This window comes from Hypomesus transpacificus, chromosome 23, assembly GCF_021917145.1.
Source record: "Hypomesus transpacificus isolate Combined female chromosome 23, fHypTra1, whole genome shotgun sequence".
Classification (NCBI taxonomy): Eukaryota; Metazoa; Chordata; class Actinopteri; order Osmeriformes; family Osmeridae; genus Hypomesus; species Hypomesus transpacificus.
The window spans coordinates 15499821-15568976 of NC_061082.1; the positions used below are offsets into that span (position 1 = coordinate 15499821).

General features: G+C 41.3%; 7 protein-coding genes across 22 annotated transcripts in view; 1 reads left to right on the top strand and 6 right to left on the bottom strand.

The window, feature by feature from the left end:
* Positions 1–2248: 2248 nt before the first annotated feature.
* On the bottom strand, positions 2249–5902 carry slc25a6 (solute carrier family 25 member 6). Of its 2 annotated transcripts, XM_047047187.1 has the most exons (5): positions 5645–5902; positions 4487–4973; positions 4228–4312; positions 4172–4195; positions 3455–3595 (listed from the first exon to the last, which is right to left on the bottom strand). In XM_047047187.1, exons 1-5 carry the CDS (start codon positions 5753–5755, stop codon positions 3544–3546), a joined length of 759 nt encoding a protein of 252 aa, XP_046903143.1. In that variant the 5' UTR covers positions 5756–5902; the 3' UTR covers positions 3455–3543. The 2 variants fall into 2 exon arrangements, with proteins under 2 accessions (XP_046903142.1, XP_046903143.1); XM_047047186.1 differs by having other exon boundaries at positions 2249–3595; positions 4172–4312.
* Positions 5903–5969: 67 nt separating this feature from the next.
* asmtl (acetylserotonin O-methyltransferase-like) lies at positions 5970–12761 on the bottom strand. Of its 5 annotated transcripts, none has more exons than XM_047047182.1 (15): positions 12666–12761; positions 11739–11860; positions 11059–11190; positions 10926–10973; positions 10777–10841; positions 10610–10674; positions 10394–10502; positions 9441–9879; positions 9042–9287; positions 8675–8837; positions 8175–8374; positions 7912–8074; positions 7674–7814; positions 7408–7530; positions 5970–6274 (listed from the first exon to the last, which is right to left on the bottom strand). In XM_047047182.1, exons 2-15 carry the CDS (start codon positions 11829–11831, stop codon positions 6069–6071), a joined length of 2193 nt encoding a protein of 730 aa, XP_046903138.1. In that variant the 5' UTR covers positions 11832–11860; positions 12666–12761; the 3' UTR covers positions 5970–6068. The 5 variants fall into 5 exon arrangements, with proteins under 5 accessions (XP_046903138.1, XP_046903141.1, XP_046903139.1 ...); XM_047047185.1 differs by having other exon boundaries at positions 5971–6274; positions 7912–8044; XM_047047183.1 differs by lacking the exon at positions 5970–6274 and adding an exon at positions 6436–7064 and having other exon boundaries at positions 7912–8044.
* A 12521-nt stretch (positions 12762–25282) lies between these two features.
* p2ry8 (P2Y receptor family member 8) lies at positions 25283–28759 on the bottom strand. Of its 8 annotated transcripts, none has more exons than XM_047046600.1 (4): positions 28518–28759; positions 28216–28290; positions 27217–27543; positions 25283–27088 (listed from the first exon to the last, which is right to left on the bottom strand). In XM_047046600.1, the coding sequence occupies exons 3-4, from the start codon at positions 27507–27509 to the stop codon at positions 26305–26307; spliced, it is 1077 nt and encodes a 358-aa protein (XP_046902556.1). In that variant the 5' UTR covers positions 27510–27543; positions 28216–28290; positions 28518–28759; the 3' UTR covers positions 25283–26304. The 8 variants fall into 8 exon arrangements, with proteins under 8 accessions (XP_046902556.1, XP_046902554.1, XP_046902557.1 ...); XM_047046598.1 differs by having other exon boundaries at positions 28448–28759; XM_047046601.1 differs by lacking the exon at positions 28216–28290 and adding an exon at positions 28448–28479 and having other exon boundaries at positions 28696–28747.
* Positions 28760–29729: 970 nt separating this feature from the next.
* On the bottom strand, positions 29730–36294 carry upf3a (UPF3A regulator of nonsense mediated mRNA decay). 2 transcript variants are annotated; one of them, XM_047047175.1, is made up of 11 exons: positions 36105–36294; positions 35505–35611; positions 35254–35360; positions 34962–35060; positions 34563–34673; positions 34336–34391; positions 34096–34254; positions 33869–34002; positions 33370–33658; positions 32745–32822; positions 29730–31105 (listed from the first exon to the last, which is right to left on the bottom strand). In XM_047047175.1, exons 1-11 carry the CDS (start codon positions 36243–36245, stop codon positions 30932–30934), a joined length of 1455 nt encoding a protein of 484 aa, XP_046903131.1. In that variant the 5' UTR covers positions 36246–36294; the 3' UTR covers positions 29730–30931. The 2 variants fall into 2 exon arrangements, with proteins under 2 accessions (XP_046903131.1, XP_046903133.1); XM_047047177.1 differs by lacking the exon at positions 32745–32822.
* A 1808-nt stretch (positions 36295–38102) lies between these two features.
* cdc16 (cell division cycle 16 homolog (S. cerevisiae)) lies at positions 38103–49978 on the bottom strand. The gene is made up of 18 exons (XM_047047694.1): positions 49779–49978; positions 49404–49458; positions 49050–49147; positions 48818–48856; positions 46653–46793; positions 46256–46415; positions 45423–45517; positions 44909–45042; positions 44692–44771; positions 44517–44566; positions 44336–44409; positions 44074–44199; positions 43692–43844; positions 43438–43501; positions 42496–42557; positions 41494–41629; positions 41092–41182; positions 38103–38938 (listed from the first exon to the last, which is right to left on the bottom strand). The coding sequence occupies exons 1-18, from the start codon at positions 49824–49826 to the stop codon at positions 38679–38681; spliced, it is 1866 nt and encodes a 621-aa protein (XP_046903650.1). The 5' UTR covers positions 49827–49978; the 3' UTR covers positions 38103–38678.
* Positions 49979–50092: 114 nt separating this feature from the next.
* Positions 50093–52780, bottom strand: cfap97d2 (CFAP97 domain containing 2). Its single transcript, XM_047047468.1, has 5 exons — positions 52564–52780; positions 52299–52379; positions 51402–51520; positions 50842–51025; positions 50093–50636 (listed from the first exon to the last, which is right to left on the bottom strand). The coding sequence occupies exons 1-5, from the start codon at positions 52657–52659 to the stop codon at positions 50325–50327; spliced, it is 792 nt and encodes a 263-aa protein (XP_046903424.1). The 5' UTR covers positions 52660–52780; the 3' UTR covers positions 50093–50324.
* An 11107-nt stretch (positions 52781–63887) lies between these two features.
* The window catches only part of fgf14 (fibroblast growth factor 14), a 99231-nt gene continuing 93962 nt past the window's right edge, over positions 63888–69156 (top strand). Inside the window, exons 1-2 of one of the 3 annotated variants that reach the window (XM_047047907.1) lie at positions 63888–64373; positions 64640–64704. In XM_047047907.1, the coding sequence (XP_046903863.1) occupies positions 64653–64704 (52 nt within the window). In that variant the 5' untranslated portion in view covers positions 63888–64373; positions 64640–64652. Of the gene's footprint in view, positions 64705–69156 lie in introns of all 3 variants that reach the window. The other 2 variants (XM_047047908.1, XM_047047904.1) reach the window with 2 other exon arrangements.

Consider the following 69156-nt stretch of genomic DNA (forward strand, 5'->3'; position numbering starts at 1 on the left):
CTGCTCTCTCACACTGCACCCGTGAGAGATCCCTAAAATAACAACAAAGGGCCTTGGTGGGTCTGATGAAAGGCCTGTCACCACGGAAACAGTCGGAGAGTCCCCTCCCCTTCTGCCGTGCCGCCTGACTGACACCAGAAACATCTTCAGGGAGCAGGAAACAGAGGAAATCTCTCATTATGACCACAAGCTGATTTTTCTATACATGACTGAACTCAAGTAAAAACAAGAACATGAGATTACTATTTCATTTTTTTTTCTTTTTTTACTCTTACACGTAGAAGTCACCAGCTTTGTCCTCTGGCAAATGTAATATCCAGATAATACATTTGAAAACAATATTAAAAGATAGATATTCTCTACAGAGGTGGAAACTCGGTTTCTCTCTTGATTTCATCATTGTTATTGTTGTGTTGTGTGAGGCTGATGTGTTGCTGGCTGCTGAGACTCCTACATCTGTCTGCTGCTTCTCTACTGGACGGCCAGCTCAGTGGTCAGGTTAGGGCCTAACACAGTCACCTGCCTGACCGCTGCTGCTCTCTTCTCACTCCATTGTCCTCCCTCCACCCCCCTAACCATCCTCCTCCTTTTGACTGGCCTGCAAGATAGCAACAGGACTACAAACAGTAGAGAAAACAGAGAGGCCTCCATTGTTATTTCAAACTGGTAGAAGCCCCGAGGATATGTTTTCTTCTGTCTTGAAACAAATCAATGAAACTCTAGCCACTTTGAACAACTGCACATTTGCTCAATTCAAATCTAGGCTGAGGTGCGAGTGTTCATCTGACGTATTCTCTTTGTGGGCTGGAGGACCAGGAGTTGGAGGTCTGATAAACAAAGAAAAAAAACTCTCCCTTTGAAATGAGAACTTATCTGAGAGTTCATGTTTTGTCAAATTTTGATGGAGAACAAATGTACTGAAATGAAATCAATCTTCTGCATTCCTCAAAGTAAAGCACCACTGTATAATATTGTAACAACACAAGATTATCATTTTGACAAACAAGGAAGGACAGATGGCTTTTGCGCCACACTTTTGAAATCATTTAACATTTCACTTTTGCAACAATTTTTTTTTATCCAAAACTGGATGTTTCCTCGTTCATACTGCCCTCAAGTGGTTATAATATATACACTGTAATCACATCAAATAGATAAACTATACTTAGATTAATACCCATTTCCATAGCAGTGATATTCTAAGTACTATAAGTGTAACTTTGTATTTGATCATTTCAGATGAGCAACAGCTAGAATATTAGTTAGTTAAAGCAAGTCAAAGCTAGTTAAAGCTAGTCTTAGTAGCTAGTTATTAGCTAGTCAAACAGCTAGTAATCCAGGGTGTTGGTTGAAATGTGGATAACTTCTGAATGAAATAAAACACCAACGACAGATAATATTTGGGTTTACTCTCACATAGCTTGACCACGGTGTTCATAAACTCCTTCACCTTTTCCATCATATATCAGCATATGGAAGTTGTTTCAAATCTCTTGCTATCTAAAGTACGGGCGGCAAATTGTTTTAAATCAGTCATTTTAATATCAAAGCACTTAACACTAGTCTGCTGATTGCTTGCAGGTGGATATCTGCGCGGCTTGTCAAGGCTCCATCTGAAGAAAATGACTGTGAGCTTATCCAACATGTACAGTACAGAGAGCGCTCTGGAGGCCGTATCACATTACACAAGATTACTTTGGAGTTGCAGCAATTTTCCTAAATTACACTGGCCTTTGGTCTCAGGCTCAGTTGATTGACTGGAGTGGTTTTTATTACAAAGGCTGGCAGAGCCCTGTCTATTGGTGGTGTAAACAAACAGAGTTTTTGGACGGGCTGAGGGCAGCAGAGAGCAGTCCCAGGGTCTATGCATAAGGATTATCAGTGATCGCTGATTGTACAGTATCAGTATAATTGTTATTCACTGATGTACTTCTCCAGTCCAGATCATTCTCTTTCCAACATCATTAACGAGGCCTCTCTGAAAACAGATAGTTTTCACACGTGCGTATGACTATTCTCCCTTGTAGAGCACTGCATTGATGGTATGTTCCTATGATCAAATCTAACACATGTTTGCCGTCTACAGTGAGTGGGGAGTGATTTGCTACTGTTTGTTCTATTAATCAATGGTAATTTTAGATGAACCTTTTCTAGTCATTTCATGACCATGACACAACTTAATTACTCAATTCACAACAAAAAGATGAACCGTTCATGGAAGAAAAGCTCAGAACCGAAATGTCATGATGAGGTATTGAGTTTTATTGAAACAATACAGTCATTCAAACTACTCAGTCAGTGTGCGACCACAACAAATATAGTATGGCCATTCAATGTGTACAGACTGTATCCATACGACAACAAAGCTCATGTGCTACACACAGTGCAATGTTTGACCTAGCAGCCACCCTCCCTCTGCCTCTCCCATTACTGAGCCCTCGGTGTGGGCTGTCAGGACCGCCTCCATGCCACACAGGCCCCGGTCTCCGCCTGACAGGAAAATAGTCACGGACAACATGACTACCCTTATTACCCTGCTAGGAAAACACTTAAAAGGGGATCCAAAAGAAGAAAAAAATTGGAATAAACTTTCAATGTCTCAAGGAATATGAGTGAAAGCGCAATTTATTCTGACAACAGATATTCTCAGATTCCCTTCAGCTGTTGGGTTTCGCTGATTTTTTCTCCTCATGAAATCGTGTCTGTTAAGAATTAGGGAGTCTTGTCAAATACCTCGGACAAAGTGACACAACCATCTGCATTTAACACTTCTCTAATCTTGAATTTCACAACATAAAACATAATTCTTTGAACTCTTATTCATTGCCAGATAAGTGCTGTGGCTGAGCCTCAAAGGTTTATTCTTCTCTGTGCTGCTTCAAAGGCGTCTGGGGAGGGCTGAGTGAAGTGTGGTCTGGTGACGCCCTCTAGAGGTGTGTTTCTGACACAACAGGGCATTACATAGATGACACTGAACCGCAGAGCAGATACTTGAGAACATTCAAGGAATATAATATTTCAATCAGAAGGTGGGCCATGGCTAAGCAATACAATAACAAAAGAAGAAATACTTTGTTCACATTTTAACCGGGAAAGCTCATCAGAGTCAGAGCAAAGGTAAAATATATATAGATGAGCTACTCTGTATAACTATTCTGTGCAAACAAACACAATCAATCGAAGGAAACAATCGAACACACACAGCAAAATAAAGTATATATATATATATAAGCTATGTTTTAAATGAATAGTAAACTGGTGGACCATGAGAGGGATGTTGTGCTCTCTATGTATTACTTACATAATAACCTCCCATATACTGCTCGGTAACCCAGGGCACAGGGTCAGGGTTAAGTTATTTATTTTAATAAGGTGGAAGAGCTACTCTAAGAAATGGCCTGGTCCTTGGGCAGGGAGAGGTGGAAGGGAAGTCGAATTTAAACATATTTCTTGAACTCGTCATAGAGCACCAGCACGAATGCTCCGCCCATGCCTCGCAGCACGTTGGACAGGGCACCCTTGAAGAAAGCCTTGCCACCCTCGTCACGGGCGATCTTCTTCCAGCAATCCAGGGTGCCAGTGTACATAATATCCGCTGCAAAGCGAAACACACACATTTCAGACATGTGTATGTTATTTCATTCAAGGTGAATCCCTATGGACTCGAGTGTGGGTTACAATACTACTAATATTCTAGCCCAGGGCCAGTACCCATGGGCAGTGCCCATGCTTAATTCCATACAGTCCATGACACCACTGTTGTGTAAGTCATATAAAGTTGCAGTAAACTAATTTGACATGTAGCCAACCCTAGGCTAGGAACTGTGTCTATTACAGTCCTAGGATGAATATCTGATGATTTGATTAACCATGAGCCTTTGCATTGTTGTCAGGTTAACCAACCTACCAAAAACCAAAAGTGTATTCACATACATGTAGGTTATCATTATGTACACTTGAAATTTTAATTGATAGTCATGTTTATGTAATAACTTGTTATTTTTATAATTTGCATACTTTGGGCTTTTTAGGGGAAATAATCCACCATTACCTTTTGTGTAACACAAAGGGTTGTATTTCTGTATGTGATTGTAAATACCATGAAATCAGAAACGTCCACTCTGAGATGCTTGTTATATCTGCGCCTTGACATATTCTACCGACTCCTCACCTCCTTTGCGTCCTGACTGCATCATCATACGCCGCCTCACTGTGTCAAACGGATAGGACACCACCCCTGCCACCGCTGTAACCGACTGGGCGATCATCCAGCTCACTAATATGTGGGTGTTCTTGGGATCAGGAAGCATACCTTCACACCAGCCAATCAAAAACAGGTTATAGCAACATGCCGGCCAGTCACATGAGATGTATGTTTACTTTCTATGTATCGCACAGCAGTAGTCTACTTTATAAAAGGAAAGGATAAACATATGAAACTGTCTGACATCTGCCAGTACAATTTGAGCTTTAACCTCAGGTCTACCTTTCGCGGTGTCATATACGCCAAAGTAGGCTGCCCTGTAGATGATGATGCCCTGCACAGACACTCCGAAGCCCTGGTAAAGCCCCTTAACGCCATCAGACTTGGAGATCCTTTTCAGGCAGTCTGCAAGCCCATTGAACTCGCGGGTGGCGCCAGCCTTGCCTACGTCAGCTGCCAACCGGGTACGGGCAAAATCCAACGGGTAGACGAAGCAGAGGGAGGTGGCACCAGCGGCACCCCCGGATGCCAGGTTACCGGCGAAATAGCGCCAGAACTGAGTGTGCTTGTCAACTCCGCCCAGAAATACCTGCTTGTACTTGTCCTTGAACGCAAAGTTGAGGGCCTGGGTAGGGAAGTAGCGGATGACGTTGGCCATGTTGCCTCTCCAGAAGGACGCAAAGCCTTGCTCCTTGGGAATGCGAACGAGGCAGTCTGCAATGCCCTTGTACTGCATATCCGCAGTGATCTGTTTGCTGGCATGTTGGACCTGGCCATGGGGGAAGGGCGAACCAGAAGGTCAAGTTTCAGATGGCAGCTTTGTCAAACATAGTTGATCAGAAAATGGAGAACAAAGCTGAAATGTACACAACATTTCGTTCTTTTTCAAATAAATTATTCAGCAGTCTGATGAATAGTGTGCAATTGTCATATGTCTAGTGTAGCCAACATAATTCGTGCTTTCCCCTTGTTAGGACCTGAGATTAACTGCAGAGGTGACTGCAGCAGTCGCTGTGCGATACAGAGGCTCAGGCTGCCTGGGTAGCTGGGCTAGGAATGGCTAGCCACAAATAGGACGATTTACTGACTTGAAGCAAAAACAAGTGCGCCACGAGGTACAACCCCTTTTACAAGAGTTACCAGCACTAGGTACTGTAAAAGTACAGATACAATGGAACCTGCAGTGGCACAAATTATCACTGCTGGTACACCGATGTGGATGGAAAGGCGGCCTTGAGTGCAGTGATAAGCATTTGTTAAATATGGCTCCAGCATACTACAGCCAGCGCAATAAACAGAATTACACGACGTTTTATTGGTTGCCAGCGATCATATTAAGCAATAATGTAACACGACGTAGGAACAAATACTAACGTTTAATGACAAGACAACTATTGCTTGACTGATGTCATTCGCTCAAGAGGCGGCCCTGTCCTTTACCTGCAGGAGCAGCTTCACTCGCTCTATTGGTGCCACTGCCGTTTTGGAGATGGCAGCAGCTACTCCTCCGGCCAAAAAGTCCTTTGCAAAAGAAATGGCTGCGTCTGCCATGGTAAATTTTTCCTTGGTGTCAATTCAGGGGATGGGGGACAAAAATGAAGCTGCGAGAAGTGATGCGCGCGTGCAGGGGTTTAGCTCTGGGTACCGAAAGATCAGCATCCGCAACTGTACAAAATGGGAGGATGCACAAGGTATCGCGAGAGGATACAGTGGGCAGGGCAATAAAATAGACACACAGTTTGATACAATTTCTATTTTGAATGAAAATCTTTTTAAAATGTTGATTGAAACACGTCTCTTTACAGTGTCACAGAAACACATTTTGTACGGTAACCAGATAAACCATCCCACTGTAACTGGAAGGTTACTTTTTAAGTGCAATAATGACATCTAAAAAGCTCCCGGTGTGAGTCACTCGCACAGCACCAAAGCCATTTGCGCTCAACAGATCTGAGTAATGTTGTTGGGTCCTCTCTCTCCCCTCCGTCTGCACCAGCATGTTGAGGGACTGGAGGCAGGAATAGGGAGTCTGTCCGTCCAACATGGTCTCAGCAACAAGCACTGCACTTCCTGTGATATGAAACAAAAAGGCCTTCTTTAAAATATCACAAGGAGGATATGTTGCACTGTTTAAAGTCAGAACAAATTGTAATTTCCTTTGCGCTACTTTCTCAAAGAAGGTAAGAACAATAAGAATGGACACACAACCCTCTTAACATAAGAGAGAAAAAGCACAGGCCAGATAACACATTTGAAATAGAAATGTTTATTTCTGTATTTGAAGAGAAGCAGAATTCTTCATTACCACTAATAGTTCACTGTATTGTAGTGTAATTGTATTGTCAAATAGCAAGGGATGTAGTATCCAAGTGGTTCCATCGCTTAATTGTGACTGGCATGACTGTCTATTGCATATCTTACATCATGTTTATGACACAATCATTCGGACTCTGAAAAAAAAGTTAATTTACAAGAGCCAAACAGTAGAAGCTTAAACATTTCTGTAGAGATAATTGTCTTCCTGAAGTGTCAGTTTCATAGCCCATCTCTTTACGGACCCACCTTATTGTATAGTACATTGGGTATTAAAACAGGTAAAATGTTTTGTTTGGGAGGCAGTGGTGGAGGCAGTGGTGGTGGGGGGGTGACGGCGGTCAGTCTTTGAGGCAGAGCATGGCATCCAGGAGGCTGTGTGTGAACTGGATGTGCATGGTGGTGAAGCCGTGCGTTTTCAGGAGGAGGGTGTACTCAGTGGCGCTGCGCTGGCGTCCCTCACTCATGCTGAGGGCCTGAAGGAGCCCCCGGCTGGGCCCGCGGCGATCCTCACTCAGGAAGATTTCACTCAGGAGCACTCCACTGCCTGGGTCATCCATGGTGGGGGTGGGGGTGTACAGTACGCACAGATAAATGATAGGATACAGCGCTAACCAGCTCATTCAATTCTGCTTCAGCAGACTGGTCATGGTTAGACAGGAATGTAGTATTGCTAGGAGCAGAAAAACGCTGGTGATTCGGGTCGTCCAACATGAAGTGATGTTGTCCTACTGTTTCCTTCTCAACATGTCCGTTTCAGATTTAACGCTGCCATTTTAACAATGATTATCTTCTTCCCACACAATTACCAATCCTTTATAAATTAGGTTCGATTGGAATATAGGAAGTATATTTATTTAATTCAGAGTAGCAACTCATTTCAATCTCACCTGGGGCACAGGCATCTGAGATTTTACTCAGAAGGGCATGTACTTTTTCATCTGTCCAGTCATGGAGGATTCTCCCAAGGATGTAAAGGTCTGCTTTAGGGAGAGCGTCCTTGAAGAAATCTCCTGTCAGACGCGGCAAAAAAAATACTGCATTTTAAAAGACTGAATTCATTCATGAAACAATTCAAAGTCAAGTTGTAATTTTCACACACGGCAACAGCTTCCGAATAAGGAGGTGGTCAACCATCATTGGTCCTCCAACTGACCAGTGACAAATGAGACCCTGCTGTCTATGTCCACGGGCCGGAAGTGGCCACTCATCTCTATGACTGCAGGGAGGTCAAACACAGTCACAGTCATACCAGGGTTGGCCTTGGTAAACTCATAGGCCATGGCACCAGTGCACCCTAGGAAAACAAAACATACCAGCAAAGATTTTTGAATGGTTTACAGGTTACCATACAATGTCCGCGTTAGAAGTTCAGTCTCAGGCACTGTAATTACCTCCCAAGTCACAGGCCGTTTTAAAACCGGACAGGTCGAAGGCTGTCGCCACGACACCCCCAGTAACCTTGGCGATACTGTGCATGGCATTCATGAAGCGCAGCTTGACTTCGTGCCTGCTGTAGTATGCATCCTTTAAAGACACGACACAATGGAGGAAACCCTGACACACAGAGGTGGTAAGACAAATAATAACGCAAATCGAAACATCTATGGCTTTCACTCGGGGCGCCGATTAGAAATTGTGATCATCCAGGACACACCTGAAACAGGTTGTCGGACTTCTTTCCGAAGGCCCTCTCATGCTGGTTGGTCCCGTCCCTCACGGCACCCTCCAGGTGTGTGAAGAGGGGCCAGACCAGCTCGTTACAGTGCTGGATGTAGCCCTGCAGTGAGTGAGGGGCGTGGGACAGCAGGAATCGTCTGGCCATGTCCGTGTTCTCATATACAGGCTTCTGGTACACTGCCGGACAGAGGGGGATACAAGAGGGTTTGAAACTCGCCACCTCTGCCAGCACACCCTGGGGTTTTTTACACCCTGGAAGACCTGTAAAAGCTTGGTTCGAAAACAGTATCGTCGACACAAGAGATTTGTTGTAGAAGCCTCCTGAATTTGATCATGACTTCTGAAAACCCCAGATGAGGAGAACTTTTATCGTCTCAAACCAACAAACGGCATAGCAGACGTACAGTAGTGGCGACATCCATAGGTTCCATTTCCTGTATATACAAGTGGGCTGATTTGTGTGCGTGCCAGACTTACATCTCTCGTGGCTGTCCAGCAGTCCCAGGGAGACGCAGGCCTCCAGCAGTCGTTCGGTCCCCTTCACCGAGGCCTGGATCTCCTGGGCCACCTCCACTGCCCCCTGCCCTGGCCGGGCCTCTAGCACGTCAAACACACGCAACTTGGAGGCGGTGAACAGGGCCTGGGACACAGCACAGAGGGAGGGAGCTCAGAGAGTGAGGAAGCATACCACGGACAATCCCGTGTTCCTTATTGTAGTATTTGAAATGAGTCATTTTGGCAATATAATGTTTTTTCATACAGTTAAAGGACACGAAGTGTCCTTAAAGCAACCACACCCGAACCCTATAATTACTTATATGGAGTGGCATAATGCATATCACACCTTAGAAGCTTTAAAGCCATCCATTAGCTCAATCATCTTCTGGAGATGGGGGTCCTCCAGGCTAGACTCTCCCTCCCCCTGCTCGACTTGGTTCAGGCTGTTCACAGGCCCCCTGCTGGCCACCACAGGATCTGCACCATCACCGCCATGGAGATTGACCTCTCTATTCTCTGAACACTTGGAAAGGCTGTTGATCTGAGTCCAGGACACATCGCCCAGAGAGTTCACCCCATCTTCTTTCTTTACCTTGAGGAACACAGAGAAAAACATTTGTGAGGTAGTCCCTGTCAAGAATCATCTAAAATAGATATGCTCAACTAAAAGCAACAGCATAATTGTGTTTGTTTACAAAACTAAAATACTAAAGTAGATATATGAATAATTTGTTTGTTTTTTTACCTTGTGAGCTGGACTGGATGTGGGACTGTTGTGGGCTAAACCGGATGGGGGACTGTGGTTGACTAGATTGGCTGGGGGACTGTGTGATTGGCTATCCTGAGGGCCGTGGTGAGCCTGATTGGCTGGGGGGCTGGAGAGGGAAGGGCTTTCTGGTGGGCTAGGGTTAGCTGTAGAGCTTGTGAACGCCGGGCTGGCTGGTGGACTGTGGTTGGTGACGTTGGCAGGTGGAGGGTTGGCAAGGGTTGGCGTGGTCTGAGTGCTGCTGTGGGTGGTGGGGGGGCCGTTGAGGTCCAGGCTGGAGGGGGGCCGGTTGTAGAGGAGGTCCAGCTGCTTACAGAAGTGGTTGAGAGGGAAGCCGACCACATTGAGGAAGTCTCCGTGGACGTACTCCACCAGCATCCCACCCAGCGCCTGGATACCATAACCTCCAGCTTTGTCCCTGACACACACAATTAATAACAATAACAGAAGAACAATATGTTGCACCCAGTTTGAATACTGTATTTTTTTCTTCAATGTTTCAAGATCACGTTGTGAAAGCAGTCTGACGTGTTTCTTCTGACTCGGCTCAGTCACAGAAAGGATTGCCATGTTTGTGAATCAAAACTTGGCCACCGCACGTTATCCACATAACTAAAATTCTGCACAGTGGACTTTACCCCAGACGTAGCGCTGTTGCTAAGCTGTGTTGTAGGTTATTACAATAAAACATGTGTAAATATATTTTAATAGCAAGGTAGAAGGCTGTCTGAACGAGAATTGCACTATACAAACAACGAAAGATCAAAGTACAAATGGTAATGGGTTCAGAAAGTTTAACTTCATTGAATTGACCTGAATTGCTCTTGTGAAAAGGGAGTTTGCTAAACAAAAAAAAGGAAAAATCTATAAAAAGTTAGCCAATGGCACACAGCTCTAGCATGGTGGAAGTCAAAGGAAGTGTTGAAACTCACATGGGCTCTCCACTGTTGATGTACTCCCACAGCATATCCTCAGACAGATCTGCAAACTTCACCTTTGTCTCTTCGTAGAAGTCTATGAGCTGGTAGTCAACCTCTTCATCTGACGAGAGAGAAAAAGACTGAACCGATCCAAACCACTCATAGCATTACAAAAAGAAACAACATTTGCCAGCCATGATTACCTAAAAGAGTATAACATGTACGTACCTTCTTTATCCTGGCAGAGGACAATTGCTACTCCAGTGAACACACTGTGCTCTTTCCCACTGAGCCTGGAAATAACGCCAACATAGAGACACATGACCGGATGGATATCTTTATAATTATTATTATTATTATTGTGGGCCTTACATGTCACACACACACACATATACCTTGAGAGCATCCTGTAAGCATCTTGCTTGTCCACTGGTTTCTCAAGAATCAGCCCATCCACTGTCTGAATAAAAAAGGGCATCACACACCAGCGAGTCAATATAAACCCCAGTCAAATACAGTAAAAACAGAACCAGTATCCACTCACCACTATGGTGTCTGCTCCGATCACAATATCAGGTGTCTTCAAGTGTTTCTAACGTAGACAGAGAAACACAGTGGAGGCCCTTCAGTGTCAGCTTGAGATGATGAGGAATCAGTAACTCGGAAGCTTTACTCACAAGGGGCATCCTCTTGGCAACCTCCAGGGCCTTCTGCTTAGCTGTCTCGACAGCATACTCATGTGGAGCGCTGAACAGCCTCTTGTCCAGAGTCTCCTTGAACCAGGATGGTACAACCTCAAACCGCAAACCCTGGGGAAGGAAATCCTTACGTCATCATTGTTGTCCTAATCAGACACTTCTTGATTTTATACATGACATCAGGCCACTTTACTTAGGGTTGCCTAAGTATAATTTTTTGCACATTAAATTAAAATGAATGCTCCACAATCGACATTCATTTATCCAGGATTTCTGTACTTTTTTGTAGCTGTGTAGATTTTTGGTTGGGGACCTCAAATTTTATTTTTACCGAAGTTCTGAAATTACAGTTTGATTTATATATATATATATATACACACACGTTCACTGGCATGAGTGTTCATTGCTGCTGTAATGGTGCAATTTTTCGTCTGGAAATCAATAGTTCTACATTCTACCTATTAACAAAATCAATTGAAGGATCATGAGTCATAACTGGATTGTATTTGTGAAAGATTGTCTGTGTGGACCTCCCTGTGTTGTACCTTTACAGTTCCTGTGTTGCTATTATCACAAAGTAGGCTGAAATGACGGACTGTCATCAATGTGCATGTGGAGAACAAATTCTGTGTTGGAGAGAAGAAGCCAGAAGCCCTCACCACGTTGGTGAGAATCTCCAGTCTCCTGGGAGACGCACTGGCCAGGACCACCAACTTCCCACTCAGCTTGGAGATCACTGGATTCAAAACCATGGTGACCTACAACACGCCCACTGTCCAGCCTGAGGTCGAACACACAGCTAAACATTAAACATGACAGGTCGGAGTCAGACAATCCGGTGATCAGATGACAATGGCTGTTTGAATATGCATACCCTTTCAGAGAGAGACAGAGACACATTTCACCATATGCAGGAAGGAGTGCATGTGATAGAATGCATGCAGGGAGACAAAGGAACACAGTATGAAGTGTGGGTGGGTGCTCTCCCACTCACTGTAATGACATGTGGTAGCTGGTGCCTCTAGGCACGCATAACGCTTAGTTCCCATGAACTGTAATTTTGTTATCATCACGTTGTGTTGACATGTGTTTATGCCGACTTTGCATGCCAATTCAAGACAACATGGGTTTTCATGACTTCGAAATGCCACATCTCGATTACATGCACCTAAGTTGTGGTAGGAGAAATAGCTACTGTGCAGTCTTAGTGAGTGTCGAGCTTTTATACACAAGGGCTCTCAAGTCTTAAGCATTATCCGTGAGACTCGTGCATTTCTGCCATTTCTCTCGCTGAGAAATGAGGGATAACTTGTCCCGCTATTTACAATTAAAGGACGAGACGCAGGCATACTGAGATGATAGTTGTCTTGAGTTATACAGAGTAAGACAATCAGAAACATCACCAGCACGACCCAAACGTTGACAGGTGTAGAATCTCACGCCATACTTTTTATAAAAGTTGAGAGCCCTGTGTTACCGAAAGCTAACATATAAACATACAAAGCACATAACCTTTGGCAACACTGTTCTGATCCAACCTATTCGTCAGTCTGTGAGAAAAAAGACAATATAAAGTAGACGTTTACCTGCTGAAGACACTGCACCATGCAGACCTCACTGATGAACTTTACTCAGTTTCTTCTACGAACACACCGTGATTGAGCATGCGCAATGACGCCACTATACAGGAAAAGAACCACCAATGGCGAACGTCTGGATTTTAATGTTTTATTAAATTATAAAACGTGACGTTAGAATGGACGAAATGGTTACAGAGGAATAAAGATTGGATTGTGATATTTATCCTATTTCTGTTGATGGGACCTTCTTCAAAATGTATGTCTTGATAATTGTGTTCTTAAAGGGACAGTTTACTAGCCTGGCTCTGCCCTCCTACGTACTTCCGCTCAATTTGGATTTTGCTTCTGTACTAGGTCTGGCCAGAGCCATAGAAAAAGAGAGTTGCGACACTTCCATAGACTCCCATTGTTATCGAGGAATGCGGAAGTTAAGCGTGTCTCATGCAACCTATAGTTCCAAACATTGTATTTTCCACCGTTGAACCCCATTCATTTTCAGTGTCTACGAAGTAAGTTAGATGGTAAATTGATGAAAATCATGCATTTTTTCATATTTCAACCACCACATATCAATTGTTATGAGTAGTATTTCATATGGCCAACTTAAGATAAACATTTTCGTAAGATTATAGCTTGTTAGATTCTAAATGCAGTTAGAGCTGTTAGAGACATATATGGTTTATGGGGTCCGAAGCACGTGAGCTGGTAAATTGATGAAAATCATGCATTTTTTCATATTTCAACCACCACATATCAATTGTTATTAGTAGTATTTCATATAGCCAGCTGTAGAGAAAATGTATTGTAAGATTATGGCTTGTTAGATTATAGCTTGTTAGATTCTAAATGCAGTTTGCGCTAGACTATAGTAGAGCTATGCAACACTTTCACGTGTAGCTAGCTAAAGAGCATGTGTATCAACCAAAAGTTCGTTGGTTTATAGTCTGTCAAATTAGTTCTAATTATTGGTGTTCTTTGGCATACACAGTTTACAGAATCTGCTATTATTAGCCTATAGTACATCTGATTATAGCTAGCAACAATGAATTGCAGATTAAAGCCTTGGGTCCCCTATCGTCCAGCAACGCTCGGCAGGAATTTCAGGTCCACTCAATAGCCACCGAGGTGAAGTTAGTTTCATATTCGACATTCGACATTCGTCTCACATTCGGAAGACGCTACTTTGCAGCGCCGAGTTAGGGACCGGGTGAAAATTACCCATACAATTTTGAAAAATGATGACATTTATAATATTTGTATGACTATAAAACCTCAAACAAACAGCAGAGCATTCCAACAATGTCTGGCCTACTTCCAAACCCTTTACTTTTTTAATAAAACATTTAAAAAAATGATAGAAAATCGCTAATCTCTGAAAATAGCATGAAATCATTGATAATCTCAATAACTTTTTCAAACTTGGGTCAAAAAATCTCGAATATACACCAGATTATTCTAATAGTGTCTAGCCTACTTCCACACCCTTTACTTTTTCAATAAAACATTTAAAAAAATGATAGAAAATCGCTAATCTCTGAAAATAGCATGAAATCATTGATAATCTCAATATCTTTTCCAAACTTGGGTCAAAAAATCTCAAATACACACCAGATTATTCTAATAGTGTCTGGCCTACTTCCACACCCTTTACTTTTTCAATACAACATTTTAAAAAATGATAGAAAATCGCTAATCTCTGAAAATAGCATGAAATCATTGATAATCTCAATATCTTTTCCAAACTTGGGTCAAAAAATCTCAAATACACACCAGATTATTCTAATAGTGTCTGGCCTACTTCCACACCCTTTACTTTTTCAATAAAACATTTTAAAAAATGATAAAAAATCGCTAATCTCTGAAAATAGCATGAAATCCTTGCTAATCTCAATATCTTTTCCAAACTTGGGTCAATAAATCTCAAATACACACCAGATTATTCTAATAGTGTCTGGCCTACTTCCACACCCTTTACTTTTTCAATAAAACATTTAAAAAAATGATAGAAAATCGCTAATCTCTGAAAATAGCATGAAATCATTGATAATCTCAATAACTTTTTCAAACTTGGGTCAAAAAATCTCGAATATACACCAGATTATTCTAATAGTGTCTGGCCTACTTCCACACCCTTTACTTTTTCAATAAAACATTTAAAAAAATTATAGAAAATCGCTAATCTCTGAAAATAGCATGAAATCATTGATAATCTCAATATCTTTTCCAAACTTGGGTCAAAAAATCTCAAATACACACCAGATTATTCTAATAGTGTCTGGCCTACTTCCACACCCTTTACTTTTTCAATAAAACATTTTAAAAAATGATAGAAAATCGCTAATCTCTGAAAATAGCATGAAATCATTGATAATCTCAATAACTTTTTCAAACTTGGGTCAAAAAATCTCGAATATACACCAGATTATTCTAATAGTGTCTGGCCTACTTCCACACCCTTTACTTTTTCAATAAAACATTTAAAAAAATGATAGAAAATCGCTAATCTCTGAAAATAGCATGAAATCATTGATAATCTCAATAACTTTTTCAAACTTGGGTCAAAAAATCTCGAATATACACCAGATTATTCTAATAGTGTCTGGCCTACTTCCACACCCTTTACTTTTTCAATAAAACATTTAAAAAAATGATAGAAAATCGCTAATCTCTGAAAATAGCATGAAATCATTGATAATCTCAATATCTTTTCCAAACTTGGGTCAAAAAATCTCAAATACACACCAGATTATTCTAATAGTGTCTGGGCTACTTCCACACCCTTTACTTTTTCAATAAAACATTTTAAAAAATGATAGAAAATCGCTAATCTCTGAAAATAGCATGAAATCATTGATAATCTCAATAACTTTTTCAAACTTGGGTCAAAAAATCTCGAATATACACCAGATTATTCTAATAGTGTCTGGCCTACTTCCACACCCTTTACTTTTTCAATAAAACATTTAAAAAAATGATAGAAAATCGCTAATCTCTGAAAATAGCATGAAATCATTGATAATCTCAATATCTTTTCCAAACTTGGGTCAAAAAATCTCAAATACACACCAGATTATTCTAATAGTGTCTGGCCTACTTCCACACCCTTTACTTTTTCAATAAAACATTTTAAAAAATGATAAAAAATCGCTAATCTCTGAAAATAGCATGAAATCCTTGCTAATCTCAATATCTTTTCCAAATTTGGGTCAAAAAATCTCAAATACACACCATATTATTCTAATAGTGTCTGGCCTACTTCCACACCCTTTACTTTTTCAATAAAACATTTAAAAGAATGATAGAAAATCGCTAATCTCTGAAAATAGCATGAAATCCTTGCTAATCTCAATATCTTTTCCAAACTTGGGTCAAAAAATCTCAAATACACACCAGATTATTCTAATAGTGTCTGGCCTACTTCCACACCCTTTACTTTTTCAATAAAACATTAAAAAAAATGATAGAAAATTGCTAATCTCTTAAAATAGCATGAAATCATTGATAATCTCAATAACTTTTTCAAACTTGGGTCAAAAAATTTCGAATATACACCAGATTATTCTAATAGTGTCTGGCCTACTTCTACACCCTTTACTTTTTCAATACAACATTTTAAAAAATGATAGAAAATCGCTAATCTCTGAAAATAGCATGAAATCATTGATAATCTCAATATCTTTTCCAAACTTGGGTCAAAAAATCTCAAATACACACCAGATTATTCTAATAGTGTCTGGCCTACTTCCACACCCTTTACTTTTTCAATAAAACATTTTAAAAAATGATAAAAAATCGCTAATCTCTGAAAATAGCATGAAATCCTTGCTAATCTCAATATCTTTTCCAAACTTGGGTCAATAAATCTCAAATACACACCAGATTATTCTAATAGTGTCTGGCCTACTTCCACACCCTTTACTTTTTCAATAAAACATTTAAAAAAATGATAGAAAATCGCTAATCTCTGAAAATAGCATGAAATCATTGATAATCTCAATAACTTTTTCAAACTTGGGTCAAAAAATCTCGAATATACACCAGATTATTCTAATAGTGTCTGGCCTACTTCCACACCCTTTACTTTTTCAATAAAACATTTAAAAAAATGATAGAAAATCGCTAATCTCTGAAAATAGCATGAAATCATTGATAATCTCAATATCTTTTCCAAACTTGGGTCAAAAAATCTCAAATACACACCAGATTATTCTAATAGTGTCTGGCCTACTTCCACACCCTTTACTTTTTCAATAAAACATTTTAAAAAATGATAGAAAATCGCTAATCTCTGAAAATAGCATGAAATCATTGATAATCTCAATAACTTTTTCAAACTTGGGTCAAAAAATCTCGAATATACACCAGATTATTCTAATAGTGTCTGGCCTACTTCCACACCCTTTACTTTTTCAATAAAACATTTAAAAAAATGATAGAAAATCGCTAATCTCTGAAAATAGCATGAAATCATTGATAATCTCAATATCTTTTCCAAACTTGGGTCAAAAAATCTCAAATACACACCAGATTATTCTAATAGTGTCTGGCCTACTTCCACACCCTTTACTTTTTCAATAAAACATTTTAAAAAATGATAAAAAATCGCTAATCTCTGAAAATAGCATGAAATCCTTGCTAATCTCAATATCTTTTCCAAATTTGGGTCAAAAAATCTCAAATACACACCATATTATTCTAATAGTGTCTGGCCTACTTCCACACCCTTTACTTTTTCAATAAAACATTTAAAAGAATGATAGAAAATCGCTAATCTCTGAAAATAGCATGAAATCCTTGCTAATCTCAATATCTTTTCCAAACTTGGGTCAAAAAATCTCAAATACACACCAGATTATTCTAATAGTGTCTGGCCTACTTCCACACCCTTTACTTTTTCAATAAAACATTAAAAAAAATGATAGAAAATCGCTAATCTCTTAAAATAGCATGAAATCATTGATAATCTCAATAACTTTTTCAAACTTGGGTCAAAAAATTTCGAATATACACCAGATTATTCTAATAGTGTCTGGCCTACTTCTACACCCTTTACTTTTTCAATAAAACATTTAAAAAAATGATAGAAAATCGCTAATCTCTGAAAATAGCATGAAATCCTTGCTAATCTCAATATCTTTTCCAGACTTGGGTCAAAAAATCTCGAATATACACCCGATTATTCTAATAGTGTCTGTCCTACTTCCACACCCTTTACTTTTTTAATAAAACCTTTTAAAAAATGATAGAAAATCGCTAATCTCTGAAAATAGCATGAAATCCTTGCTAATCTCAATAACCTTTTCAAACTTGGGTCAAAAAATCTCGAATATACACCAGATTATTCTAATAGTGTCTGGCCTACTTCCACACCCTTTACTTCTTCAATAAAACCTTTTAAAAAATGATAGAAAATCGCTAATCTCTGAAAATAGCATGAAATCCTTGCTAATCTCAATAAATATTTCCAGACTTGCGTCAAAAAATCTCAAATATACACCAGATTATTCTAATAGTGTCTGGCCTACTTCCACACCCTTTACTTTTTCAATAATGTTTTTAAAAAAATGATATTGGGTCAAAAAATCTCAAATACACACCAGATTATTCTAATAGTGTCTGGCCTACTTCCACACCCTTTACTTTTTCAATAAAACATTTTAAAAAATGATAAAAAATCGCTAATCTCTGAAAATAGCATGAAATCCTTGCTAATCTCAATATCTTTTCCAAATTTGGGTCAAAAAATCTCAAATACACACCATATTATTCTAATAGTGTCTGGCCTACTTCCACACCCTTTACTTTTTCAATAAAACATTTAAAAGAATGATAGAAAATCGCTAATCTCTGAAAATAGCATGAAATCCTTGCTAATCTCAATATCTTTTCCAAACTTGGGTCAAAAAATCTCAAATACACACCAGATTATTCTAATAGTGTCTGGCCTACTTCCACACCCTTTACTTTTTCAATAAAACATTAAAAAAAATGATAGAAAATCGCTAATCTCTTAAAATAGCATGAAATCATTGATAATCTCAATAACTTTTTCAAACTTGGGTCAAAAAATTTCGAATATACACCAGATTATTCTAATAGTGTCTGGCCTACTTCTACACCCTTTACTTTTTCAATAAAACATTTAAAAAAATGATAGAAAATCGCTAATCTCTGAAAATAGCATGAAATCCTTGCTAATCTCAATATCTTTTCCAGACTTGGGTCAAAAAATCTCGAATATACACCCGATTATTCTAATAGTGTCTGTCCTACTTCCACACCCTTTACTTTTTTAATAAAACCTTTTAAAAAATGATAGAAAATCGCTAATCTCTGAAAATAGCATGAAATCCTTGCTAATCTCAATAACCTTTTCAAACTTGGGTCAAAAAATCTCGAATATACACCAGATTATTCTAATAGTGTCTGGCCTACTTCCACACCCTTTACTTCTTCAATAAAACCTTTTAAAAAATGATAGAAAATCGCTAATCTCTGAAAATAGCATGAAATCCTTGCTAATCTCAATAAATATTTCCAGACTTGCGTCAAAAAATCTCAAATATACACCAGATTATTCTAATAGTGTCTGGCCTACTTCCACACCCTTTACTTTTTCAATAATGTTTTTAAAAAAATGATAGAAAATCGCTAATCTCTGAAAATAGCATGAAATCATTGATAATCTCAATAACTTTTTCAAACTTGTTTAAAAAAATCTCTAATATACACCTGTTTATTCTAATAGTGTCTGGCCTACTTCCACACCCTTTACCTTTTCAATAATGTGTTTTAAAAAATGATATAAAATCGCTAAACTCTGAAAATAGCATGAAATCCTTGCAAATCTCAATACATTTTCCAGACTTGTTGAGAAAAATCTCAAATACACACCAGATTATTCTAATAGTGTCTGGCATACTTCCACACCCTTTACTTTTTCAATAATGTGTTTTAAAAATGATAGAAAATCGCTAAACTCTGAAAATAGCATGAAATCCCTCTGAAATTTTATAGAAGACGAGTCATCATGTCATACAGGAAGACAGGATCACAATCCACCACAACGGATCAATTGACAGTCTCAGCTGTCAAGTCTTAGGTAAAACACTTTATATATAAGGAATATTTTGAATCCAGTCGATACTGACCTGACTGAGAGAGAGAGAGAGAGAGAGAGAGAGAGAGAGAGAGAGAGAGAGAGAGAGACAGACAGACAGACAGACAGACAGACAGACAGACAGACAGACAGAGAGCGCGAATTAGAGAGAGAGGTATGTGTAAGATTACTCTGATGTAACCCCTTGACACACCCCATCACTTTGAGTGTCTGCCTGTCAGAAAAATTGAAGATGTATCTTTTTTTAGTCTGTATAAAATGATACTGTGTTCAGCATTCCTTGTGTGGAAAGAGAGGCCTACTCCCAAACCTGGAATAGATGGAGACGCAAACTCTGGTGACCATTTGCTTGACACCTATATGGTCAACTAGGGTTGATGACGCAAACACTCACACACACGCGCGCAAGGTCTATGCAAGGGAGCCAATGAAAGAAGAGTTATGAAGAAATTGGGATTTCCTATGTGCTTACATTATTCACTTATCAATAGAACTAGTCATTGGATACTAGTTAGTAAGTTCTCATGTAAACTTGCTATTAATAAGAGTAGATTGTGTCTATGTGTCAGGATTAATAGATGTTCGGGGTCAGGAGAAAGTATTGGCTAAACGTTCCTTGTCATGACTACAATTAGAGCTCCATATGAACTCTCTAGTCTGAGAGTTGTCATGGTGTTCGGAGCAGTGAATCTCTTTCTCTGAGACTGTCGTAACGTCAATACTGTCTGACTGTCACAATCTATGTTTACATTCTTGTGCCCTATAAAAGATGGTCCTCCGGCTTTCAGAGCTGAGAGAGACATGATTGAGACCTAAGCCTGGTGTTGTGTTGTCATTTATTGTCAGAGATCTGGTTCTTTGTTTGGCAAAACTCATTGCCACAACTTGTGCCACTGTGTTTAAATGCACGCTTAAGATAAAAAAGAAACAGGCAATGAAAATAAGCAAAGGCTGTAATCATAATATATATGGGGTTCCATAAAAGTTATTGATTGAGATTAGTGAAGATTTCATGCTATTTTCAGAGATTAGCGATTTATTTTCTATCATTTTTTTAAATGTTTTATTGAAAAAGTAAAGGGTGTGGAAGTAGGACAGACACTATTAGAATAATCTGGTGTATATTAGAGATTTTTTGACCCAAGTCTGGAAAAGATATTGAGATTATCAACGATTTCATGCTATTTTCAGAGATTAGCAATTTTCTATCATTTTTTTTAAAACATTATTGAAAAAGTAAAGGGTGTGGAAGTAGGCCAGACACTATTAGAATAATATGGTGTATATTCGAGATTTTTTGACCCAAGTTTGGAAAAGATATTGAGATTAGCAAGGATTTCATGCTATTTTCAGAGATTAGCGATTTTCTATCATTTTTTTAAATGTTTTATTGAAAAAGTAAAGGGTGTGGAAGTAGGCCAGACACTATTAGAATAATCTGGTGTATATTCGAGATTTTTTTAAACAAGTTTGAAAAAGTTATTGAGATTATCAATGATTTCATGCTATTTTCAGAGATTAGCGATTTTCTATCATTTTTTAAAATGTTTTATTGAAAAAGTAAAGGGTGTGGAAATAGGCCAGACACTATTAGAATAATCTGGTGTATATTCGAGATTTTTTTAAACAAGTTTGGAAAAGATATTGAGATTATCAATGATTTCATGCTATTTTCAGAGATTAGCGATTTTCTATCATTTTTTTAAATGTTTTATTGAAAAATTAAAGGGTTTGGAAGTAGGCCAGACATTGTTGGAATGCTCTGCTGTTTGTTTGAGGTTTTATAGTCATACAAATATTATAAATGTCATCATTTTTCAAAATTGTATGGGTAATTTTCACCCGGTCCCTAACTCGGTGCTGCAAAGTAGCGTCTTCCGAATGTGAGACGAATGTCGAATGTCGAATATGAAACTAACTTCACCTCGCTTCAATAGCTAGCTAGTTAGTTATGGAAGCAAATCGTGACCAAAATTCAAATGAAAATGCATTTCCAGAAATGCATTTTCATTTTAAGAATGTGGCTGCATTATTTGACTCATAAATCAAATTAGTATTCAATCATCCTATTTGCATTTTCATTTTCTTCTTTAAGACTGCTCATTCTTTCCCTTAATTAAAATGAAAACGAAAAAGACATTTGAAATTTAATTTTCAAAATATGCCCCAGCAAATAGATACCAAAATTCAATTTGAAATGTAAAATTTGAAAATGAAAATGCATTTCCAGAAATGCATTTTCATTTTAAGAACGTGGCTGCAAAATCGTGACCACAATTCAAATTCAAATGCATTACCAGAATTGCATTTTCATTTTCAAGAACGTGGCTGCAAAATCGTGACCACAATTCAAATTCAAATGCATTTCCAGAAATGCATTTTCATTTTAAGAACGTGGCTGCAAAATCGTGACCACAATTCAAATTCAAATGTATTTCCAGAAATGCATTTTCATTTTAAGAATGTGGCTGCATTATTTGACTCATAAATCAAATTAGTACTGATTAGTACTGAGCGGACATTGCATTTTCATTTTCATGTTCTGCCCGCAAAGAACTGCCCATAATTCGAAAACGAAAATGCATTCTGAGCGGCGCAGTAGAGTGACGTCAGTAGCCGCTCTTCTTCAGCTCCCTGCTGACCGAGCTACCCATCTTGTTCGGTAGGGGGCGGTGTGCACATACGCATTGCATTACATGACAAATGTGCCGGGAAATTGATTGAATTGCCGGGTCTTTAGAGGACGCATCACAGATCATGGCGCTCCCTCAAATTGTGCAGACACTGATAGAATTAGCTGAGCTGGTAGAAACTAATAATATATCTGAGTCTGATGCCCGTGACCGAGTAGAACAAGTCACAGAGAGCTTGGCTGCATACTCTGCCGTCACAGACGTACACATTAATGAGGTTGCCATAGTAAACCTCTCTTCAGTCCTGGAACGGCTGGATGCTGTGGAGCCTCAAATGGGACGGGGACGACCAACCATCCACATCCCGTTCGAGTCCATCGAAAACTATTTATTAAATGGTTTAAAAATAAAGGACATAGCGGAGCTGTTGTCGGCCACCAGACCATCCGTCGGAGGATGCAAAGCTGACAAAAGTATCTGAATTTGAATATGAAAGATCAGAAATATTTGTGTCTCGAATTTCATAAAACTGAAATATATTGCTGTTGAATATATAATATCTGAATTATTTGTATGCCAAATTTAATACAACTGAATTATTTTGATCCAAAAATAAAACATTCTAAAATTCAGATTGCAGGAATTCAGATTCTTGAAATTCAGATTGCGGAAATTCAAATTCAGATTGCGGAAATTCAGATTTTGTCTGAACCAGGCCAAAGGTGAAACAGCTTGCTTTCACAGGAAAAAGTAGACCATTTAATAAATAGTTTTCGATGGACTCGAACGGGATGTGGATGGTTGGTCGTCCCCGTCCCATTTGAGGCTCCACAGCATCCAGCCGTTCCAGGACTGAAGAGAGGTTTACTATGGCAACCTCATTAATGTGTACGTCTGTGACGGCAGAGTATGCAGCCAAGCTCTCTGTGACTTGTTCTACTCGGTCACGGGCATCAGACTCAGATATATTATTAGTTTCTACCAGCTCAGCTAATTCTATCAGTGTCTGCACAATTTGAGGGAGCGCCATGATCTGTGATGCGTCCTCTAAAGACCCGGCAATTCAATCAATTTCCCGGCACATTTGTCATGTAATGCAATGCGTATGTGCACACCGCCCCCTACCGAACAAGATGGGTAGCTCGGTCAGCAGGGAGCTGAAGAAGAGCGGCTACTGACGTCACTCTACTGCGCCGCTCAGAATGCATTTTCGTTTTCGAATTATGGGCAGTTCTTTGCGGGCAGAACATGAAAATGAAAATGCAATGTCCGCTCAGTACTAATCAGTACTAATTTGATTTATGAGTCAAATAATGCAGCCACATTCTTAAAATGAAAATGCATTTCTGGAAATACATTTGAATTTGAATTGTGGTCACGATTTTGCAGCCACGTTCTTAAAATGAAAATGCATTTCTGGAAATGCATTTGAATTTGAATTGTGGTCACGATTTTGCAGCCACGTTCTTGAAAATGAAAATGCAATTCTGGAAATGCATTTTCATTTGAATTTTGGTCACGATTTGCTTCCATAGTTAGTTAGCTCAACTAGATGCATCTACTACTGCGGTCTAAGTTTTGTGAAACGCAGACATTAAGATCACCTGCTCACTACAAACAAAAGGGAGTGGAAGAACACTGGACATATTGTACAATAAAATGTTTTATTGAATTGCAGTTGGTTGCCTTGTATATTCTGTTCAATTTTTTTCTATTGAACAGTTGCCGGTGATCATGGTTAGATTCAACTTGCATCAAGTACAAACGTGTTGTTAATGTGGTAAATTGTAAGTGGGCTAATGAAGAAAAAAAAAGTTGAACAAATCCCATTTACTTCAACAGTCGAAGGTTAAACGTTAAGTGGAACAATATAGGCTAGCATAGCCATTTCCAGCTCTGCTTCACAATATTGCGTTATGCATTATAAGTTAATGTTATACATACATGTTAATAAAGTAGCATACATACATGATACAACACACCAGTAACCAATTGATATTGTATTAATATACCGAAAATATCCGTGAATCGAGATGGTGCTGCTGTCGGTCCAGCCGAAAACCATTCAAACACGTTGACAGCAGTGGGTTTTCATTTAACTACAGCGAGCTACCGGAACCACGTGACAAAAAGCTCTAGCTTTTTTCCTGCGTTTCACTGGCAGTGAGTGTTCACAATGTTGTAGTTCACTCCATTGTTCACCAAAAACGTCAGCGAGGATTGCCTAATGTAGATAAGAGTCAGCTGAAGATAGCCAGAATATCGGATTTCTTCAACTGAGCCTGTTTCATTCGTAATTTGCCTGAGAAAACGACTTCCGTTGGCCAGCTCCATTGAAAACCATTCAAAAAAGTTGACAGCAGTGGGGCTTTTTGGAACTACAGCAAGCTACATGAACCACGTGATCACGTGTCGGCGAGATCAAAGCGTGTCCAACTCTCTTTTTCTATGGCTCTGGGTCCGATTTTGCAGGTTGATTTTCTACTGGCGAATCAGCGAACAGAGGGAGTGGCTGAGAACGATGGCGTTGATGTCGTGCGCTAGTTTGTGTCGTAGTTCCGTAATGGCGAGGGAGAAAGATGCGAGCGAAGCCATTCGGTCAGTTGTGGCAACACTGCCGAATATCTATAGACTAAAGCCGGAGCAAGAACAAGTTTTGCTGAGTTTTTTTGGTGGCCATGATGTTGTGGCCCTCCTCCCCACGGGGTTCGGGAACAGTTTGATTTTCCTGCTATGGCAGCTAGCTCTGTTACAGTGGGGCTGAAGGAATTGGTTAAGGCAAACGCTAGCGATTGGTTATGGCACATCAGAGTGGCTCTGGGCAGATCCAATAGTTTTAAACTTCAACAGAGTACCCATCTACAAGAAAGTCAACGCTTGTCAATGGAGATAGGCCACACTATGTACAAATGAAATGTACGAGAGTCTGGTTAGGACCAGGCTAACAATTTACCCCCAAATCAAACAGGCCTAGTTCTAATTTATGTTGTATTGATTCTGGTGTGAGATACCGAGTTTTAGAGATCGGCAGTAGAGATGTCTCGGCGTTATATATTTATATATCATGTAAGAAAAATATATGTATACATATTTCGGCAATTTTTCTTACTCTTTGTGAGAATAGGACAAATAGACAATTTGCTCTAAAGTGCTCCTCTTCAAGATGTTCTTCACGGCAATGCAGTAATTTCGGACAGCGTGCGTGGTTGCCTGTCGTAGCGTAGCACATTTATATTTTTATATCAATATATTGGGGGGAACATTTTGACCAGATTTGAATATTGGGGGGTGATATAGGCTATATTATGATTACGGCGTTGCTTCACGGGCAGATGCTCCCATATACCTTTACCATTGTCAGTCTTACCAAACCAAATTCAAGCAAGAAGGTGAAACAGCCTTCAAAGGTTCCCATTCTCTGTTCTGATAGTTTAACGCGCATTTTATTGACAAACTACATAATGCAACCATACACCTTTACAAAATTGGCCTATACAAAATTCTGCTTTATAAAATATAAGTGAGCAATACTATATCATCAGATCATGGCGCTTATTAATATATTAATAAATGCTTGATCATTTAACAATGTTTCTTTCTCAAAACACTAATGAATATGTTGCCAATATACAGTACTAAATACAAATGAATAAAATGATCACAAAAACTCCAACCTCAAGGGATGTTGTGTAACTGGTGTCAGTCCCTCACTTGCCCACTCCAGGTCTCAAATTAGGGTCCCCCTGATTCACTCAATGACCACCTTTTATAAACATAATTTAGCCAGCCACACCAATGAATAGCTAGCAATTTGGTGGGGCAGGTGGTGGTATTGAGGGGTGAGTTTAACCTATTCAAGAGTTGCAATATTTTACATCTCTCGCTCTCACTGTCACTCTTCACATCTACTGGTTAGGTCTTTACGTTGAACGTAACAAACTCTGCTGTTCTCTCCTTCCTGTTCCCCAGAAGGGTACTGCGTTGACAACATGCTCTCCTTGTATGGCTCTGACCGCCCAGTCTCCCCGCTACTCAGACTCCTCAACCTCAACATGCGTCTCAACTTCTGACGGAACTCCTTAGATGCAAAGTAGTAGATGAAGGGATCCACACAGCTGTTGAGACAGCTGAGAGACAGAGAAAGTTTGTAGGCCATGTAGAAGGAACTATCAAAGAAGATCCTGGCAACTGTGTGGGCTAGTAGAAGAATGTTGTTAGGGGCGAAAAAGAGGGTGAAGACCAGGAGGACAGTGACGGCAAGACGTTTAGCTTTTCCCTTTTGCGCCGTTTTGGTGTTCCGGTCCAGTTTCCCAATCACGCTAATGTAGCAGAAAGATGTGATGATGAACGGGATAAGGAACAGGATAACCACAATGCAGAAGAGGAAAGCTGCCCAGGCCTTTAAGGATGGGAGCATGTCCTTCTTCAGCACATCAAAGCAGGTGGTGATATCCAGTTCTGGAACGTAGAATGTCAGGTCCGTTTTCATCAGTGGGAACAGAACTGACAGAACCACGCCCCACATGAAGATGCAGCCTATCACAGCCACTGATTTCCTCTTTCGGATCTGGCGGAAAAGCATGGGCCGAACAATGCCAAGATAGCGGTCCACACTAATGGCCGTCATCGTCAGGATGGAACAATACATGTTGGCAAAGAAGCCCAGCGTCAGGAACCTGGAAGAACAGATGATGAGATACAAATGTATACAGTTAGACACACGTACATGCCCTTTGAGACACAGGTTTGGATTCTGGCCTTGATCAGGCTGTGTTGTAGAAAAAAGAAGTCAACTGTACACTACCTGCATAGGCCAGGGCTCAGAGTCCAGTTATAATGATTTAGCTGATAGAAGATCTGGAAGGGCAGGGTGGTCCCCAATGACAGGTCTGTCAGGGTCAAGTTGATCATGAAGATGATGGACGGAGTCTTGGGAGAGGTGCGGAAGAGGAGGAGCCACATGGATAGGCCATTTCCTGTCACGTTGACTATAGTGACAAGTATGTAGACGATAGAGATTGCGACACTGGCCTGATGGTTCTGGAACAGGGACAGTGTGGCGTTGTCCAGTCGAGTGGTGTTGGAATTCAGGGGCATGGTGGGATTTGTGGTGTTGGTAGCCGGATTGTCTCTAACAAACACAAAGACAGATATAGCAGTTATCATTGTGTTTCTCTTTATTTGCCATGATACTGCAACTACAGTAAATATGAACTTACAAAGAGTGAAAAAGAGATGTCAAATTTCATAAATTACAAGAACAAATTATATTAAAGTGTTCCCCCTAGAACTTGTATTGTATGTTTTGGTTAGGGGGCCATTACTGTTGCATGATATTATGTTGTTCAGCTGTGTATAATTAATTCATCACTTTCCTCTGTGCTAGTCAAATAAAAAGTTACATCAACGTAACCTTTTACACCTTTTTGCAAAAACAGTTGCAGTAAACACAGTACAAGAGGTGTGAAAGGAGGAGTTGCCACAAAGGGACGTGTTTGTTGAAGGTGTGAAAACTCAATTGACATATTTGGAGGGACACCTGCTCCCTAGAGATTTGTAATTCATAAACAACTGAATCTGTTATGTACGTTATGTACATTGATTGATCAGACAATAATTGATTGATGGATTGTTTTTTGACTCCTTTGACAGGCTCCATGCATTTTAGTTCACACTTGTGTACATCTGCAAGCTACATTTCTTTTGTTTTAAAAAGTTTCTCAATTCTGTAATGACCACGTGTTTCCTCTATTACAACCAACGAGGTGTAAGCACACATGGCTGAGAGGAAATAACCACAAACCATGTGCGGCTGTCCCTGAGTTGCTGTGGCAGGGATCCTGAATCCACTCACTCAATACACAACTGGGATACACAACTCATAACAAGAAAGGGAAGGACATTAAAACATAAGCTTACAATGTACAGTAACAAGCATTATTAAGGACTGTCACCAAATGACTTAATCTAAATTTGAGAGAAAACACCTAACAGATCAATAAAAACATTATACAGTATGTACAGCATGACAATACCTCAGTTGAATTCCTCATCCAACCATCACCGTCTCCAAATGGGCAAAAAAGGAAATTGAATGTCACTTACTTGACAGAGACAACGTGCTTCACTCGGAAACAATAAATGCAAATGTAAAACTGTGAAACTTAATCCAGCAATTCAATTAGATTTAATTTAGAAATTAAATTCAATTTAATTTATATCGCTTGACAAAAATCGGAAAACACCCATTTTAGTTTACTGTCTAACAGTAAAGTAAACGTACCTCTTCCCATAGACTAGTCACAAAGAAAGACTAAGTGAGCGAAATGAAGAGTGAGGCGGTTGGGGTGGTTCCAAGGGTACTGATGTACCAACCCTACTTGTTCAGGAAGCACAGTTCCTTCGTAATATTTCATCATGCTTGAAGTTTGTGTTGCGGGGGTCACTATTATTTGATAGATGTATGAGATAACCTTTCGACAATGTTATGTTCACATAGACAAGATTAAGTTAATATCATTAATATTATTGTTACTACTTGTCTCAACACATGGTCTTAGGCATAAAATAAAACACAAATGATGACATGCACTGCCATGCTCATAACAGATGGAAATGTCTTGACACAGTAGAGTGTGGAACAGGATATAAGTTTAAAGCAATACTCCCTTTGAGTCATACCCAGAGTTACGGAGAGCAAGAAAGCGATAGAGAATAAGAAGGAAGAGAGCAAAGCAGAGATTGAATGCATAATCTAAACGTACATCTAAACTGCTCAGTGTGTATCTGTGTGTGTGGGGGGTTGTTTTTTTGTGTGTGCACGTTCGAGGGACAAGGAATTACACATACACATAATGTACTAGTACAAGATGCACACATGTGCTAAATACAAACACAAAAAGCCTCAAAAGAGAAAAAGAAACCAGATTTGGTGTCCATGTGTGGGCTGCAACCCTTTGCAGAAGGGTGAGTGAGGCTTGGAGTAAAACAAGAACATACTTTCCCCTGCTTTTTGTTCACAAGAAAAACCACGAGGTGCACACGGTGTGGTTTAGGTTGTCCGCATCCTGGCTGTGCTAGTTCTTCTTTTATCTGCTCCTCTAAGAAGGGCATGACATTATCTGATACTGTGGCAATTTGTACATTCATGCAATTTCAGCTTGATATTGCCTCCAGCCAGTATTATCCATACTATTATTGTACAAGTAAAACATGCTGAATAAGGCACAAATATGTCCATTACAGTTTAGCTTATAGATTTATTTCACATTTTTCAAATTACTCTCATCATGAAAACAAACCATACTGGATGATGGTATGATACACATAATATAATAATGTGAGTCGTGTGCAAAAATATCTAAGGCATGTTACAAAGACATTACTATGTTATTACATATTAGTTACTACCTTCTCACAAAACAGTTCAGGCATCAGGTCATTTGGATAGTTCATGTGGTAGAGAACAGCAAAGAAAATGAAAATGAGAAGACAGTCAATCTCAGCACCTTCCTAATTTTATTATCAATTTACTGTAAATGATCAATCCGTCACATAACCAAAAGTGTGTGATTTCCCCTGGCTCACATTTGAATCACTGCTAGGAAGGAAACTGCTTGCATCACTTAATGCAAAATAAGCAGCTGCTGCCTTTACTTACATCCGGCAATAAGATTTTGTAAGAATTGTCACAAGTCACAGTAAAACAAGTATATAACTAACGAAACTCACAATCCACACATTCGGTCCACTACTGATAGTTTTTTTTTGTCTCAATCACACAAATACGTACATCTGTATATACATACAATTACATTATGGATTTAATTTCTGTGGTTAAAGATATTCTACATCCAGATCCAAATACATCTTAAATATTTTAAATAAAAGTTTTGCATCATATATTTTGTTTTATGATCAAATCTATAAGTCTTTCTTTAAAAACATCACAGTCGAATGGACTCTCTACAAAGGCTTATAAATCTGCTTTGTGGGTGATGAGGGAAGGCATATGGGTTGACAGATACTGTTGGATGAGCCGCCTCAAACACATAACAACTATGGGCCCAGGTGGAATATATCAAATATAAAGCTAACTGTTATCAGGCAGTGACTTCTGAAATGTATGAGGACATTAGAAGAAGTATCATATCCAGAAACATGAAGGTTAAGTTGTGCTATTAATATCCATTGGGATCACAGCCAACTTTTATATTTTACTTAAAATGGCAATTATTACAATCTAGTTGTCACTAGTGCAGCTTCTAAACTGTACTTTAAGAATGTTTCTGCTGTGACACTTTAGTCATAAAACTTGAACCTAAATTGACATTTCATGGAATCATATTTCTGAAATGAAAATAAATTTGGACCATGAAGCTGTCAGAACCATCTGTTTGTTAAAAATGAAACCTTTAAAGAACATCTAAACAGCCGGAGCTTGATTCTATTTGCCTGAAATACAATCCAATAGGGATTTGTTAAGCATCAGAGAAGCATGGATGTCAAACAAAAACCAACTACTCATCTCCACTTTTCTCTGACCCTGTTCCCATGGTAGCAACTTCATAGCAAGGTTCGGGGCCAGGCTCAAGGGCGTGGCTGACAGGGGGGCAGTCGAAACTTTTGCCCCCTGAGATCATGCGTTTGCGGTTACGGGCGCCAGGTTGGTACAGCTGCATGGCCGGACGGTCCTGGGTGGAAACAAGCCAGCAGATACATGGAGAGAGGGGTAACACACTACTATGTCAACAACAACAAACTATAATCAAACTCTGAAAAGTATATAAATCTAACAATGGCAAAGGAGAAAATGCAAAAGAGTCATTTATGTGTATTAACTGTGTTAAGGCCTTCTAAGGTCTCCTTGATTGTGTGAAAAGTAAACAAAATGGCCCATTTTATGTTTTCATGCAAAGCACCTCCCTGTGATGATGAAAGCTACTATATGTATTTCCTCATATCCAGAAGAGATTTACCCTAACAGTACAAATATCCATTCTATCAACATCTAACATGTTGAAATGAAGACCAGAGTTGATGTGTTCATATTTAAATCTTAAAACAAAAGCTTTCCTCTAATGTTTTAGTACTCTTTAAAGCTTTTAGTTAAACACTCTTCGCATATTGAAAGGGACAGTTACCCCATGTTGCAGGTACTAGTCCCTGTCCCTTTAAAAGCAGGGCTACCAAGTTTCACCAAAAGTTCAGAGTGAAATGTCACTCTCACATGGGCGATAATCTGAAATCAATATTGGGGTGGACATATACATTATATAAAAGATCAAATAATCTCAAGAGCAGATCCTGGGGGTACACAACAAAGGTTGTGCTGTAACACATAGGCTACATTATGTAAAACTTTAAAATGCTTATAATGTTTCTATATTCAGAACAAGGGCTTTCATTGCACATAAAAAATACTTAGTTATGGTTACAGTGATATGTTGGGGGCAACGGCACATTATGTTCAGCTTTGATAGGGATATCAATAGTTAATGTCAGGGCGCTCAGGAAAACAATTTTGTTTCGCAGTATTTGAGCAATTTGAGTGCGGCAAAGACGGTATTCAGCTCAAAGTAGCCCCTTTCAAACAGGCTGTTCGATGCATGAATGTTGCACTGTAAATATGTTGCAAGCGACCTTTCCCGTAACGTGCATTGATCTCCAGGCAAGTGTGGACAAGTCAGTGAGTATTAAAATAGTACACTTATAAGTATATTACTAGTACATTAATGTTCATATACTTACTACATAAAGTATATTCAGAAATATACTTGAACTGTACTTAAGTATACATGATGTATGTTATTTTAATAACAATTCAAATTAACTTGAAGTATACTATATAGTTAAGTAAAGAGTTAAGTTAAGAGTAAGCAGGCTGAATTAGGTCAGATGCTATCTGCACCTTTGTGTGGGGTACTTGCTTGTGTCAAGAGGCTAGATAGTGTAGACATACTAGCTTGTGCAGACACAGCAGCTGGTGCAGAGCGGATACAGTCGATGGTATAGAGATACTAGTATGTGTAGAGAAAGTTGCTGGTGTAGTGAGGTTATTGAGTGTAAGGAGGTTAGCTTGTGTAGGGAGTCTAGTATGAGTAGGCAGTCTAACATGTGTACGGATACTAACTTGTATAGGGATGCTAGCTTATGTGGGGATGCTAGCTTGTATAGGGATACTAACTTATGTGGGGATGCTAGCTTATGTGAGGATGCTAGCTTGTATAGGGATGCTAGCTTATGTGGGGATGCTAGCTTACGTGGGGATGCTAGCTTATGTGGGGATGCTAGCTTATGTGGGGATGCTAGCTCGTGTAGGGCCTTGTGTACCTTGGCTGGCAGAGACCCTCCTATCTGGTGTGTTCCCTCTGACTGCGCGGTCCCTCTGTCCTGATGCACTATCACAGACTGAGAAACATGGGTCTGGATCAATGTTACATACTGATACACGGCCGGGGTTAATGTTACTGTACATACTGACACAAGTGCTATATCAATGTAACATACTGAGACATGGCCTGGGTCACTATCACAGACTGGGAAACATGGGTTTGGGTCAATGTTACATACCGAGACATGGCCTGGGTCAATGTTACATGGGACAATATTTAAACTTCAGCAGCTGCCACACTAGAACTAGTAGATCTGTTTTACTTATGTGCTGCATAACATTGTATTGTTAAATTGTATATATGTTTGTAACACTGTGTACGATCCTGAGTCTATGGTACTCTATGGTAGTGATAATGATAACTGCCTGACATCTATTTCCAGTACACGCCAGGGACTTAGTGTTCTGGGCCTCAGCTTTATCAGTGAATCTACATTGGGTATGTGTATTTAGGCAGTACGGCAACAGAAAGCAATGCCAACCAGTAACCCTTACAGTAGCAAAAACATTGCAGTAGGAAGAACATTACTGTAGCATCCACCCAATCCCGTGTCTCTTGCTCACCTTCTCGCTCACCTTGTTCCGGATTCGCTCCTTCCTGCCACCCTGATCCTCCCTGTCCTCCTTGCCCCCCTTGTCCCCCCCCTCGGTGCAGTAGTAGCCATGGTGATGGCCCTCTTTCTTAGCACGGTCCTGGCAGTAACCTTTGCCCCACTTAGTCTCCTCTTTGCGGCGCATGAACTTGTCGAACTCATAGTGGTGCCTCTGGCGTTTCCGCTCCTCGTCTCTTCCTCTGTGGTCCTTCTGTCTGCGGCTGTGCTCCCGCTGCTCTTTGTCACCCTCCTGCTGACCCCTAGTCATTAAGAGTGGATAAAGGAGAAGTCAGCATCCAAATGAAATGTACAGTGAGAAAATAGTAAATACATTGATAATATAGACAACTTGCATTTGGAGACCTTATTTATTTAGCTGTTATGTTGTAGATTTTTTTTTTATCAGTACATTAGGAAAGACACTGTGCCAGACACTAAAACTATTTTAACCACAAAGTGTAGCTTCTTACTTCTCCTTGGGTTCCTTTGACTTTGCGTGTCCGCTGGGTTTGTCCCACTTGTTTCGGTCTGTCTCTCCGCTGTCCCCTTTGTCCTTCAGTCTGTCTGAGTCTAGGTCATCTTCCCTGTCACTCTTCTTCAAAAGCTGGGATCACAAGAAGAGTAATTTACATATGTACTGTGAGCGGCTTCAGGTTTGTTGGTTGGAACAGTAGGGAGCAAATCAACATGCAACCACCTTGATCTTTATCTCCTTCTCCGACAGTTTCTTCTGCTTCTCAGCCTCCTTGCGTTTGCGTCTCTCCTCCTCCCTCCTCTTCCTCTTTTCATCCTCCCTCTGGCGTTTCTTCTCCAGCTCTCTGCGCCTCCTCTCCTCTCTCTTCTCGTCTCTTATTCTCTGCAAGGAAGGATTGAAACATAACACATAGACAGGAGTATAATGTAACGGCTTCTATGAGACCCCTTTCACTGCTGTTACCTGCTTCTCCAGTTTCTTATTCTTGATGTACTCCAGAAGTGGTGTTGTTCTTTTGGCTGAAACAATAAGAGTTACAATCTTCACTGGTCAATAGGAATACAGCCTGTCAATTAGCTTGAATAGAAGAAACATATTTACACATGACCAATGTATAATTCAAATATGAATAGCGGGAACAGACAAAGTAAATCATTACAAGTCAAACGGATTATTGCCTGCTCTCTCACCTATGAGTTCCCTGGTCTTGGCCTCTATCTCCCCCAGCAGAGTCTCAGGGTTGGCCAGGGACTTCTCCTCATCGCAGGAGTAGCTCTCCAGGAAGCGCCGGTACTCTGGGTCTGAGGAAGAACAGGGGACAGACAAGGAGGCCACTTATCATAATCATACAGACCCAGAGTAGAACAGACCCAGGGGAGATTAAACCATAAATGTACCGTCAGCTTCAAACAGGCAGCTTCAATGTTGCCTGTCTGTTTGTGGTCTTTATGCTCTGTGGTCGTTAAGCGGTCATTGATGCTCTTTTATGTACAGAGCCATAAACTGAGGAGTGCAATTAACGTTCATGGTTCATGTTACCACCACATCAAATATGAACAGTCTAAAGACAGATTTCTCCATTACTGTACCTTCTTCAATGCTTCCAGCTTTGGCATCTTTCTTTTTTAACTTCTTTTTCGAAATCTTCTGGAACGGGGCAAACTCTACCACAGCTGGGTACTCCTGGCCTGGGTCAATATGAACAGGAGATGGATTATTGATGACAGATGATGCACTGATTGAACAGGTTACCATGGCTCCAGACACTGTAAGAAGGAAGAATCAATCCTACTTTTTCGTCTACATGAAGCAGTTTACCTGGAACAGACATCTGCCGTTTAGATTATTGTGCGTAGAACACTATAACACAATGACCTGTACCTTTACTATCGATGAAAACGTAGCCATCAAAACGATCCCTAAAAAGCAAGATGTCCTCTAGGTTCTTGAAGTTGATGTAAGCTCTGGAGAACAGGTGTGGGTAGAGGCTACAGGGAGACAGCACATAATCAATAGGACAAATACTGGTGGCTACTGCATCAAACTTTTTTAGCTATAGTTTCACACCATAGATTGTAGTCATGGAAAATGTTGAAGTCTGTGCTAGGCCTAATATTTTCATCCATCTCTACCTTTGGTCAGCTGGAAAAAACTCGAAGTAGTCGTAGGACGGAAGGGGACTGAGTTGCTCTTCCAACTGGTCCTTGGAAAGACTGGGTGGAAGTCGCCGGATAACCACCTTAAAATGGAAACAACTGGCTTGTCTACAATAGCGATCCAGACGATATCAAGCAGCATATAAACTACATTTCAGTTACTCCGTTTTACATTGTTTTCCCCCTATGTCTTACAACTGCATTAGTTACGTTTATTGTTCCTCAAAAGCGTGTGCAGCTCTCACATAATGTGCATTTTGAACGGCCAGTAAAAAACCTTCGTAGACCATGTAGTCAAAGCTAGCTACAGAGTTAGCTCTAGCTACCTATAGTTCGTTACCAAATAACACTGAAAAAGAACAGCATACTAGAACTTGAAAACTGTTAAACTAGGTACTAGCCTAGGATAGTATGCGCATCTGTTTTCAAATCCAACAGGATGTTGTTACCGTGGTTCCGCGTCCTAGCCAACGTTGTTGCTGTCCGCGGTGCTGAAATGATCCTGGCTAGCTACTGTACAACCTCCATATCTGCTCACCACAATGATGCGCCGTAATCACAACATGCTTCACTTACCTTGGTGAAAACCTCTTTCTTTTCCTCTTTTTGCTTGGAGTTCACGGACACACCGTCCGGTTTCCGTGGAATATCTTTGAATTGTATTTCAACGACGCTTTTCTCCCTACCTCCAGTTGTTTGGTCCTTTTCAGACCTCATTTCTCTCCATCTCTCTCCTGAAAGTCACTGACCGTTCGCGAGAGTTGGACGCGTATTATCGCGAGTTTACGAACTACAAATAGGTTTTGAATGTTGAGTCCCAAAAAAGTGTTTTTCTATCCACTATGAACACAATAGGAAATGGTTGCATAGTTATTTGCTGAGAAATACATTACACGTTGGCCACTTGCACACAGGTCCGTATCAACACTGACAATGTTACTAAATTAAAAAGTCAAATTTAATTTCAATGCCGCATCATGAACTGCACACTAATTTAACATGAGCCTGTTAAATGGTCACGTTGTTCCAAAAAATACATAACCTAAGAACAGTCGGTATTTTTTAAATATGTGTTTACGGAGAAACATACATTAAGGTCAAATTAGTTACGGTCATGACTTGCCAGTCCATTTAGTAGCTGAGTGTGGGCAATGGGCATGCTGTCTGACCATCAGCCCAGCACAATTATCTTCCGTTGCAAGCTATAGTGTCACTGCCTTCCGAGTCGCTGCCGTTGTCGTTGGAGCTTGGTTTTGCGGTATCGGCCCGAGGCAGGCAGAAGGGACTAGCCGTGGTCGCGGTGCTGAACGTGCTCCATGTGTCTGGACTGGAGGTCTGGCTCAGCGATCGACCGAAGCTGTCGCGACATGGAACTATAAGCAGGCACAGAGACATGCTTAATAAAATGACTTATCTTAACACGTATTACAATGATCTATTTTGGGCATGAATGCTAACAGTAGTTTCAGAATTTGATTAAAGAATGTGGCAGAATCCAACTCTTAATGGACTCACCACTGAGAAAAGTCCGCTTGCCGCTGCTTGTCTCCACACAGAGCCGGGGTGAGGGTCTCTCCGGGGTGGACACAGAGCTTTTGAGGCTGGGCACGAAGGTGGAGCAGGTGTCCAGGTCTCGACAAACCCGCTCTTGAGTGTAGGTTACCACTGACTTAGACGGAGTGCAGCCCATCTCCCCAACTGCTGACACTGATCCCCATCAGAGGCTGAAGGGAGAGAAACTAGGAGAAGAGAGGGGAAGAAAGAGCGGGGAAGAAAGAGAGTGGGGGAGACGGGGAAAGGAGTGGGACTGAGAGGGAACGAGACACAGGAAATATGACACTAGGAGATGCAGGAGGAGAGGCTGAACAGTAAAAATAAAGGGGAGAGCAAGGGAGAACGATGGTTGTCAAGGGTGCAGAACAGAAGTGTGGTTGTCAGGGAAAGGACACAGGAGTTTGCAGCTATCTTTTGAAGCGGCTCAGAGATATAATACCAACCAATTCCCTCCTCCTCCACAGACGCTGACCTTTGCAGGAAAAAAGGGGGCTAGGAATAGGTGCATAGGTGACCTCACACTCAAAGCCCACTTGGGAGTGGCCCACTTAATTTGGTCTGCATCCTAGCAGCTCTGGAGTAGTTGCTAAACAAATACACTACAGCAGACACACACACACAGGCATACTTCAAAAAGTGTGTAGAAGCGGGAGTGGGGTGGATGAGTGGATGTTCAGCCAAATATGGGCATGAGCTATATCAATACAATATCAGTTGGTTCAATACGAAACTGCTGTTGACCAACTATTTAAAAAAAACTACAAAACAGACACTGCATGGATAAGTCATTTCCTTGAGGCTATAGCTAGCAACAATTATCCATGCTTCCAATGACCATCATGTAACAACATCACTGTACTTATGTGCACTATTTGTGTACGTTTTGGATAAGAGTTTGCCAAATGAATTAAATGTAAATCACCAAACAGGTTCTGTGATAATGATCCTAAAATTGAACTGCACAACAAACAAAAAAAGAGTCACCCACAAGGATTAGACAAAGAACTCGACATAAAAAGATAAACATATGGTTTATTGTATTAACTGATATTTCTTTTCACCAAAGTCTTGCGTTGAGACAGTTTTGTTTATTGAAAAATCCACAGGTTAGCAAGGCCAATAGGTATGAGGACAGTCTGCTAGTAGACGCTGTAGGGAGTGTTGCAGCACTCTCTCTGTTCAGTCACAAACGGAGGATCAACGACGTCTCCATTCCTCACCCTAGACCCAGAACCAAACCAAGCCCCGTCCGCCTCTCCAGGCTTCCCATTCACAATCAACGAATAACTGTAAGTCCCGCTGTCCATCCATCCGGCCATGCATATTGAATCTCACAACTGAGACAAGTCTTTGTCAAACCGGTCTACACAGAGTTGATACACAGAGTTCCCCCTGTATCTTACTCTCTATATTACACCTCTCCAGAGAGCCGATGACATCACTTGACTATCCCAGTAATTTTAGATGGCTTAGAGGGGGAATCAAAACGGATGCTGGGGAGGAGAAGAGCCAAGAGGTTTGGTTTGGATCTGGTCCCAAAGTCAGGTGTCCCAGCTAGCTCCCCGTGACATCAGCCACACCTTTCACAGGGTGTCATCATGTGCTAGTGTCGGACATGGAGGTCTCAAGCATCATGTCGCTCTCGTACATGTCACACTCTAGGGGGAGCGAGCGCCGAAGAGGCGTGTCCAGTGAGGCTTTGTCTTGATTGGACTGGGGCGTTTCGAATAACATGGCGCTGCTGTCGTCCAGTGTGGGCGTGGCACGGGCATCGCCGGGTTCTGTCGAGGTGTTCAGCATCTTGATCAGTGCCGGTGTGCTCAGGCTCCCTCGAACCTTGTCCTTGATGTCTGTACCTAAGAGACAAATCATAACATTTATACATTATCCTTGATGTCTGTCCCTTAGAGACATATCATAACATTCATACATCATCCTTGAGGTTTGTCCCTAAGAGACATATCATAACATTTATACATTATCCTTGCTGTCTGCCCCTTAGAGCAGTCATTCTCAAAGTGTGGTCCCCGGACCACTAGTGGTCCACCACTGCCCCCGTAGTGGTCCGCGACGGCCACAAGTAAATTATTGCGGCATTTCTAACATACAACTCAGAACGAAGAAAACACAGTCAGTAGTAGCCTATTAAAATGGACTACACACGTTCCGTATTCTGACATTGCAGCCGCTGCATGGGTTGTACCAGAGCCTCTCTGGTTGTACAATGTGAGGGTGTTCTCCCCTCCCAAATAGAGTTGGTTGGGTCCATAGCCCGTCTTTTCTAAAAAGTTTTCTCAGATAGGCTACCGATTGCTGGGCCGGGGCGGCCCAACCGTAACGATACGCGTCAGGGAGGATGGATGGGAGCAGGGCCGGAGTGATGGCATCACTAGACAAGGTTTTACCAATCGAAAAAAAATATTTTACATAAATCTCCAAAAACGATTTTGCGCTCAAATAATGGCCAAACATTTTGTGTGGAAATCCCAATCTGCATCACATCAAACCCATATGTCCTATGTTTGGGCTAGAATATTTACAACGTCTGGCTCCGTGCTTGATTGACACTCGGATCGTTAAGCAGTCTCAAAACTTGTATTTTTTTCTTAGCGGAAATTATAATTAGCAGAAGAGCCTACATTATCCGTTAGAAAATCATGTGCCGCTAACAATTGTATGGCGCCAGGTCTGGAGGCCTGTTGTTCCGGAGATATAGCCTACTATTTAGTTAAATGGTATGCAAGTTTTTATGCAAGTTTTTATTTATTGGCCAAGTGGTCCTTGGTCTGAAAAAGTTTGAGAAACACTGCCTTAGAGATATATTATACATTTATACATTATCCTTGATGTCTGTACCTTAGAGACAGATCGTAACATTTTTACATTATCCTCGATATCTGTTCCCTTAGAGACATTTCATAACATTTATACATCATCCTTGACGTCTGTCCCTTAGAGACATCATAACATTTACAGACTTGCTCAAATTTGTTGGTACCCTTACAGCGCAATGCAATAATACTTCATTAATAATGAATTATTATTAAAATAATAATAATTCATTAAAATATATTCCTTAAAATATATTATAATAATTTGAGGAAGTTCCAAGGTCCATGGAACAGTAGCCAGCCTCCTTGGGCGTGGGCAGAAAGAGGAAAATCGACCCCAGATTGACCAGAAGGATAGTGCGAATGGTAGGAAAATAAGTCTGGTGAAGGCACACATCAAATCTGAGACAGCTGGAGCAGTTTGCTCAGGAAGAGTGGACCTAACTACCTTAACCCTTGTGCTGCCTTCGGGTCACATGACCCAAAGGTTCATAACGAACCATCATTGTGTTTACCCAATTTTACCCAATACAAAAACAAAGAATTTTAATTTAACCTTCGCAATGTGGGGGGTCTGAGACAGCCCAACGGTTAAAAGAAAATGCTTCACTTTGTTTTTGTATGCGGTAAAGTTGTCACAATACGACGGTGGGTCACAATGACTGATGGGTCAGAATGACCCAAAGATAACACAAGGGTTACAAGTACAGAAGCCTTGTTGACAACTACGGAAAACATTTGATTGCAACTAAATATTAGTTTGAGGGTCCCGTCCTTTTTGTCCATGCCATTTTCCTTAGTTTTATAATACAATATTATGTTTGGAAACTAAATCAAAAGCAAAGTAATATTTCTATTAACTATGGAATAAACAATTGTGGATGCCAATTACCTTGGTCAGTTTCAAGTTTATTTCAGAAGAAATTGTGCATTCTTTGTTTTTTTTGGAGGTACCAAAAAATTTCAGCATGTGTGTATTATCCTTCATGTCTGTCCCTCAGAGACTTATGGAATCAGAATCGGGTTTATTGCCAAGCAGTATTACACGTATGTGGAATTTACCTATTATAACATGTATACATTATCCTTGATGTATGCCTCTAACATACATTATTTATGACCATTTATGTTTGTCCTTTAGAGACACATTTATATAGTGCGATATATAATTTCTTTACCTATATAGGCATCCGTGTCACCGATGTACATCTCAATACAATGGCCAAGCATCATCACAGAGAATGTGTCATCTCTCTTCAGTCCGAGTGCCTGCAGAAGGGACAAACCCTTGATGATGATTATTATTATTAGGAAAGACATGGGGACAGCCAGGGACACAGTTGGATATTTATATACAAACAGAAGAAACACACTAAGTACATTGAATGACTGCAATGTATTCTCAGCTAGGTGGGTATCCTTCAGACTAGTCTTGATTAGTATCCCAACTACAACTACTAAAAGTTACGTTATGGACTTCAGCAGCTGTGCACAAGTTTAGCACAGAAATAGGGCTGTCAAGTAAAACAAAACGATTTGTGATTATTGGCTTACATGAGGGAGTCTAAAACTCTCAGTACCGTGTGAAAGTAGTCGATGGCACTCTCAAAGTCTCCCATGAGGCTGTGCACGTATCCAATGGCTGAATAGGTAGAGGCATGCTGTGGGATCAGCACCAGAGCTTGGCGGTGGTACTCCAAGGCCTGCTCGTACTTCCTGTTAGAACAAGGCAAGAGAGCCAATCAGAAAACCTGCTACGGTCCACCTGGGGTGAAGCCAGCCAATCACTGCCCTTAGTTTTCTGGGAACTTTTAAAGACTTGTGATGACAGTGTAATTAATACTGATTAACCAGAGGACTGACAATGGGACTAAACCTAGAGTGAATGTGATAAGTAGATCTTTATAATCACACAAAACATCAAGGAGTTCAGAGTAAATTTAAGGTGCATGATTTAGACAGAGGGAGTTTTATAGTTTATAATAATAGTCTGTGAAAATAACCAAATATGGTATGATTTCATACATCACAAAATTACTGGATAACGCAATGGAGAGTAAATATATTGTAGACCTCATTAGTCAAAAGTCATCAAATGGACAGCTGAACAAACTCACACGTGCATGCAAAACCCATCTTTAAATGAAATACAGCGAAACCTTTAAAACAGCCACTTGGTCTGAAAAGCTATGGGTTCTGCCAGCCTCCTCTATCTGCAGAGTGGCTCTGCATAATTCATTAGAGGATCTTTGCATGAATTCTCAATGCGCGGCCTATTTCCGTAGAAAGCCATGTCTATGAAAACAGTCAGTGGAGAGTGTGGAGAACGAGAGAGGGAGAGAGGAAAAGAGATAAAGCATCATTCTACTGCTTTCTCCCCAGGCCCTCAACCCGGATAAACAGGATCAGGTGTCCCCCTGTTGTGTCTCACAGCACATCTGGATCTTTTATGTGCTGAGAGGCCTGTCTCCTGCCTCTAGTGCTCACCTCACCTCAAGCCCCTTTGAGAGAAAGAGCTGTGACGTCAGAGACGACACAAGCGTGACGTCGGCGACGGGGGGACTTAAATCACACTGACTTACTTCAGCTTCCGACACACGTGTCCCAAGTTGTTGAGAAGCGGCTCCCATTTGTCTACTGTGACCTGCAGGCAGAAGGTCCAGACAATACTGAGTTAACATCAGGAGAGCAGAGTAGTTGCAACAGGGCTTGAAATTGAGATCATTTTGGTGGTGTAAACTCCCGAAATTGTGTCTGCGCGACCTTAAAATATATTTGGGAGCATTTGTGAGTGCAAATAATCGTTATGGTGTGACTTGTTTTATTTCTTGACCAAACGCTCGCTAATTAGCCTACTACACAGTATGTGTATACAGTAACCGGTCAACCGTTCTCTCCAACGTTACATAACCAATTAAACTTCATCTTCACGTTCTCAACTTTGAGATTTTTGTTCTTGTTAATATTAGCCATCAGTCACTCTTTGTCACTGCGCTTTGTAGTCACGTGACAAGGAGCTACCAAGTGCAAAATATAAATCCACAACATGAACATTTTAGTTGTGATGCTCCTTAATATTCGGTGGGTGCTGCTACATTTTAGCTGGTGCTCCTAACTTGGGAGCACCAGTGCCACCAAGTAAAAAATATTATTTCAAGTCCGGTGCAAACTTTAATGGGATTTAATCTATTTGTCTCCTTTTGCTTGTTGTAACTGTAATGTTCTTTTTTTTTTTTACCCATTTATATTTCAGTAATCATCACTGCGCTTCAGAAAGCTTCAGTATATATCAAAACACGCTGAAAATTATTGTAAGAAATTTCAGTAAAATAAATCAGATCTGATTATTATGAATATATTATTAATATCTTATTATTTATTTATTATTACTGTAAGATTTCAAGTACTAAAGCCTATAAAGTAAGAATGTTATTGTTCTTACTTTCAATGTTCAATGTTATTGTGTATGTGTGTTTTCCAGTCCCTACTACAATAAACTAACTTGAATTTGAATTATACATTACTTCATTCCCGATGGCCTTGATCTTGTCCATGGCATCAAGGAACAACTTCTCAGCTGTTTTCCAGCTGCACAAGTAGATTTTGGAACAATAGAAAGCAATTAGAAGTATTTTTTTTTTTTATGTGTGTATGTTTTGCCCCAGCAGATGTCATGTGAGTCTGTATGCACATGTTGTTCATCTGTTTGTGGGTGTTTGAGTTTACACTGATGCAGATCCTTCCTGTATGTGTGTGTGTGTGTGTACAACTGACTCACTCTCCATTCTGGAAGGCGACAACTGCCACCTCGTGCATGACAAAGGGGTCCTCGGGGGCGATGCTGAGTGCCTGGCTGAAGAAGCGCTCGGCAAGCTTGGAGTTGTTGGTCAGACCGTACTCTAGGCCGATGTACAGCATGGGCAGGTGGCACCTGGGAGGGAGGGGAAGGATGGGGCCTGCTTCATTCTTCTGATGTTTGGCTGGAGCAATTCAAAAGCTCCTTTGCTAGCTAGCTGTGCTACCTATTCAAGATGTTAAGTTCCTTTCCTACATTTCGTTCCCCAAATTGTGTTCCACAAATGCGCCACTGTATCTTCACTATCCACACGTCACGTCAGGCCTAGGACCCCCTTACGTGACCCCTCGTACCCCACACGTACCCCTTCATCAGCTGGGCGGCAGTGAAGTAGGCCGCCATGGCCTGGTCGTGTTCACTCTCCACGGCAAACGAGTGTCCGTAGGCGATCCAGGCTGGACCGTAGGTCCGCTCCAGGGTGGTGGCCTTGCTGTGGGACAAAGTGGCCACGGTCAGTTGGAGAGCCAGAGACCTGCATCACCGGGCACATTCCAAGGCAAAGGTGTGTGTACGCAGTGACTGTGTTGTGAGGCAACGTTTGGTGCAGTGGGTTTGATCCAGCGTACCTAAGGTATCTACGTGCATGTTCGTTCTTGTGGCCGACCATCAGATAGTAGCATCCCACTGCGAACCACGAAACCTGAAAACAAACATATACATCCAAATGTTTACGTAGAAATTACGGACAATTTGCTTCTGTTAACTTTTGAGACCCAGCACTCGTAGAACTCAAGAGGGTGTACTTACTGGGTTGTTGGGATACAGGTCTACCAACTTGTGAGAGAGATAAAACAATTCTGTGAAGAATACAAATAAACTGTCAGTAGGATAAAACAATTGCGTTTTATGCGTCTTTTTTAAGCAACGGAATGATAGAACTAGTTTGATTTACAGGCGGATAAACTGCCGTGTTGGATCTTACCGTTGGCCTTACTGAGCTCGACCAGAGTGCCGATGTGGACAGGTAAACAGTTAGCATGAAATGGATCCTTCACCATCACCCTGAGACAGACAGGGACCAACGCTTCGGATGAACTCAAGTGCACGCAATCAATTCAACTCACAACTCAGAATTCAAGATATGGACCAGGCAGAGGATAGAGGGTACTGTGCCTGGGAGCAGACTGGGGTGCCCTTACATAGACGTGAGTTTGTAGCACATCTTGAAGTCGCAGTTGTAGTAATGCCTCTCAGCCAGCGAGACGACCACGTCCAGGTTGTCCTGGAGACCGTGGACCATGTCTGGGACCACCATGTCACTAGGCTTGTTGTACTGGGGAAGACAGACAAGTGCCATGGACAGCAGGGAAGTGGGCATGAGAAAGAGGAGGAGAAAGGACATGGGGGCAGAATTTACATGGAGAGGGATGTGAAAGGATGGGATGAGATGGGGAGAGGGATGACAAAAGCATACAATAACATTGTAGCTGACTTGAGGACCAATCAAGCTCACTGTAGTTAACCTGAGGACCAATGGACCTCTTCTGTCTACAAATAATTCAACAAGGTTTGTTCATTACAGAGATTAATTGATACCCAACTGCATGGTTCTGAAATGAATCACAAATGAAACAAAGGCAGTGATTTGCAGTGATGTTCCAATAAATGAAACAGGAATAGCACCACTGATCCTGGCAGGTTGGGTCTCCATACCTTCTTTAACTTGTTTTCAAAGAGGAAGTGAAGCAGTTCCTCTTCCTCCTCGTTGCACTGTTGACTCAGAGGAAGAGCATCCAGGAAGTCTTTTTCTAAATAGACATTTAAAAAAATGACCACGTCAATTAGGGTTACTGAGAGAAGATGCGCGCGGTGATGCGCATTGTGTTGTTATCTCATCTCTTATCTCATACATCTGCATTCATATTCGAAATCACTAGGCAACTCCAACCCTGGGACCGTATGCTTCTTATCTTCCTCCTAAGTTTACTCTCAATCAGTGCCAAGTCTGGCCAATTAGTATGAGTGGCATTGTCACCACAAGCCATTAAATGTTCCCAGGAAACTAGGGAAGCAGGCCCTCTGACTGGCTGGCTCTGTCCCAGGTGGACAGTTCTTCTGGTTCTTTCATTTTGTTTTGATACATTTACCTCAATGAGACTTTGGGTTAAAGCTGGGTTAGGCAAGTTTTGTGAAGCTAGCTCTTTTAGATTCTGTTTGACACAATTCAAACCAAAACATCCCACCGCCTCCCTTCAAAGCAACTGCCACAAACCTGCAGGGGCAGAGAGTGCGCATCTAGGTAGGCAGACAAACAGGTAGATCGTCCAATCATTAGTCAGGGTACGGCCTAATGATTTGTTGTGTTTATTACAGTCTTGCGACGCCCACAGATGTCGGATTGATTCAATATAACCGTCAAACCCTAAATATGTATTGGTTGCTAACAAAACTTTTATTTTGGCAAATATAGAGTGCTTCTCAAACACATTAGATACTCTGCCTTTAAGTAAAGGTGGATATAAATGGAATGTGTCCCGCCCTCTCACCCTCCTGGGCAGTCAGCATGTGGTGGGACGTGAGAAGGTCAAAGGCTTCAAAGCAGTACACATCCAGCTTCAAGGCCTCTTTGTAGCTGGAGGTGGCCAGCAACCGGTTGTCCATGGCATCATAGATTTTCCCTCGCAGGAGACATATTGAGCTGTTTATCTGAGAGATGAGAGACAGACAGATATTTGGTGTGTGAATTCTTGTATCAAGATGACACACACTTGAAGCTGGAATTAAATATTATTTTCATTCAGAAGATGGGTAGGGTGTATGAGAGATCAGAATCTAGATGTATGATTTATGTAACAAGAGCGAACAAATAACCAGTCCAAGACTACAACATTCGGTGATCAGGAGACTGTGAAAAGCAGCCTCCCAGTCAGGGTTGGGACTCACAGAGGCAGTAGACATCTCCCAGTCTTTTCCTGACTCTCGAACGCTTTTGTCCTCCTTCCCACTGCGGTCCAGCAGCTTCTTACAGGCAGGCTCCTCCATGTCCAGTATGTCCAGGGCCTGCTGAAACTCTTTGGCAGCATACTGGGGAAACACACAGCTCACAGCATAAACAGGCAGAATACCTCAGAAACACACAGCTCACAGTATAAACAGGCAGAATACCTCAGAAACACACAGCTCACAGTATAAACAGGCAAAATACCTCAGAGACACACAGCTCACAGTATAAACAGGCAGAATATCTCAGAAACACACAACTCACTGTATAAACAGGCAGAATACCTCAGAAACACACAGCTCACAGTTTAAAGGGGCAATTGACTGGGTTTTTTGGGTATTTCACACTGTTCCTTAAGGTCTCCGAATAGGGTATGTAACATTGGTTGGGTTGAAAATGGCCCGGGTGCTGTTCTATGCCCTCTGACAGATCCTCTGAAATGTTCCCGGGAAAAAACACTAGCTTTTCTCCTTTTATGGTATGCTCATTAATATTTAGATAAGCTGCGCGCTGATTGGTTGGTTATTAACGAGTGAAGCTGGGAGCAAAAACGCAACACGGCCAACAGCAGCACTCGCTGAAACACCGAAGTTGGAGACTTGAAATAAAAACGCGCAAATAAATCTATTGTGTCTACACAACACTGTTTTCAACAGATTTACTATATATCATTTGAAATGATAACATTACTTGTTTCCACTTCTGTTGTTGAAGCAAACTGGATTGACTTAGGTGGGTAGAACGTTAGGCTACAGCTTAGCAACCAAACCATATCGTGATTCTACTCGGCTTCAGTTAGCTAGCTAGGCTAGCTCTAGATATCTTGCTGTAAAATAACATGACAAAGATCTGGACAAACATGCATCGTGAATTGTAGATTTTCATTACACAGGTTATTTATTTGAATGAAACACAGTCAGGAACATGAATCAACGTTAGCCCCATTGCCAATAAACTAGGCTAAATTATCACACATTCTACCTATGCTCTTGCGATAACTAGCAAGCTAAACTTGTTTACAGTACATGCCTACAGTTTAGGTGTTACTAGTAACAGTTACTAGCAATGCTAACGTATCCTGTATCTAGAACCTGCCTTTCTCCAGTTCTTTCAAATAGATTACCTAGACAGGCGTTAGCAATAAGCCAGACTGCAGTTCGTTTTCTGGCTATTTTTCGGAAGCTTCCCTTCTAATGCCGATTACAGCTTGTCTAGCTAGAGTCATTTGATGTGTGTAGAAACGTATTTAGCATTCTACCTGGTATGCTATATACAGGAAACGTTAGCATTGCTAATAACTGTTAGCACAACATCATACTGTCCTTATAGCTTGCGGTTGCAATGAGCATACGGTTGGAACAGCACCTCTTTCCAGGTTCAGCTTCCTAGCATATCCGCTTGAAATTGTCCAAGGTTGTCAAAACTGTCTTGGGTGAAATGTTCAGAGCAAATGAATGATTGAGTGTCGAACTTCGCCGGGATCTTCTCATACACAACAGCTGCCATGCCTGTTGAATGTTTGGCTCCTTGGGAAGACTGTGAGTGTTAGCCTTCCCTGTACAGCCTGGAACACAGCATTTACGACCGTAGTCCATTTTCAATATCCTTGTTATAATTCAAAACGTTCTTCTTTGTAATTCCTTATAAGTAGCCTACACAGAGCAGCGCGCAATTAAACTAGTATCGGAGATAGACGCTACCTCGGGCTGGTCTGGATGTAAATTCTGGGGCGTGACAAAGATACAGACCAGAGCCAATAAGAGGGCGTTCACCGGTCCTACGTAGGACCGGTGGCTTTGTTGAAAAGCTAACGTTTTACAGCCAATTTTTTTCTTTTTGAGATTTGAATAGGAAAGAGGTGTCAATGGACTTTGATATTCACGGTATGTTCAGTTTACCTTCCGAACTGTCGTTTTTCAACAATGACAAGGTAAAATCGGTTTTGCAGTCAATTGCCCCTTTAAACAGGTTGAATACTGGAGAAACACACAGCTCAAGCAAAAACAGAGCTAATACAACAAACGGGAGGCATACTGGTGAAACCCATTAAACACACACTCGATAAATCACATTATTACCATAACTATAAAGTATTGTTCATACTTACATGGCACCTAGCAGCTAGATATTGACAAGCACCATACAACTGAGGGTGAGAAGAAAAAGTAGTACTGCATGTTAGATTTGAAATAAACATAATATTATCAAGATCTTGTTCATAGCATGATATTAAGGTCAAAATGCAATGTTAAAATAAGAGAGCTGCTTTGGTAGGCAGAAACATTTGGTTTAAAAAATGTCCCCATGTTTTAGACTCTGGAGTGCAAGTGAGGTCTTACCTTGTCTAGTTTGCGTGAGCGTAGGGCATGGGAGGCTCTGTGGTACTGTGAGGTGAGGTAAAGGCACTGTGCAAGCCAGTAGATGTCCTGTGGGTCTTCTATTTAAGAAAGGGAGACCAGGGTGAATAGTTACCTAGAGCCAAGCTATATTCCTATAGCGACTCAGTCCACAATCAACCAACGGTCCACAATATGCATTATTGTGAAACCGGACTTAAGTCTTTTCATGTGGTAAACCGTACACTATGTGAAAACTTGAGATGGAACACCAAGAAATGAACTGTCTGTTTTTGTCTCATTACTCTTTAGAAGTAGTCTGTAGTAAATAGTAAAGAGCCGATAGTAAACACTTACCATGGGAAAGGGATGCTATCTTGTCCGCCCAAAATAGAGCACTCTGATATTGTTGCTGTAAACAAAAATAGAGAGGTCACAGTGCCACATCAAACATAAATGTATGGTCATGATGTGGACAGATGACGAAGAAAGAAATTGCAAGCTAGCTAGTGCTATCTTGTTGACGTACGTTAATTAAGCTTGATCAGCTATTTAGTTTGCTTGCCGCCTCTTAAAATAGTTAACAGGCAATATCTGCACTAGCTTAGCTAGTATTGTATACTATTAAAACAGATACCAGCTGAAGCTAGCTAGCACTAGCAATGTAGCAGACGACTGACTACTGTAAATGAGCTAGCTAGCTCTACTACACTTAAACAATCCGATTCTTACCTGATCAATGTAGTGCCGTACACGTTTTCGAAGTCTATCAAGATTCATTGTGAGTTATATACCTGTCACTTTGTAATTCAAAAGTGTATCATCATCATGCAGTAACTGACTAGCTCGCAAATACAAATTTTAGCATTCGCTAATTCGCTAGGCACGCAGAGGCAAACCCGCGGCTTCTATTGCAACGAGTGTTTGGCTCCTAAAATTCCGCAGAAACGTTTACTAGATAAATTACAGTTCCTAGTTTATATTTGAATGTTTGTAGGCATGGCTTATTTCAGTATTTATAAAAAAAGCACACACAATTTCTTCATAAAATGTACCTCTTCTGTTTTATTTCCCATTTGTATTCCAATTGTTCAATTTCTGTTAATTGTAACATTTCTTAAGTTGAATGAGGTGGTAAATCTTGAATTCCCCTGTAGGGTAACCCCGGAAAACAAAATGTATCTGTATAAAATCACAGTACAAAATCACAAATGGACTTTCATTACATTCAGAGAAAATCTAATCCTGATACAAAAAGCACTTCTCAGCCAGTCCCATCTATGTGATCTGCGACTCTTGACTCCTGGGTGTGCTCTCTGAGTTGGGGGTGTCAGTTGAGGAATCTTTGTCAGAGTTGTCAGGAGCAGCAGCAGTGTCCTGCTGGTTGCCTCTTTCTTCCTGGACCTGGACCTTGGAAGAACGCTCCATCTCTTCATCCCCCTTGGTACTTGTGTGTGAGTGGCATTGAGGACTGGGTTCTGGTGCCTCAGGCCTACTCTCCTCCTCAGTATCCCTGCCACTGTTACTCTGGCTGGGCTCCGTGTCTGACTGGAGTGCCCCTCTCTCAGAGCGATGGCTGGTGGAGGAGGCCTTGGAAGTACAGACAGTATCCATAGGTTTAGCAAATTAAACCACATTGTGTCACGTTTAAGTGTTGATAAGAGCTTTCCACGTGACATGCCTCTTACTCATGGTTGTGAAACTAGATAACTTGATTAGGATATGCAAGTACAACTTGAATTAGGCTTTGCAAAGGATAAAATACATCTATTTATCATTTATGACGAAAAGGCACCTTTTTGTCAGGGGCTGTTCTCGGGAAGATTCCGATGCTCTCCATGAGTTTGCAGGTCTTGAGCCAGTCGTGGTGCCAGTCCTTGGCTCTGTAATGAGGCTGACACTGGGCGAGACGCTGCACAATCAGCTGGTTGTCCAGGGTGATGCGCCGCAGCTCCTGCTTTCGTCTCTCTCTGCTCAGACTACACAGACAAGAGAAGAGGGTGAGCCTGGGCTAGTAACACCTGGTCGTGGGAACTTGCTCTTGAGTGTCCCGCAAAGTTATTGCTAATTAGCTGAAACGCTCCTATGAAATCCCATGAAAGGGTAGTCGTAAAAATAAATGAAAGAGTGAATCATTGAATCACTCAAATAAATACAGGGTGTTTAAAGTGACTTTCCTATTCTTATTCTTCAACTGCACTGATCAGTGAAAACAATATGAAATCTGATTGAGACGACAAGTGTTCTCAGGTTCGTGCAGGTGAATGGAATTCATGTCACTGTTCATGCTTCGTTAGTTTTCTTGTTTTCCCTAGTTTATCAAAATACAACAGACGCCAACCACACCTAACCAACCTCTTGTGGTGATAATCATTCTTGTTATCTATCCGTCCAGTGGTTCTCATGATGTGAGATATCTTCTCCAGCAGCATGTGGTTTTCCCTTTGTATTTTGCTCATCTGCTCCTCTTCAAGCTTGACACGGATGAAAGCAACAGAGTGGAAAGCAAAATAAGACATGACAATATAATTCCATTTAAATAGGCTAATTCCCCAAAAGTTTTGTATCCAATAAAAAATGTGACAACAAGCTTGGACCCCTTGTGGTTCATAATTATAAACATAGTCTTTTGCCTGTTAGTGCCAGCAATGCAATAAAGAAAACTATGTGACAACAATAATGTTTAATGTAACTGACACCTGTAACAGTACAACTGGCCTCAGGTCTGCTCCCCTCAGTTGAAAAGGGATGGAACCATCCCTGAATGTATTAACACGTAACGTGTTTCTGCAATGCTCATTTCCGTTGAAGTTAGATATTCATGTTTCACAGCCACTAACGCTGAGCCAACCACAGCCAGGACAAGCTAACACACTAATAAACTAATAAAATGCTTACTACGCTTGCCTACCATACTGATAAGTCTGCCAGTCGTTGATTTTGGTGCACAACATATTCTTCATCTGAGTCTAGGTCTGATGATTGATGCACAAGGCCTGTGATATTTGCATATTTGAATACTCATAGATCCAGTTTTTTTCAATGAGGGAAACTTATTAGATGTGCTTCCAGACTCTTTTCAGTTGTATTTAATGCTTTCTACGTGGGAAAACCATGTTAAACAAAATGATAATCAAAGCAGAATATAAAAAATGTCTGTTGGGTGACTAAACATTACCCTCTTTGCTGCCAACTAGTGGTTTTATCTTGATTCATATTAAATGATAATGCTTAATGAAGTTTACATGTTACCTTTTGCTTCTTCATGTTGTTAGAAAGGTGTTCATATGATATTGGTGGAGTTGTATCAAGTGTCGATTTCGCTGAAACCACCTTGACAAGTAAAACACACATTAATGAAAATTAAAATGTAAAAGCTTTATCTCAACCCTTTTATTGCATGTCTATTTTTTTTATAACTCCTCTCGCAAAGACAATTCAGTTGATTGCATACAAGAAAAGTCAATTATGCTAGAGAAGGCCATGATACAGTGACCATGTGCCGTGAATATCTTACATTTCTCCTGTGCATGTCATAGGAGGTTTTGTCCCATCTCTGCTGCAAGTATCTGTTTCCAGTGGAAAGCAGAGGTTGGTACATCAACTGTTGCATGGCTATTCCCTGTGGATGAATCCGTCAAAGTTCAATTTAGTAATGACAACGTCTTGAAGATTTCCTCATATAGCTGCCTACCAGCTCTGCCCTCTCTCTTCTCCACTAGTCTATTGAGCTCAGAGACTGCAGTGTTTATTGCCTGTCATACAGAAGCTACCATGACAGCAGCTGCCCTGAGAGATGAATGAAAAAGAGCTTCAAACGTTTTGCTTGCTGAAGCAGCTTCACACAGGGACACAGCAGAGAGGGCCTTAATGAGGGGTAAACAGAAGTCTAATTTAGTAACGATAACATGTTGTGTGTATGTCTTATTAATAATTTACTAATAATATAACGATAGATAAATAGTATTTTCATTACAACCAAACATTTTAACACCAGAAATACTCTTCCATCTTAGAAACTTTCATTGGTTTACTTATGCTTATACCGAGGATCACAGCAAATTACATGTCCTTAGTAACAGTTACCAGGAAGCTAAACTAGCATCAATACAAAGGTCATAGTACAAGGTATTTTATAAGCCTCCCTGGGAGGTCATAAATCACGTGTTTAGAAAGCAGAAGTGCACTGGTTCTAGTCCAAAACATTATTTAATATGAGGAGTCAGGTGGCTGAGCGGCTAGAGCATTGGGCTAGTAATCTGAAGGTCGCCAGTTTGATTCCCGGCCAGTGCCATTGACGTTGCCTCCGGGAGAATGTCCCTGTACTTACTGTAAGTCGCTCTGGATAAGAGCGCCTGCTAAATGACTAAATGTAAATGTAATATCACATTCAGACTTTCAGATAAGTTATAAATGTGATACTAATTGTTGCTTTTGCGAAAAACAGAAAACCTGCTTGGGACCTAGCAATAAGCAGTGGTAAGGATCTTTGAAGGTACAACATGAACAGTATGGTGAAGATGGTAAAATCAGAGCCATAGAGAGACATTTCTCTCAATGGCTCTGACAGTGAAACTTCCTTTGAGACTCTGAGGTGATCAGTTGCTAAAGGAGTTTAAGAGGACAATGTTTCCACCTGCTGGCCAGAACTAAGACTTGCATGTACAGTTCTAGTTAGAATAATTGCTGGTCATCCCTAGAAAAAAGTGTACATTTGCGGTTCCATCTACAGTTATAAGAAAATACTACCCTTGATGTGCATTTTATTCAATGTGACCATTTGAAGCAACAGTCAGAGTGCTGTATACATTCAATTGCCACGTATGTCTACTAGTCTTATATAAAGGACAGTTTATACCACATGCATTATGTGTTTGGAGGGACTTGTTCAATGTGAACCCCATGTAGAGTAACCAACACATCTCAATAGAGACATTCCATTTGGAAAATAACGTATTTGGTCTTAATGGAATTCAACATCAATTTGAACATGTTAAACAGTTTCTGTAAATCTGTTTCATCAAAGTATAGCAGGGGCCTGGTCAGTCATGGTGGCAGTAGCATACACCACTGTCATTGGCGTAAAGCTACATACCACAACAACCTTCAAAATTCAAAGCTGAATGAGAAACACTTATATGCACTGTTACATCATGTTAACATCAAGCCTATGCGAATTCCTCTAATCCAGCCCCCCCCCCCCTCCTCCTCTTCCCATCAGAGATCGTTCTCCTAGTATGACTCCTCCCCACGGACACCCCCAACCACCAATTAATTATTCCCACTCCCCTGCAGTGGTCGCATCTCACTGCGCTGGGAATGAATGAATAATAAATGAATTAGGGGCAGTAAAAATGTTTAAAGTTTCATTTCTTGCTTAGTTGAAGGAAGAGAGGCAGATGGCACCCAGGACGAGACTGGAAACGACATGTGTGCCAGTTATGTAGGATGTGGAGGTAGACAACTGCAGCCCTATCTGTGCCAATGTACGAAAGGTCACACCGCTTTTACAGCTTTGACAGCACTGTAGTCATGTGAGCCTACTGGGCTACAAACAAAGCCAACGTCACAACAACACTTTGTGCGTCAGAGTTGTGTAGAGTTAAGGTTGTGGTGTTCATGTGAATTTCTTTGTGTGCTTTTCAATTTCCAATCAGGCATTCCTGTTTGGGGTGCTATAGTGTCCAAGTGGTGTGATAGAGGAAATTATGGTTCTGTTATGGTGCTACAGTGTTAAGTTGCTGTGATAGAGGGTATTGTGATGGCAGTTTGTTATATTACTGTGTATGAGTCATAAGTAGAATTTGTTGATGTTTCTTTATGTTACTCTCAAACGTATTTGTTCTGTAAGCAGTGCTGCAAGCTCCTTTGAGAGTTAACTACTTCTATTCACTGCTGACTTGCTATTAACACGTTGCTGACCATGCTGCAACTAGCTTGTGCACAAAATGCTTGTTGTCAATTCTTGTTTCTTTGAGACACTGGTAGCTTGTTTCCTTGTCGGTGGACAATAAAGTATTCATTGTAAAAAGTTGCATTGCTGTTTTGGCCTTATTGCTCAACTGCTGTATATAGAATATAGAAAGATCTGTGCCATGGTTTAATTTACACAACAGTATAATGGGCATGTGACAGAAAGGTTCCATGGCAGCAGCGTCAAGGGAGTGACTGTCAGACGAGGTCATCACCCTGACCCTAAACTCTAAGAGACCAGGCAAATCCAAGCAGTTTACGGTACCAGGCCACTGAGTGTGTACAGTCGCTGTCAGTGTATGCATGTGATTTGTATCCAAAGGCAACAGTCATCAGTGGTGGGAAATTGTTGATGTGGAGATGCCTCCTTTTGCATCATCTGCTTTAAAGGCATCATCCATGCCATGCTCTCCATCTCTACTGGCAACTGCATCATTACTGGCCAGCGAAAGACAGGGCAGCATTCCGGAATGCAATTTCCCCAAGTCGCCCCCCCAAAAAAACGTAATCCGTTACTTCTGAGTGCAACATGGCTCATGTGGTTGTTTGAGCCTGTATACTTCAACCAACTGTAACAGCCATTTGACAATGAGATAACATGCCCATTATCATGTGTAGAGGTGTGTTTGGCAACATGTTGTTACCTCACCATGGAAACTGGTCTTCCACGTATCTTGTGTGTCTTGAGGACATTAGTACCCAGGGTACTTTTTGTTAGCACATGTTTTCCGTAGCTGGTGAAGTGATGACGAAGAAGTCAGTCTCCGGAGAGGTGCGAAGACTGCATTCCCTCCAGATTTAGACCTGTGTTTTCTTTCCGTGTTATGGAAAGTGACTAAGGTAACGGGTCTCTGGGGATGAAACGGTTTAAAGAGGGCTGTTGCTGCTCATCCGCCACCTCTTGTCTCCACTCTGTTTCTAGTTCCTCATCTCCTCTCCTTTCTTCTCCTCTCTTGTTCTGCCCTGCTTTCTCTCTTCCTCTTTGGACTTCCTCCCCACTGCTCCCCTACTTCCTCTCACATTTACCTTTCCTTTCTCCCTTTTCTAATCTCTCCTCCCTCCCTCTTCCCTAATATTCCCTGCTTTCTTGCCCACATGTAATCTTTTCTCCTCCCATACTCTTTCTCTTCCTCTTAACCTCCTCCATCCTCTATCCCCTTTCCCTCTCTGTCTTCACTCCTCAGCTCCCCCCTCTCCCCTCCTCTATCCCCTCTCCTCTCCTTTACTTTACCTCCTCTCTTTTGTTTTTTCTGCCTCCTCTCAGCCTTGCCAGAACTCTTTACAGCTAGCAGAAGAGAGCAGATGGCTTGGACAAAAGTGGTATACAAATCCAGTAAATGCCTTTCTTTGTCTTTTAACTTTTAGATTTAATGTTACCAAGTTACCAATGCTACCAAGGTCATTCTGAGCGTCAGCGTTCTGTTTTCTAGAAACACCTTTGGCAAAGCCTCCTTGCAACCCACAATTCTGTTATGGCGTTGGAATGCAAGAGCATTGTAAGTGTGTATGGAATTTAGTGTGTGTGTGTGTGTGTGTGTGTGTCAGCCGTTGGTCCCTCTGTTCCTGCTCACTCTGATCAGGTGTTTGTTGTTGACAGTGATAAAGGCACTCACAGCTTTTGAAAAAGTTGACACATGAGAAACTTCTCAACTTCCTTTAAGCATTGCCTTTTTATTTTTATTAAAAAAAAGATCTAGAACCACATCTTAACATATAAGGTAGAGAGTATCCCCAAATTCTTACAAATACTCACGTAATCAAGTTTGGATTGCTACAATCATACTGTGCTATTTTAGTACATATAATAATGTGACATTTGACCTAGCTTTTCTCCTTTAAATTGGTTCTAAAGGAGAAATGGTTTTATCTGACCAATCTCTAACTGAAAGAAAATACAGCAGAGATCAGCCCCAGAACCAAGACTCCACTCGTCCACCATCAGGCCTCCTCAGCCATTAGGAAGGTAATAAACGAGTGTTTTCAGCATGTTGACAGCATGATGTACACACACAGTACACACTGCCAGCTTCAACCAGGAAGTACTCTCCGGTTTAAATGCTCAACCCATAAAAGCTTGTCTTCCGTAAAGATCTGTGCTCTGCACAGGCATAAATAATGGAACACAGAGTCCTAACAAGAAGTAGAAACTCGGTCCAGTAGCTACATGAGAGGAAGTGCTCAGTGTGCTGCTGTTACGTAAGCAGAGACTGGGGAGAGATGACAACAAAGAGCCTATATTGGAGCAGGTATATTAACAAACTTGACTCATTTATGGCAGAGGGGACACCCTAACAATGTTCAAAATATTCAAGACTTTGGCAGTTACAAATTGAGTCTATTAAAGTATGCCTAGGCCTTTGTAATGCAGCTGATGTACACAGACCATAACAGTGCACAACAGATTTAGATGTCCCCCAGGCCCACATTCTGGTCTATGAGATATTATTTCTTATCATTGTCTGTGCATTTTGGTAGGGCCCATTGTGGCCTGTGAGGTCTAGTATCCTGGCCTATGAGGTCCAATAACATGACTTATGAGGTCCAGTATCATGGTCTATGAGGTCCAGTAACATGGCTTATGAGGTCCAGTATCATGGTCTATGAGGTCCAGTATCATCATGGCCTTACAGCAATAGCCTGAGAGACAGCAGCACACATGAGCACATTCCAGAACAAAGCAAAGATATTGATTATCTGTTGGCACCATTGGAACAAATCAATCACATTACTGCATGTGGCTATGTCCTGGAAACCACCAGACTCATCACAGATACATGCACTGCACACATTGGTCTAACACATGTCACATATTGTAAATGCTATTTTTATGTACGTACTTCTCTTGTATTGTGTGTGTGGTCCTCCGCTTGGCTAACTAGAGAGACAGCACAGAAGAAGTCGTTTCCAACAGAGGGATAACTAGCATTCTAGAACGTTTGTGTTCCAAGACAAATATGCAGGCAAGGCCGTTTCTGTTTCAATAGGAAGATAGTAGTTACTTGTAAGTAAGTACTTTGTACTTATTTGACTTAGCTGAAGTCATTGAATGTTTGAAATATAGATCAGAACATAAAAAGTCACAAATCTTAAAAATATATATTTCTAAGACCGTGTAACCACACAAACTTGATAGAGACTATAGCAACTATGACAGAAGGCGAACTTTATAGCCATAGTAATGTTAGCTTCAAAAGCTTTGATTTATTAAATTTTGTGACATTTTGTTTAATTAAATTACTATCTTTTCACAGTTTCCCAAATTAGAACTGTGGAATTTTCTGTAATTGTTTGTGCACATTGTTTTACATTGAGTAGCATTGTGAACCTTAGTAAACTTATTAACTAAATCTTTAGAGACAGCGTATACATGACTCTGACACAGGCTATAAAAGGCTGTGTGCTCATCTAAGAAGGGAACATGTTGATCTTGCCGGATCTCTCTGGACTGGAACCTCCCCAAGAGATGATTATGAAAGAGCATGATTATACGAGCCTACTGTATTTTAGGCCCTGTGCATCATTAAGAGTGAGAGTGAGAGGGAGAGAGAGAAAGAGAGAGAGAAAGAGAGAGAGAGAAAAGAGAGAGAAAGAGAGATAAAGAGAGAGAGAGAGAGTGAGAGAGAGAGAAAGAGAGAGAGAAAGAGAGAGAAAGAGAGAGAAAAAGAGAGAGAGAGAGAGAGGCTGAGAGAGAGAGGAGAGAGAGAGAGAGAGAGAGAGAGAGAGAGAGGAGAGAGAGAGAGAGAGAGAGAGAGAGAGAGGGAAAGAGAGAGAGAAAGAGAGAGAGAGAGAGAAAGAGAAAGAAAAAGAGAGAGAAAAAGAGAGAGAAAGAGAGAGAGAGAGAGAGAGAGAGAGAGAGAGAGAGAGAGAGAGAGAGGAGAGAGGGAGAGAGAGAGAGAGAGAGAGAGAGAGAGGAGAGAGAGAGAGAGAGAGAGAGAGAGAAGAGAGAGAGAGAGAGAGAGAGAGAGAGAGAGAGAGAGAGAGAGAGAGAATGTCTGTGTACTATGCCAAGCAGTGACTGATGGGCAGTTAGGGGAAGTTAGTAAAATGGGAAGGGCAATGGCAGAGGATGCAGAAGGGTACGGCTGGCATGACTGGGATCAGTGTAGCAGCAACACCCCCCACCTTGGCCTCTGGGAGAGTCAGTCCAGCACCCCCCCTCTGCCCCCGACCTTGTAAGACAAACTGAGACTATGAGTGCAGACCCATTCAAAGGGACTTCTGTGTACAGCCTATTACACAAGAAAAGAAACAGCACTTCAACAGCATTCGGAAACACATCCTGTAATATTTGAGAAAGACGTTGACGTTGTATTTGTATAGCTTTTTATAGCTATTGCACATCTGTTTCCCTTTTACATTGTACATTGACCATTGACCATTTGTATCTTGACCATTTTTACTTTGCCTGTCAATGTCAAACCTGGGATCAATAAAGTACCACTCTACTCTCTCTTTACTCTCTTACAGTACTGTATTGGCGCTGGTTTTTCCAGATGGGCAGAGAGTGGCCTTCTCCTGCCTACTCAACACACACTGAGTGTGGGCAGGACCAGGCTGTACAGAGAGGTGTCTGGATCCTCTCCCTGCAAGTGCCACTGCCCTAATCTCTGCACATTAATAATTAGTCAGGTTTTTAAAGAGGAGTGGTTATTAAGTGTGTGGATTCTTCAATTTGTTCTATTGGCAGTTTGGCCTATTACTCACCGCGTAGGAGCTCTCTGGAGGGCTAGTGCTTTTCTCTGTCCCATCAACATATCATTACAGCACCACCATACAACAGAGGGATCCTACTGCAAACGCTTAAACAGCCAAGACCATAAGGATGTTTATCGGTGTTTAGTCAAACACATAATATAAAATGTTTGATTTATAAATAGTTTTGTATTTAAATAATTAAAAAGTTGTTTTCATCCAATGATACAGTACTCCAGTTTAGGGGTAATGCCGCACGGTAACGATACTGTCATAATAATATTGCATCTTCTTCTAACTAAGTAATATAACGGTATAACAGTAGTGGCAATTAGAGGGATGATATTTCATAAAAAAAATATATATTCTAACTACTTATAGCTATGTATAAAAACAATACACATCTATATTTGGGATTATTCCTTGGTGTTAACTCAATATTCACCTCAAACCATCCATGAGTTCTGGATGTTGCGTCAGCCCCTGTAAGAGACAGACAGACAAACGGCTTGTGATGCAGTGGACCCCCCGCCCCCCCTGCCCCTCCCCCATGAGCAGCTGTACTGGACATTTACTGGAGGGGACACCTAAGTGGTCGAGAGCTCTCCGGATGGTCAGCAGATGCTGGAGGAAGTTGTGTGTGTGTGTGTGTGTATGTGCATATCAACATGCTGTGTTTGTGTGTGTACTGGAGTGTATGACAGTCCTATTGGTTGCTCATCTGCTCCTATCTCCCAGCCGTGCCAGACACACCGCCCTCTCTTAGTGGGGGACGGCTTAGCCAAGAGCATTCGGAGTGAGGAGTGGGGTGAAGGACGGGGGATGGTTCTAGCAAAGTTTGCCCTCCTCTCAGAGGACAGAGACTTGGCTTCAAGTCCCCGAGAGCGACAGCACAAGCCCCGTCTAACTCAGAGAGCACAGTCAACGCTGGCCATGTTGCTTGAAACAGCCGTATCACTTATAAAAAAAAAAGAGATTTGCCATTGTGGTTTCAAATGTCATATTCAACATGTCCTGTCTGCTTTCTTTTGTTAGGCTTCTGGGAAATGTTTGTTCAGGATCGCTGTGCATGTCCTACAGTGTTCACACCACCCCACCCCTAGACCCTGGTCTGGCCTATCAAACGCCGCTCCTGTAATGATGGCTGACAAAACAGGCAGACACCAACCTCCTGGGTGCAATAATACTTTACACAGCACAGCAGAGAGATCAATAGGAGACTGGGATATGAGAGGGCCCTGGACAAGAGCCCACAAGCACCTTCTCCTGGATGAGGAATTGGGGGGGGGGGTGTATTAGTTTAGAAGAGCAGCTGACCTTACACACACATGCACCGTGCTTGTTGTACCCTTACGAGATCAAGAAGTTCAATGTAGATTGGACACGAACGCACACTTCCACACAGATGGCGACAGACCAAAGAGCAAATACACACACTCCCACACAAGTACACACAGCCATGCCACACTTGCCGACACATACTCACGTATAAATGAACACGCACAAGGCAAGAATGACGTAAAGTGTAAACATTTGTACGGATGCGCAGATGTGTACGTATGACTCTTAAGGTGATTATCATCCTATCGAGGCTGTTTTAGACCAGAACGTGTTTGATTTGGGTTTATTTGGTGTCACTGAGTCCTATTTGAGCTGTGCCTGGATCTCAGGATCACATGGTCTGGTGAAATCAATTTTCAATCCAATGATCAAAACTCACACATCAATACTAATGATACACATGTGAGAAGACTGGATCAGTGCGATGTCATCTCTCTCACAAAGCTGCCAGAGAAGCCTGTATACTTGACATTATTACACGAGCGACACAATTATTAAAATTGTTGCTGCGGTGACTTCTGTCTGAAGGGAAACTGTACACTTATATCATTATAGACGAGGCTGTTTGTCTCCTTTATAAGAGTATTTCAAGGACAGAGTATGACAAGGAAAGGACGTGTTTTGTATGAATTGTGTGATATCATATCTGGTCAGTCCTTTATTTTGAATAATGCTCTGTCAGTTTGCTACACAATTTATACACAAACAAATACTAACCAAATGACCTGCCCTGAGTGCCCATAAAATGTTCCCTGAGCCTAATGGGCCTCCAATCTGAAACAGAAATTGGGGGTGGGGGGTGTTCTCCTGATGGAAGTCAATCTCTCTCTCTGATGGATCCAGCTCACATTGGTTGAATGAGTAGATGAGGAGAGGTTATGTTCCCAGTACTTGCTAATGGGTCATGGGTCACCCCTACGTAGAGATGTAGCGAGAGAAACCAATTACTGTATGAGGCTTGGCCTGTTACAACAGAGATAGGATGGGTGCCAGCTAGTCAGAGTACTGCACAGCCATGACAATAATCTGACAGCAAGGTCAACCATCCTAAATGATGACTATGCAGAATATGTAGGCTTAATAAGAGCTGTAAAAACACTGTTTTCTTCTACACTTGGACATGATTCATTCTGCAATGAAAAGATTGTATTGTTCTACTTATGGTATAATACATAAAGTTGTATTTAATTTGTCAGGTTGAACCTTTACAGTTAAGGCGAACAAAAGGACTCTTCTACAATCCTGGTTCTGAATGTCTAAAGCTGGCAAATGAGGCTGGCCTCTTGTCTCTTTGTCAGTTCTGTCTCCCCTCTTAGAGGAAGCAGGCAACAAAAGGTTGTTTAGTTCCTCTTCAGTCTGTGATGGAAAACATCCTTCCTGGGAGAGGGATGTGTACGTAGCAGTAACAATCGCCATGAGCAACACTAACAGACCCGGAACCCCATGGGTCTAGATGCGAGGACTGCTGGTAATAACACTGCCATAGTGCACACAACTCTAGGTCAACTTACAGTCTAGGTCTACCTACATATGTATGGCGTCTGTGTATGTTCGTGTGTGTGCAGGTCAGGGAGAGAGTTTGTGTGTTTTTTTAATAGTTTGTCAGTGTTTGTTTCTGTGTTTGTGTGTGTGTGTGAGAGAGAGAGAAAGAGAGAGAGTGAGTGAGAGACTGTGTGTGTGTGTGTGCGTGTGTATGAGAGAAAGAAAATGTGTGTTGTGTTTGAAACTAGGGTTGCCAACTTCCTCAACCCCAAATGAGGGACACTGTCTATGCGCCTGCGCCAACAGCTGATCAACAATAAAGGAAATCACAAGGTTTCATTAGCTATACCATAAACCTACTCATTTCAGTGTAATTTTGGCAAACCACTACTGTACTTGCTTGAATGTATTGTTCATAGTAATAGTCAGGACAATTATTACAAGTTTCCATCAAATTTCATGTTGTTTTCTAGAAATAGCATTAGACTGTAACCATATGCCACAGACACTGAAAAGCTTTCGGCCTAAACCAACCATTGTCACCAACAAGCAACAGCCGTGTCCCATAGCAACGTTTGCGTGAGTTTTGGCACGTTTACAGTAGCCTATTATTGGCCGGCGAGGCTGTGATCAGAATACGGGACTGGGGCTGTCCATAACGGGACAAATCAAAATCACCCATAATTTGGGATGTCCCGGACAATTTGGGAGGGTTGGCAACCCTATTTGAGACACTAGGTGAAGTTGTGGTTGCCAAAGTAACAGCTATCGGACTCTAAAGACAAAAAATGCTTCTTTAGGACCAAAGCACAACTCCAATGGTATAATGTGTATTAGTCACAAGTCTAAATAGTCTAAATCATAACATAGACAATTATTGCCCTACAAAACCTTTAAAACCATGGTGCAGTCAGATACATGTCACCTGCTGCCCACCAACCTATCATTGGCCTATACCTGTTACCTGTGACCTCTTTATAAAACAAGGCTGTATCACCTACAACCCGTGGAACTCCCTTGTAAAGATAACCCAATGATTTAGTCTTTAAAACTGCCTGCAGGTTCTGACAAACATTGTGATACATTATGAATTGTCAATTTCTAACACACCCCCCTGATTCACAGTTCAATTTACAACTATCATTCACTTATTTACAATATGACGCGAATGGGTCAGTGACTTAAATTATATCAGTCATTGAGACAATAGCAGACTGTTCTCTTCATAAAACATCTGAGAGCGTCTGTAATATGACGGCGCAGAAACCACGTGTTTACGTAATGGAAAGCCAATCTTTCAGTTTAACCCCTCCTCCCCATCTATTTCTAACTCAGATGCTTGGCTGGTGGAAATACACGCAAAAAACTGCGGGCGCACCGTACTTTTGGAGATGAAAGTGAGGCATTTGTGAAACAATTCAGAGCAACCAGTCAGGCAAGAAACAACCACCCAAAGAACCGGGACAGGCATCCGAGAGCAAAACCTGTCCACAGAACGCTGCAGTAAGGGCAGAGATTAGATGAAAACTGGGCTTTTAGGAATTTGATCACCAACATTTGGTTTGTAGCCTAAAGAAGATACCAAGTGGACTTAATGCGGCTATGTGTTGTGTTTTGTTTGGGCTATCATTGCAGTAGTGTGTGTATGCATCCTCCCCTGCCGTTTGATGCTGTTCAGATCCACCCTCCTCTCCTTACAGTCATGAACTAAACAGGTTTTTCTCCTCGAAAATCCGCCGTTTCACTGTTTTCACGCTAGTTCAGTTTGTTTACCGGCTGCACGTCTCCTTCCGGCTCGACACATGCAATTTATAGAGTATATTTTTTATAACCGACCAGGTAAGGTGGCATCATTTATACGCCAGAAGAAGAAAAAACACATCAACTGCAAAGTCCGACAGATAGTGAATATTTCACCACGTGAATGAAAGCGCGAAGGACTTGGATATCCCCTATTTTTCTATGTTACAATCTGTAGGCTTGTTTTGGAAAACTGATTCACTAGAGTTATTATGCAACCGCAAGGATCTCATCTCTATCTGGGTGTTTAAGCCACTGGATTGCTCTTCGCCCAAATCAATGTGGTTTCTTTGGAACATTTTCAGCAAAGGAACGCATATGCTGCAGTGTCTTTGTGGCAAGAGTCTTAAGAAAACCAAGAATCCAAGTGGTAAGTTCATTGCCATCGCGCGCTCATTCATCTCGCCTTTAACTGCACTCTGAGTGAGTGTTGTACATTTGTTGTAATGGTGATAGATCTGCAATCACATTTGTGCAGCTAGCAGATGCAGAGAAGCAGGAGGGGGGACAACTTCTCCTGTAGACCGCCTATAGCGAGCGCCCAGCTTAGGGACGCGCCGCGCACGGTCACAATAAGACGCTGCATCACCAAAGCTCCACAATCTCCTAACTTTTTAAATAGCGCGCTGACACATGCTATTATACCACCTTAGATGGGCAAAGCGTTCAAATGTTGGCAGCGTTCATCGTTGAGTCGCTTATCTTACGTGATCTGCTATACAGGTATTTAATTCCCAGTTTGCTGCTGCAGCATTTCCCCTGCAACACTTACCTATTAAACAAGCTAGGGTAGGCTTCCACAGGCAGACGGAGATGACGGCTCTACACAGTATGTCTCCTTATATTGTAATGGAACCTAAGATAGTAATATCAAGCGCTACCACAGGTTCTATCACAACATTGAGGTTCATAACAGACCAGTGCAGGTGTGTGTGTTGGTTAGGCTATTATTGGCCTAAACGAAATTAACTGTTTTCATATGCTAAAACACCCACTTCACAGCATTCGACACAGATTTCAATAGGCCCACATCACAAGTGAGCATGGACCTGATTAACACCGCCAATTCACCACTGTCGAACTACTGAGGATTTCAATAGTGCAACAATTCACGCTAAAGAAAGCGATCTTTGTTTGGAGGAAAGGAGGTTTCTTTCAACAGGCTGTTGTTACAGATAGTTTTGCGTAAAATGTTGCCTCGTATTGAACCAGGCTTATTTAGAGTGTTTTAAGTTGATGCGCTTGGCACCAACGTTTTGCTTCCTCGACATTGCCACTGCAGTAGAGTAGATCATGACAGCGAAGCTGAGCAATTGCTGAGGCTTGCTGACATTGCAAGAATAACGACCAAATATCAGCTGTTATCACTTGATGGCTAACATCTCAGTGTATATAGCCTACATAAAAGCTGAAACAAAGACATAGCCCAGCGTAAGTGTCATGCAGACACTATCAGTGCCAGCTATGTATGAATAGATTTTGTGCAGCCTCAAGAATTCTGTGCGGCTTTGAAGCACCTCCTCGCGATGAAACGAGCTGCAGCAGAAAAATTAACTTCGAGAAGTCGCACTCTGGATAAGACGTAACCAAATGATCGTTGTTTTTAAACCAAATCCCTCAGAGTTTAAACTAAACCCCACAGGTGTACAATTAACCTCCATGTGGCAGTCACAAAGTATATTGAGATGCCAGCCTACAGAATTATGGTACACACTGCGGGCGTAATGCGTAAAATAGGTACTGTATTGTGGCGGTAGATCAGAGAGAAAATCGTCTGAACAGCTTACTACTTCGGCGAGAAATGTAACTCCTTTAACAGGTGGAAACTACAAATCAAACAAAAGCACATCATAAGCTGTAGGTGAACAGCTGAAACACGATATCGTACCCCCTTTGTTTTTATAAACTTAACTCACTCACTCACACACTCACTCACATACTCACTCACACAACCACCACCACCCCTTCAAAGTTCAGTAAGCCAGGAGGCTTGAAGTCAGCTGGATAATGAGTGCTGCTCAGCGCTGGCCTGGGCTACTGGGCATCCATGGCTCAGAGGATGTGGGGCCACAGCAACACAACACAGCTCAGAGAGCAGTGAGAGGCCCAGCACTAGTCCCATTGGCATCCAGCTTCTCAACATTTGTCAGTGCTGTAGGAAACATCTGCTTTCTGGTACTGATAAACAGTTTGCATGTCTCTTTTTCTCTGTCTGTCTACTTCTGTTCCTCCTTTCTCTTTCTCCCTCCATCCTTTCTCTCTATTGTTCTATCTCCTGTAGTGTCCATGTTGCTGGTGGTTTGGTATGTTGACTCTATAGGTACCTGCTGGTCCAGCAGATGGCACTTCCTGATAGCCTTGTGTTGGCTAACATTTGCCTCGCAGGGGCATCATTTCTGTGTGTGTGTGTGCGACTGTGTGTCTGTTCTCCCTTGCCAAATGTGTAAGGTAAGCACAGATTGAGGATTAATCTGAAGGAAAACTGATTGGTTGAGAGACCTAGAACAAATCCATATTGGAGAATAAGAGATCCAACTGCATCGTCCCTCCTTCTCCTACTCAGGTTGTGCCTGTATCGGTACCTTAGTATTGAGGGCCGTATGACTCATCCTTTTGTCCTAGTTGGTTAAGGAATCTTTAAATTGACATTTCCTTTAAAACTCGGAAGAAGTGAGAGATACTTTTTAGGACGTGCAGACCAAACCACAGCTTTGCTGTATAGCTCTGCTTCACTGTAAAGGGACTGTCATATCCATGTTTATGTCCTGTCCATAACTCATAACGGCCTAGGCTGTTTCCGGAACATCCAGGGCCTGTTATTCAGACATGTAGGTCGATTTGTAGTTTGTAGATGTGTAGGATCAAATTACATGTTTGAGCATGAGGTTGTGAATCTGGAGAACTTGCAATTAAGCCTCTATCGTATCCAAGCTAGCTGGAAATGTTTATTTTCCACTCATAGTTTGTTTTCTCTGGGAGGGTCCACAGCAGCTGTCCGTCATTGGTGATCGAGCGTGCTGCTCACTGTGAACATCGCTCTGTCGGTTTGGAAACCCACCAATGTGTAGATGAGAGTTCCTGGCCCTTACTGCGCTGTGTTCCCTCTGCCACTCCGTACCCCCATTGCCAACTAAACAAACAACAAACAACAGCGTCTTAGCTTCCATATCAACACCAGCCGTGCCACTGACAGGTGTCGGGACCCGAAGACTAGAAAGAGGAGGAGATACCTCTGACAGGATGACAGGAGGGAAAAGTTGAGTTTGGACAACACTGGTTTGTCTCTTGTAAACCACGTCATAGTCATTCTGTTCCTGGTGAGGAATGGGAAACCAGACATCCAAGAATGACGCATTTACATTCAGTAAAACATTCGAAAAAGTGAAAAAAACTGCAGCATTTGGCTCATTAAGTTCAGTAGCCAAGATATCCTCATGGGAGTGGCTCAGCTGGTGACCCTGAGATGATGGTGACCAGGCCTGGACACTGTGGCCCTGAAGTTGGAGCCCTGGGGGTGCCCTGGTGCACGTTGACTGGGGGCTGTGGCAGTGCATGCTTTTGTGGAACAGAGGAGCATGAGCTGTTGACCGAGCACGGGATTAACAAGTCATTCATTAATTAACGATGGATCCTGCTAGAAAGATTGCAGATTCGGACTCACTCTCCGTTGTTCAGTTCAGTACCGCAACCACAAACGACAATACAGAGAAGCCTCAGGAACACCAGATCAACATGAGTATGTGTTAACAAGACTCCATAAGTGTTAATAATAATATTAATACATATAAATAATAATATTAGTAAAGGTAAGGGCTGGGGTAAGGGTTAGGGTTATTGTAAGATGAGATAAGCATTAGTTGAAAGGTAATAAGGCCCTTATAAGATGCTTATTAACACCATAATGTATTAGTAAGACTTACATAGTTATTAAGGCCTTTTTATTGATAAACTAATGCTTATTACAAGCACCTGGATCTAAAGTGTTACCAAGGCCTCAAATAGGAATTTGAAAAACATGATATGCTGTTGCCCTGCATATGTGGAATAATGATATATTAGATTGTGTTCTATTGCTGTGCTGTGTTTTTGTGTAGTGATACAGTGTACATGTGGGGTGCATGTTTGGAGGCATGATATTATGTGTTCTTCTGTGTTGTGTTATATTACTGTGCTTCTGTGTTGTGCTATAGGTGTGGTGCATGTGTGGAACGATGATATCATGTGTCGTGTTCTGTTGCTGTGCTCAATTGTGCATGTGGGGGAGTTGACGTAAAGACAAACCAAGTGTTTAAACAAGTCAGTTGACTGAGAGCATAGTCTCTTGGTGATTTGTCGAGGAAGAGGGAGACCTTTTAACCTCAACCCTACACCCAGCCCCGGACCTGACCTACCTAAAGATAACATCTACCTTGTAGACCAAACCCTGAAGCTTATTGACCTTCTCCGGTGACAGAATTATCACTATCCTAGAGCACAGCAAGATAGATAGAGACTTAATTAGAGCTTCTCTACTGTATTATGAATATGTTGTTTCCACAGCGTTTGTGCATGGATTCAGTTCAGCACGCAGAGGTGACACTGAACTCCACAAGACCTTGAACACTGCTGTCTTTGTCATTGTGCGATGAAAGATATTTGAATAAACTGAACCGCGTCTCAAGATGGGCCTCTGTATCATATCACGCGAATAGGTTTGTGACCCCCTCCTAACATTCACATGCAACACACAAGGAGTGTCAGAATGTTGTTCATTCATTGCGCGAGTCTCGCTTCAAAACAACTGTCTGTCAAACAATTTAGTTGCACAACAGTACACCTTCAA

Bases quoted from the DNA above. Each gene is read 5' to 3' on its own strand.
- cfap97d2 (XM_047047468.1), bottom strand. From the start codon at position 52,659: ATGCAACAGTTGATGTACCAACCTCTGCTTTCCACTGGAAACAGATAC. The intron at 52,380-52,563 runs GTAAGATATTCA...TTACTTGTCAAG, and splicing joins ATGACATGCACAGGAGAAAT to GTGGTTTCAGCGAAATCGAC. The intron at 50,637-50,841 runs GTGCCTTTTCGT...TGTACTTCCAAG, and splicing joins GAACAGCCCCTGACAAAAAG to GCCTCCTCCACCAGCCATCG.
- slc25a6 (XM_047047186.1), bottom strand. From the start codon at position 5,755: ATGGCAGACGCAGCCATTTCTTTTGCAAAGGACTTTTTGGCCGGAGGA. The intron at 4,974-5,644 runs GTAAAGGACAGG...CCCCATGGCCAG, and splicing joins GAGTGAAGCTGCTCCTGCAG to GTCCAACATGCCAGCAAACA. The intron at 3,596-4,171 runs GTGAGGAGTCGG...TTCGCTTTGCAG, and splicing joins GCAGTCAGGACGCAAAGGAG to CGGATATTATGTACACTGGC.
- upf3a (XM_047047175.1), bottom strand. From the start codon at position 36,245: ATGAGGTCTGAAAAGGACCAAACAACTGGAGGTAGGGAGAAAAGCGTC. The intron at 34,392-34,562 runs GTGAGAGAGCAG...TTATTGTTTCAG, and splicing joins CAAGACCAGGGAACTCATAG to CCAAAAGAACAACACCACTT. The intron at 34,255-34,335 runs GTAACAGCAGTG...CCTTCCTTGCAG, and splicing joins ATAAGAAACTGGAGAAGCAG to AGAATAAGAGACGAGAAGAG.
- asmtl (XM_047047182.1), bottom strand. From the start codon at position 11,831: ATGGTTTTGAATCCAGTGATCTCCAAGCTGAGTGGGAAGTTGGTGGTC. The intron at 10,503-10,609 runs GTACGTACATGT...CTCTCTCGTCAG, and splicing joins CCTCTGCCAGGATAAAGAAG to ATGAAGAGGTTGACTACCAG. The intron at 9,880-10,393 runs GTGAGTTTCAAC...TGTGTGTGTCAG, and splicing joins ATCAACAGTGGAGAGCCCAT to GGACAAAGCTGGAGGTTATG.
- cdc16 (XM_047047694.1), bottom strand. From the start codon at position 49,826: ATGAATCTTGATAGACTTCGAAAACGTGTACGGCACTACATTGATCAG. The intron at 44,772-44,908 runs GTAAGGGCACCC...TGTCTGTCTCAG, and splicing joins TGCTACAAACTCACGTCTAT to GGTGATGGTGAAGGATCCAT. The intron at 43,502-43,691 runs GTGAGTCAGTTG...CTACTTGTGCAG, and splicing joins GTCGCCTTCCAGAATGGAGA to CTGGAAAACAGCTGAGAAGT.
- p2ry8 (XM_047046595.1), bottom strand. From the start codon at position 27,578: ATGATAACTGCTATATCTGTCTTTGTGTTTGTTAGAGACAATCCGGCT. The intron at 27,089-27,216 runs GTAGTGTACAGT...CTGTTCTTCCAG, and splicing joins CTGAGCCCTGGCCTATGCAG to GTTCCTGACGCTGGGCTTCT.